This window comes from Medicago truncatula, chromosome 4 (assembly GCF_003473485.1).
Source record: "Medicago truncatula cultivar Jemalong A17 chromosome 4, MtrunA17r5.0-ANR, whole genome shotgun sequence".
Taxonomy (NCBI): Eukaryota; Viridiplantae; Streptophyta; class Magnoliopsida; order Fabales; family Fabaceae; genus Medicago; species Medicago truncatula.
In genome coordinates, this window is record NC_053045.1 from 6,480,117 (window position 1) to 6,552,205 (window position 72,089).

Below are 72,089 nucleotides of genomic sequence, written 5' to 3' on the forward strand. Positions count from 1 at the left end.
ATCCAAGTTGAATGAGTTGCTGAACAGAATTACCAGGAGAGTTTTGCAACACTTTCAAATCATCAAAAATCAAATACAAACTTCCCTTCTTAACAAAAACACCATCATCAAAATTATAACTCTCTTCACCAAAATCTCCATGCAACTTCATTTCTTTGTCCATCAATTTCCCACAAGAACAACAACTTGCCCCAACAAAAGTACTCAAAAACCAATCACTCCCTCTACAACATTTTCCACACATAAAGTACTTTATGGTCTCTGAATCATCTAAATTCAACTTCAACTTCTTGCATAGAATCTCGCAAGGGTTTCGCGGACAAAGCAACATTGTCTTGCAAATACTGTTCCAAAAAACACCATCATTTAAATTTTCTACACTCTTGTAAAGATTGTTGATGCAACCAAGTATCTCTTCTGGTTGATCATTAATTTCATGAATATGATCATGTTGATTCTTGGAAACTAGCCTAATGATGGTTCCTAATGGAAGTGTGAGAAAACTAAACAAAATGTCTATTAAATCACTCTTTGATTCAGCTACAACTACACGGTTTTTTTCTTTGTCAACCAAAAGTCTCAAAGGAAATTTTGGTTCTTGGTTGGAAGCCATAACAAAACTAAAGAAGGTTTAGTGCAAAACTTGATATCTCTCTTGTTTTGTTTTTTGTTTTTGACATGTCATTTTAATTGATTCGTTGCATGTTGTTATTAATGATGTTGTGTTTAGATTTGGAATATAAAGGGGGAAGTTTCCTTCATGATTAGGAGTTAGGACAGTGTCACTGGTTTTTTGTTTTTATATGAAAAGACAAATTGGGCTGGTTTGTTTTTTGGGTAAGTGTTGGAATAGTGAATTGCATGTAACTTTCCATACATACTAAATTTATCGAGAACCTTGCATTTAAGGCATTCTTCAATTGTTTGGAACTTGGAAGCCAATGAGCACCTTTATCTTAATCTTCATGTTAACTTGTGCTTCTAAAAAGACATGTTAAAGAACACACAAGTAGTATGTCTTTTTTTTTTGACAAAACAGAAGTAGCATGTCTTGTAAACAACTATTTTTAATTCTTCGAAAAATGAAGTGCGCAATTTTTAGTACTAATTTCCATTATCTTAATATCTCACTTTCATAATAACTACTTCATTTATTTTGAAATGCATGTCGTAGTCAACTAGTTTAAACAAGTTGATTAATAAACAACTTCGACCGTTAGTATATTTAACTGTCTATAGTAAAAAATTATAAAAATTTAATATTTTGAAAATATTTATTTAGACAAATCGAACAAAATCTTACATGCTCATATTATATTTATATGTTAGTTAAAAAATATGGTCAAAATTATGTGAAATGTTCATATTGTAGAAATGCGACATGTATTTTGAAACGGAGTGAGTACACTCATGATTGTTAAAAAAATTGTCAATTTTTTTTCAATTTTTAATTTAGTTTAATCTTTCACTTTGCATTTATAATAATGAAAATAGGTCAATGATTAATAAGAATTACTACTTATCTTTATTTCATTTACCACTCTCTCCGTGCAAAATTATAAGTCGCTTTGAGAGAAAAAATTGTCTTAAGTTATAAGTCGTTTTATAATATCAATAAAACGTTCGTATTATTTTTCATATTATACATTTAACTATTTTTTACTTTATGTTCTTTAAATTTTTTAATTTATATTTCACATACCATTAATGAAAGGTAATTATATATAATATCTCGTTATTTCTCTTTATCATGCAAAATTAATTAAATTTTTTAATTAATATTTGTTAAATAGTCAAAACAACGTATAATTTAGAATGAATGAAATCTCTTTCTTTGCAAACATGTAAGATAAAATAGGGACATAGGGTAGCTCCATTGAAGTTTCACGAAAACAAAGACACACACATAAAGACACAAATTCTTGTTTTTGTTGAAAAGAACTTGCAAACTAGCTTCTTCTATGACATTTCCTATTTTAACACTTGATTTAGTGTGTTTGGTTATGCTCCGACAAGATTCCTTTTGAAAATTTTGATTTTATAAAATTAAGGGTTAATATATGGTTAGCCTTATATTATTTGGATGAGTTTTGATTTTACCCTATGTGATTTTAGACCTTCTTACACCAAGTGTGCAGAATTGATGATATGGCGCGTTGATTTGGCTTTTTTTAATTCTTTTTCATTTAATTTTTTTCCATGTGATTTTTCTTTTATTTAACACTTATTTAAATAATTAACGGGCATTAAAAAAATAGAAATAGAAATAGAAAAACAAAATAAAAATAAAAATAAAAATGTTCATCTTTTTCTCTCCCTCTAATCGATGTCTTCCTCTCCCAAAATTAATCTTCAATATCTTCCTCTCCCAAATTGAAAAATCACACATTTTTGTGAAACCCATAAAATTTATATTTTTATGAGGTTGAAGATGATGAAAGATTTGAGGGAATCTAAATAAAAATCACACATTTGTGTTGTTGGGTTTGGTTCACAATTGAGAAGAGAGGGAGAAGAGAATAGATGGAAAGATTCGATTATTACTAGAAATTTCCCAGTTTAGTTAATATAACACATGATATTAACATAATTTCACATCTTGTCAAAAAAATTAACACAATTTCACATATAATTCGTGTGATATGATATAAAAAATATTAAAATCAGCTCTTGTTACCAAAATAATTCAAGATAATGGCATTGAAATGTTTTTCATTATGAATGAATGTTTCATTTTCTGCAATGATTTCTTCCTTAATTAGTTTGCAAAATAACCAATCCTAAAATGAGACAAGTAGATAGCAAATTGATTTGTGCCAAAACACAAACCGATAGACATTAAGAAAAGGTAGAATTTTTGGTTGAATTTGATGACGAAGATGAAGGAGTGTAATGATGAAGGTGTAGAGGATGATGATTAATATATGAAGATTTAAGTTGTGAAGATGAAGACTTTATTTTTTTAATCTTTATTAATTTATTTTTTTAAATAATGACATTTTATTCTATTGAATTTAAAAAAAAAAAAATTTAACCAAAAATGCCACATGTACCAAAAAAATATTAAAAAAGAAAATCAATTATACAGTCAGCGCACCACGTTAGTTGATTTGCACAATTAGATGCTATGAGGGGCTAAAATAAAATAAAAAATCTTTAAATGATAAGGGGGAATCTAAAAAAATATTTTTTAGAGGGGGTGAACCAAAATTCAGACAAATGGCAATGAAGTAAACATTATTTAACCCTAAAATTAATTTTAGGTAAAAGTAAAGTTGGTCTAGCGGTGTTGGCTTGTGACCTTGGAATATGCTCATCCTCAAGGTTTCAGATTTGATTTTTTTTTTAGGTGTAAATTTGAGTGAGCTATTTAGCTTCTTAAAAAAAATTAGGTAAAAGTGGAGTTAAATATAAAATGATTTATATTATGTAAAAATTGGTTGAACAATAAATTGAAATTAATAATCAATTTTATAGGTAAAAACTTTTAAAATTTTAGTTTTACTAAGTCAGAACCAATTCTCGAAGCAAAATCATTTCTATTTGAAAATTTCAATGTATGTTTGGATTGAAAACGAATAAATTTGGTGGAACTCATATGTATTTTGTTCCTACTAGAATTGTTGGGGTATGTAGATAGGTTTAGCCGATAAAGGGTAGAGAGGCAGATGGAGGTTAGGTCATATTTGTGAGTCTCCTCCTATATGTTTATGTATTTGTCTGGTTAGCTCCATATTGAGTTTAGCTTAATAGGTTGGATTCTATTGTTCAAAAAACCTCCCACGACGCTAAGTGCACAACACTCATGCCATGATTGCTCTTGTTGAGTCAAGCGTTATCTGGGTAGGAGTTATCCAGTCAAGGTTGTATATTGAGTCTTATGGGCTGGTGCATGATGCTCGGGTTATGGGCCTAGATACTTCCCGTAGTGAAAGTTAACTCAAGTAGGACGGAAATGAGTAAAAACAGACGGGAGAAGAGCAATTCTCAATCTATACCGGTAAACAAGTTCCGCAAATACAAGACATTTAAGGGTGAAACGTTTGAGAATGATGGTGTAGTATGTACACAAGCCCCCAAAATGAAGTCCGTAAGAGTGAAGTGTTTGTGAATTTTTCAAAGGAACTCTGATATGGAGTAATGTTCTTGGTATCTTTATAATTAGATTTAGGCATTGTTGGCATCAAGATCAAGATCTCTTAAATGTGAATTGTTCAGAATACGAACCCATATGAACATTCGTAACATGTAGGAAAACACTATAATAGTGATTGTATTCGGTGTTTTTTATGTAAATAAATATTAAATCATATTATATTATCAAGCCAAAAAATTGGGAATGTATAAGGCAACGGCGAAGCTAGCAAAAAACTTCAGCAGGGATTAAATATAGAGGAACAGTAAAATATTTTAAAAACGAATATTTAAATTTCAGGATAAAAATGCTTTTAGTTTCATATAGATTATAATTTTTTAGGTTTAGTTCTTTAAAAAAAAAATTATTCAATTTTTGTCTCGATTTTCTAAAATTTTACAAAAAAAAAAAAAGTGTTTTTAGTCTTGTAGTTAATCTCTAACAAAAAAATTAAGGACTAAAATCAAACAAAATCTTAGAAACATAACTCAAAAATCGCAAGGGTTGTAAAGACTAAAAAAAAAAAAATTAATCCGAAAATTAATCAATACTTGAAAAAAAATGACAATAATTTTTACTTATATGAAATGTAAATTAAAGCAACAACAAAGGATAAAAATTGACAATAGCTATTTAAAAAAGTTGGGTAAAATGCATTTCAATAAGCCAATTTTATCCATAATTGACCGTTTACTAAATAGATTAATAATGTCTTTTTCAATGTAAACAAATAGGTTATTTGCAAGAAACTCAATGTACATTTAAATTGTTTATGCTAGCTTTCGACAACTGAATTTGTTTGGGGTAGCTCAATGTTTATTATTTGGGGTAGCCAAAAATAAATTTATACCAACCAATTAAAGATTAATATAATTTTTGGGGTAGCCAAGGCTACCCCTTGCCAATGAAGGGCTCAGGGGCGGAGCCACCCCCTAGCTAGCATGGGCACTAGCCCAGGCTCAACTTCTACTTTCTTTGTAGCAAGCCCGACTATTACTAGAACTTGTCGCTTTTTCTGCGGATTTTGCCATGGATTTAGGTTCCCAGGTCAATGTAATACCTTCGTGGGTAATTGTTTCCTTATGATTTTAGGATCCGTAGGAAAGGTATATCCGCAAGAAGGAAGTAACATTATATGGAAAGTCTATAAAATTATCCGCAGGAAATGTGCAATTTTTGCCCAGGCTCTATAAAATTTCTGGCTCCGCACTGGAAGGGCTACGCCCTGGTATAAGGTGAGATGAGAGCTTATTGCATTTGGGACCATGCACGAATTGCCTTGTGATTCTTTATTTGATTGAGCTTATTATGTGTGATTAGATCAAAAGATGATAAGAACAAATCGAGTGTTCAAAGTTATGTTTGTATACTCGTTGTTATTAACATTTGGTATATGCCCCCTTCGCTTAGAGGGAAGAGATTTCTCGTTCGACCGAGACCCTTTGTAGGCTTGTGCATTTTGTTGTTTATGTTAATAATATTTAAATATTATCAGTTTGTTCGTAGATTTATCTTTTTTATTTTTAGTGATTCTGAATTTATGTTATATCAACGTACTCTATTAATTAGAATGAACGGATATAATTTATTTTTAGTTGAAAACGTGTTTTTTTATTAATTTTTTACAAATAATTCTACAAATATATATTTAATCTAGTCTTAAATAAAAATAAATGACTGAATAACTTTTGGTCTAAATTGCCAATGAAGATTAATTTAGTTGATAAGGAGATTGACTCGTATCTCCTAAAAGTATAAGTTCAACTCTCATTATCAACATAAGTATATTTTTAATAGATGATATGTAATTACCTTTATTAGTGCGTTTAAACCCCATCCGTGCATCTCATGATCAACTCACATAAACTTTCATGATAAAAAATTGGACTATTGTTTTTTATATATTTATGAACGAAAGAAGTATGTTGTTTCCTTAATTTCTTTGTTTTCTTTTTCAATTTCATTGATAAGACCTTCATTAAATGGATTTTAAAAGTTATCCTTGTTTATGTTTGACTCATATATATCTTATCTCAGTACTCCTAAAGCAAGTTATTATATCCATAGGAAACAGAAAAGAAGAAAATATCGTATCGTTTCATCAATTGTCTTAAAAGTTGAAAAAATGTGGCCAAAATATAGTTGACAAAAGAAAAGATTGTCACGTCCTAAACTGTGGTCTATACTTTATACTGCTATCACACCATAATAAAATACACGTAAAAATAAAAATCCAGTTTTTTTTTTTTTTTTTGAGCAAAAAAAGATGAAAATACTAATGACCCATTCTCATCTAATAATGCATGATTAAAAAGATGAAAAAAAATTGTCAACATTAGCCTAACGAGAGTTTGAATTTGACAATTCTTAACCGATTGCTTCCGGAAGAAGAAAAAGCATTCGATTGGGTAAATTTTTCTTGCTCATGAATTATAATCATTACACATCTAACTAACATTTTCGTTTATTTCTTTTGTCAAACTAATCTAGTTTGATGAAGGATGAAAAATCAAATGTTTTACTAATTAGTTAAGATTTTTTTAGTTTGTGAAAACATTTACTAAAATATATGCTCATTTTAACTTACTTACTATAATTAGAAGATGTGAAAGTCTTGAAAATGAAATACTACTAGTTAGTGATAGATTATACATTTTTGGAAATCATGAAAACAACTTTTATACATTTTCGTTGTTTTCAAAAAATGTGTATTTGTTCATCTCAAGAGTCTATTATTTTTCTTATTAGTAAGTAAAATGAACAAAAAATTTAAAACATATTTATTTATGGCTATTATCCTAATTAACACTTGATTTCTACATGGAATTTCTAGCTAACGTCCTCCCATGTCTTGTTTCTTCTTATTTATTCCGTTCTTCATGGGTGGTTTTACAAAGATCTTTGACTTAATGGTGAAGCAGTCATCAGAGATATGAGCTATATGGTAAATTAGTTTCTTCGTCGTCACTAATTTTCTATTTTATAGCTTAGATCCAAAACGAAGCAATTGTCAATATCAGGTAAAATGTCACTTGAAAGTTTGCAACTATGATGCATAGGAACGGGTATGGTATCTGGTACGATACGAGTACTGGTTCCAAAATACGACAACATTAAAAAAAAGGTACAAGTACGTCAATAAAATCATAAATTTTGTTATGGAATACAACATGAAAGATTTAAATTCTTCAATTCACAACAAAAATATCACATCAGAAATTTAAAAAGTCGAAATTTAGAGTTGGTTACAACAACAGAAACTCAAACGCATAAATAATAGTATATTGTTATATTAATGTATAAGAAAAAAATCACAAATTTCATTTCACAATACAATAATGAGAAAAAATGGAGTACCACAAGCACTGTACACGTATCTGGTATGGACGGATACCCAATACAGATACTTCACTATTTTACGAGTATCCATGCTTTAGAGGTTTTGCAGATATGGCTTATAAGGCGAACTTCTACAACATGTTCTCAGTCAAATCCAAAGAAGGACCTCGCTCTCGTGAGTTTCTACAATGTTTTCAACCAAATCATGTGAGGGGAATTCATCACCGACGTGACGACTTGTTTCTCGTGAGTGTGCAATCAATAACATAACAAGTCAATGATGTGTGTGTGTGTGTATTCCATTGTATTATACTAAAAATTGACAAACTCTTGTTATGCACCGCAAAATAACCTGACAATGTACCAAAAAAAGAGCGCTGCTATACAACACGACAAGATCAACACACGACATGTTGAACAACACCCAATTCACTTTATAAATGGATTTCTTTTGGTTTTTTTTCTAGATTACCTTTGAAGAATGGTGGGTAATTTACCCACCAACCAATGAAAATGAGCAATTTGTTGGTGGGGTCAAAATAGTTCATGGATACCACTTAAAAATGTGCTTATGTGGCTAATGTATATTGGTTGGGGTAAATTACCCACCATTCTTCCATGGGTACCCTAGTTGTCACAATTTCTTTTTGGTTATTGATGCTTTTGTATATAGTAGTATATTAAAAAACAATGTTAAGCAATAACTGACATGCATAACCTACTTCCAATATTATATATTAAAAAACAATGTTACCAAAGCAATGGTGAGGTAAGACACATATATAGACCACCGAATGAGATTTTTTTATGTTTTCTCATAGGAAATATACAGCACAAGCAAAATTTGTCATTTTCTATTGAATCTAAATTGGAAAAAAAAAATAGCAAATGGTAGTTACAAACATATTTTTTTTAGGGATTGTGCTCCGTCGTTTGTTCATTGATCTGGACTTCACTCTGATTGGTTTGGTCCGAAAGGGCGTTTATGGTTTGTTGATGTTTTTTAGGGAGCTTTTGGACCTTGGAACGTTTCTATGTTGGTAGACGATTCATACACCTACTTGGATACTCTAAACATTCACTCTGCATTTTATTTTTTGCAAGTCGGTTTCGCATCCACACGTGGGTTTGCTGGACTATCCATAGTAGTGTTGTTTAGAGTTATTGTCTTAACCACTTATGTACTGATTTATTGTATCATCCATTAGGGTTTGAGTCTGTGATTCTCTGGGTCAGGTTCGTGCCCCCGCAGTTTTGTAATTCCTTTTCATTTTATTTTAATTTCTACTTTGCTTAAAAATAAAAATATAAAAACTTTGTAACTCTTGAATCCTAGCCCTAGCCCTGCTTACACTTTGATGGTTAGTTTTATTATATCACATTCTTGGTTTTTTCCTACACATGATGATGCAGTGCAATGGATAAGACAAATGGAGGGAAGATTTTGACATGGGCCCCGCAAAAAACACAAGAGATAGCCAATATTTTGCCATTCATTTTTCTCTCTAAAACAATAGAAAATGATCGTAGTGGGGAGGCTATCCAAAGCAGGTGCCAAGACTAATGGATAATTTACACATTCATGATTTACAAGACAATGACATACTAATTAATAACATGTTATATTTATGTGTAAACAAAATCGTTGTATATTACACTATAATATTAATTATCATCGAAATGACTTTTTTCGTTGAATGTGATGAATGATCATGGAACAAAAACAAGAGGCTTGATTCCGTTAAAATAGAAAAGAATAGGAGGCTTAATCATATAGTATTAATATATGTGAAACTTTGAAAAGTTCATACCTCATGGTAAATTTAGCCAACACAAGAAGGTGCTAATGAATTACATTTCCATTTATAATCTCGTATTCTGACTTTCATAACAAAGACATTTTTCAAAGAAGACTTTTATAATAAAGCATATTACTACTTACTATCTTTTTGACAAAAAAGACATATTAGCTAGTATTAACCCCACTCAAACACGTAATCCTATATATGCAATGTACATAACGAAATGATAACGTGTTTCTAATAACTAATCAAACATTTTAGTCAATAAAAATAACTAATCAAACTTTAACTACTACCGAAATATAGTAAATGATGATGACAAATATTTATAACAACGAATTAAGATGCACTAGCATAGTAACATAAACTAGTAATAAATATGACTAGGGTTTGGTCAAAAAAAAATAAATGACTAGGGTTATTTTTTAGGCCATATAGTCAAAACTAAGAACTACCTCTCGTATTCAAAATTTCCAAATTAGGTGATAATATCATAATAACAAGCTATTGACAAATTTCCATATATTATTCTTCCTTGTGGACATTTTTTACATTATAGCATGTGATAATAACGAATTTTGCATCCTCCTCTTAATCCAAGGAAAATTCAAAGATGTAATTTTTTTTTTTCATATCACACAAACGCGCAATGATGAAAATGTCAAATATGTTACACATTCTTTCTATATATAATTGGGTCACATTTAGAAAGCATAGACAAAGATTTATATTGGTTTCATTTCATTAAACTTTCCAAATATGACACGTTTTATGTTTTCTCTAGCATGGCCTTTTGTTCTTCTATTAGCTTCTTCATTAGCTTCTGCTGCTATCGTGGAACATACTTTCAATGTAATATTAATGGGTTCCTCCTTTTCTACATCTCTCATTTCTTCCTATATATATATATATATATATATATAGAAATTTACCTATATGGTTTTCTTCTTTTATTTTACTTAAACTTCTAAGATAGTTGATATGATTGAGTGATGTATCCTTATGTAAGAAGGTATAGGTGCAGTGTAGTTATACATTTAGAAAATTTGTATGATATCCACATGAAAATAGGGATTTTTTTTTTATTTTTTTATTATTATCATCTATTTTCTGTTTTCTAATATCTGTAAAACATATATAAAAGATTATTTTTAGCATTTCTTGCATAGTATATCTTTATAACTAGATTGAAAATAAGATGAAAGCTTTATGATCAAGTAAAAACAATAAATAAACACAAAAATCTTTTATCAAAGTAAATAGACAGTTAATTTTTTTTTATTAAAAAAGAAATCACTTTTCACTATTAGATTGTCTTCTACCTTTGCAAAAGAAAATAGATTGTTTTCTTGCATACATTTTTTTTTCTTTCAAATTTTGTATAAAAAAAATATTGAACCAACTTGTTTTAAAGTTTTCTGTACAAAATATTTGAAAGCATGAAGAAGAAGAAAACGATATTTATTTCATTTCATCATATGTTATTAAACTTTATAATATGAAATTACATCATGATATTCATTGTAATTAATTTTATTTTTGATATATGCATGCAGGTGGAAGACTTCACTATTCAGCGATTGTGCCTTCCACAGGTGATCACTGCCGTCAATGGAACCTTACCAGGACCAACAATTAATGCTCGAGAGGGTGACACTGTTATCATTCATGTATTCAACAAATCACCCTATAATCTTACTCTTCATTGGTAACATATTTCTCTCCTTACCTTCAATAACAATATTAGAGAAATATATTAAGCAAGCACACCATGGTTTGAATTCAAGAACTAATATTATTGACTAGTCCTCCTGTTAAACGTTTCTTATATTTTTATATTTTATTACACATCCATGCATGTAGTATAATGTTGACTTTTCTTACAATGCTTTACAAGATCATTATTTTAACGGAATTTTCATTTTACAAGTCATATATATAGTATATACAAGTTATCTTTAAAAAAAAATGTATATACAAGTTATATAAGTTGAAATTTACTCTTTTGACAGTTATACGAAAAATGTCCTTTTACCTAGAAACAAAAAGATATTGCTTTTAGATTTTAAAAAGATATTGCTTTTGTTCCAAAAAATTAATAATACTTTTGTCGAGTGTCTTTTCTTTCCATTTTTTTTTTAAATAATCTTGCTAACGGGTGTCTTAAAAACAATCTTTAAGAATTCCCAATTCATAAATTATTAACTAAAAGGTCAAACACTTCAATTTCTAATGTATTGAATATAAGTTTCAAAGTTTCAAGACCATTAACTTACTATTTTAAACTCTTTAATAGTGCATGTAGAGCACTCGATATAGAATTTCCATTTTTAAAAATAGCTCGTTTACATTTGTTAAAAAAAACAAATATGTAAATTTATTTTAAATTAACGCTAATGAGTTTTTGAAACAAAGTTATCTGATAGTTGATCAACCATCGGTCTTAGTTCTTTCTCCAATTTTAAGAATATTCTCTTTTGAAATATTCTAAAATAATAATAAGTGAAAATCAAAATAAAAATATATCAAAAAACAAAATTATAAATAATATGGAATAAAAATTATTTTTGATATAAAACATAGAAAAAATTAATTTTATAATACAATAGGGTGAAGTTTGGAAAGAAATTAAAAAACTTTAACCTGAAAAGTGTTTGAAAGTATTTGAAAACGGCTAAGACTCTAGGGGAAAGAAAAATATATCATGTAATGAGTGGGATTTATTTTTAAATGTAATTTTTTTTTTTTTCATATAGCCTAATGACTAACCCGACTCCTCTGTATAATAATAATGCATTATGCTTAGGAATTCTAATTTAATTTGATTACATTTAAAAATATGCAGGCATGGAATCATTCAATTTTTAACTCCTTGGTCAGATGGTCCAGAATATGTAACCCAATGCCCAATACCATCTGGTGGCAGCTATACCTACCAATTTAACTTAACAGGTCAAGAGGGTACACTTTGGTGGCATGCACACTCTTCTTTCCTACGTGCTACTGTCCATGGTGCCCTTATCATTAAGCCACGATTAGGTCGCTCGTACCCCTTCCCAAAGGTTTATCAAGAAGTCCCCATATTGCTTGGTATTGTTTTTTCACATTACATCTTGGTTTTCTATTAATCATTGCCTAATTATAAGAATTCATAATTTTTTGTGGTTACTTGTTGCATGCATTCACGCAATTAGGACATTGATGATGGTTAGATTGAGCTTAGACAAATTAAATTTCATGCTTAGTATTTTAATTCTTTTATATAAAGAAAATCAAAATTTATATTGAAATCTAAATCGTCTTATCTCTATCAAACGTCAATAAATATGGTGATTGTGTGCGATCCATGACATTTGAATTCATTTCTATGAGTTTCAATTTGCATACATTGATATTCCAAAAAAATATTTTATAAAGAATTGAGAAGGATATTATTTTATAAATTATCTACATCTAAATTGTGAAGTTTTATTGGACATCTCTTTAAAATTATTCTAAGCAATTTGTACTTATATATCATAATTAAATTGCAGGGGAGTGGTGGAATGCTAATGTTGAAGAAGTTGAGAGAAATGCAACAGATACGGGTAACCCTCCAGAGGAATCAAATGCATCCACAATTAATGGCTTACCTAGTGACTTATATAACTGCTCCCAAGATCGTAAGTCTTATGTTCAACAACATCTTCAATTAATTTTGTCAAAAAAAAAAAAAAAACATCTTCAATTAATTAACAAATTTGGGTGTTATAGTGAATCTATTTTAGTAGAAGAAATTGGATGATTAGTATCTCAAAATGTGTTTTAAAGTTAAAGCACAACACAAGTCATCCAATCTTTATCCAAATGACTATGTGCTTTCTTTCACAATAAACTTAGGTTCTATTTAATTTGAAAAAAATGTTCTGTTATTTTTATTTTTATTTTTATCATAGTAGTTTTTAGAAACTAGAAATTTACTCAAGTGAATAAGTGGAGAATTAGGGGTTCGAATCCAACCTCTTCATACTACAATGTTCTTACCATCAACTGAGTTATGTTCACGAGAACAAATGTTCAACTTTTTTAATTAGAAAAGATTTTGTCATAAGTACCAAAGGACCTTTAATTTTTGTCACTAATTCCATACTTATTCCACCATCTGGATCTCATCAAATGATTGATATTTCATTTATTTGAGAAGTGTATGATTTGTCAATTTCAAAACATTAATTCTAAATTATAGCATGACAATTTATATTGAAAGGAAAATTAGTGTATGTATTAGTTTTGATTTTGTTATTGATGATTCCAATTCATTTGAAATGCATAGATAATTATTCTAAATTTTTAAAATATACAGTTTAATTTTTTTATAATCAGCTTTGTGGTTAATGCTTACTTGAACATAATTTCTATCTTTATATATGATAATTCATTTTAGTGGACCACCTGAGTTTTTTTTCTAGATACGCCACTGTGTACGTGCGTGAGCATGCGAGCGAATCTGTTTATGTGTAAAAGGTCATTTTAAGGATTCATAGTTCTATTTATGGAATTTTATTTCTTTTAGTCTCATTTAGATGAACTAATTTTGATGTGGTTATGTATTTTTGTTTTAGAGTGAATTTTGTATTTATGAATATCTATTAACATCATCAAACTATATTTTAAGAAATGAGAAATAGAAATAGCATATCTAACACTTTTTTTTCTCTTTTAAGATGAAACGTTCATTTGATTGAAATTCAATCATGTGATAACATATATGGCTCATAATTATTTTCACATTTTCGTGTATATTTCAGAGACTTACAAGGTCAAAGTGAAGCAAGGAAAAACCTACTTACTACGCATTATCAATGCTGCACTCAATGAACAACATTTCTTCAAGATAGCAAACCATAGTTTCACAGTTGTAGCTATGGATGCTATCTACACAGAACACTATAACACGGATGTTGTGGTGCTTGCGCCCGGCCAAACCGTTGACGTTCTCTTAAAAACTAACCAAGTTGTTGATTCTTATTACATGGTTTTCACACCATACCGTTCTTCAAATGTTGGAACCAGTAACATAACCACTAGAGGAGTTGTTGTTTATGATGGTGCCTCCCAAACAAAAGCACCTATAATGCCAATTATGCCTGATGCCCATGATACACCAACAGCTCACAAGTTTTACACCAATGTTACAGGTATGATATAAATAAGGTTTCACTGGTTTATTACTATTAGTAGTAGTGTGTGTGTATATAATTAACTTTGGTTAAATCATTTAATTTATATGCACTCTCAGTGTAAATTAACTTTGGTCTTCTATTGATTATCACCTAATTATTATCGAATTCGGATTTTCTTCATTTACTGATTGCAAGACTCGGCGTATTAGATTTTAAGTTCATTATTTTAAATTTTTAAAATAAAATAAAACATATATATTCAATGATCACAAATATATTGTAGGCATGTAATCCATGAATGAAGAGACACGCGCATGTATGGGCGCGTACAAACATTCAATTCATTATTTTCAATTAATTTAGTCTATGAATTATCTTCAATATTTAAATTAAATTAAATAAACATACTCTATTGTGAAAATATTTTGCATTAAAAATATCTAAATGTGTATATCTTTTTTTAGGTCAAATTTAAATGTTGATATCTAATTGAAATTTTGTAAATATATATATACAGGTTTAACAACTGGCCCACATTGGGTTCCAGTTCCACGTAAAGTAGATGAACACATGTTCATAACTTTTGGTATTGGTCTAGAACAATGCATCAATCCAGGACCAGGTCGTTGTGTTGTACTAAACTCTCGACTTTCTGCCAACATGAACAATGAATCTTTTGTTCTTCCTAAGGGTAGAGGTTTCTCATTATTGGAAGCATTTTACAAAAATATTAGTGGTGTGTACACAAAAGATTTTCCAAATCAACCACCCTTTGAATTTAATTATACTGACCCTTCATTGGCTAATGTTAATCCTTCTGAGCCACTTGCATTTGCACCTAAATCAACTAAGGTGAAGACTTTGAAGTTTAATTCAACGGTTGAGATTGTGCTACAAAATACAGCTATTCTTGGGACAGAGAATCATCCTATTCATATTCATGGGTTTAACTTTCATGTTTTGGCACAAGGTTTTGGGAATTATAATGCCACTAGAGATGAACCAAAGTTTAACTTTGTTAATCCTCAAATGCGTAACACCATTTCTGTGCCAGTGGGAGGATGGGCTGTTGTTAGATTTCAAGCAAATAATCCAGGTATTTGGCTTGTACATTGTCATTTGGAAACACATTTGCCATGGGGGTTAGCAATGGCTTTTGAGGTTGAGAATGGACCTACTCTTGGAACTACAGTGCCTCCTCCACCAGCTAATCTTCCTAAGTGTTGAGTACATTATTTAATGTCAAACCTTATAAATTCTTGTGTTACTTAAAAAATAAAGATTTAGTAGTCTTATTATTTTGTAATAATTTTAATATTATTTTTCTAATTGACAAAAAGTGTAATAAAGGCCAAAATGTTTGCCTATTCTTTCAACATAGCTACCTCATAGCGCAATTCATATAGCTTGTAAACATTGCTTCAAAAAATTAGACCCTGTAAACATTTATCAATTTGACATCATATTGTTTGGTATTATTTTTTCACATTATATCTTGCTATTCTATTGATTATTACCTATTTATTATAGAATTCGGATTAGACATATTAGATTTGATCGTCCATTGTTTTTGATTTAAAATATAAAATAAAGCATATATTGAAATATAGATTGTTTGATCTCAATTCAATGATCATAAATATGTTGGTGGCCTGTAATCGATGAATAAAGACACACACGCATGTGTTGTCACATGCATTCGATTCATTATCTTCGATTATTTAGTCCGTGAATTCATTCTTATATTAATTTCAATGTGTGTACAGTAATATCCTAAAAAATTTACACAAACATTCAATTCAATCAAATCTTTCGGAATTTAAAACAATCACAATATTAATACCTAAAAAAATCATAATATTATTTTATAATCTAAATTATGAAGTTATTTGGATATCTCTGTATAAAAAATGTATGATGTAGTTTTTTTACACAATTTTAAGAAACTTTAATATTACAATCATAAATATTTTTAGTAGGTCTTGACAAAAATTATTTTAATAAGAGTGGCGAGCCCTTAAATGTTAAAAGAAATTATTTTTACAATTAATGGTAAACAAACATATATTGTAGTTGAAGTATTAAGTATAGGTATTTTCCACTTTCATATTTTAACAAACTACTTTATCTTTTTCAATGACATGTAACAAAAAAAAAAAATCTTTCAATGACAACTATAATATATATAGTACATATAATATAAATTCTTATCTTTTTTAATGACACCAAAAATATAGCATTCTTGTATGAAAATTTGTTTAAGGGTATTATTGGAAATGAAAAGGTCAACCTAAAATCATGTATTTTTTATATATTGTATAGATAAAAAGTTAACTAACATATCACTATTTTTTTAAATCTTTTTCTGGGTAATTTTTTTTTTTTTAGGGATTTTTCTGGGTAAATTTATCTTTTACAATTCAATTAATTTTCAATTTTATTAATATTAAATTTAAATCTACACCCTAATTACGAACTTTATTTTTTGACAAAACCCTAATTACGAACTTAAAAACTAATTGCCTATTTTTGTCAAATATATATTTTTCTGTAACAAACTTGTCCTTAAGAATGTAATCTTTTTTCTTTCCTAAAATAAATATAATCTTTTTTCAAACTAGAAACAAATAAATTAGTCGGTGCTAAAGAAGTATATATAACTTGTATTCTACTCAATCAAAACATAATATTCCATCCTTCAATCGTAAACCATGAAACGACCTAATACCGCCATCAAAGCCAAGCGTGAACAGCAAGAACTACTTGACGATCAAATCATCAATCATCACAATCGCAACAACATGGAAGAAGAAGAGAATTATAACCTAGCGGAGTGTGAGCATCAGAAAAAGCAAGGTTTGAAAAAACCTAAGATGCGTGTTATCAAGCCTAGTGAGAAATTTCGATTTACGTTCGAATGGGAAGACACTGAAGACATCTTGGAGGAAGAAGAGAACAACCTAGGGGAGTGTGAGCAGGAGAAAACGCAAGGTTCGAAAAAACCTAAGATGCGTGTTATCAACCCTAGTGAGAAATTTCAATTTATGTTCGAATGGGAAAACACTGAAGATGAAGGAGACATCTTGGAGGAAGAAGAGGAAGAAGAGAACAACCTAGTGGAGTGTGAGAAAAAGCTAGGTTTGAAAAAACCTAAGATGCGTGTTATTAAACCTAGTGAGAAATTTCGATTTACTTTCGAATGGGAAGAAACTGAAGACATCTTGGAGGATATAGAAACTGAAGACAGCTTGGAGGACATAAACATCCTTTACCCATGACTCTGACCAGGCTCAACTTCTCTTCGGTTGAGGTTTTGTGGCAGAATGGATCGATGTGAGCAGGAGAAGCTTGCCGCTAAGAATATCAAAGAGATGATAGCATTGGAGGAGAAGATTTATTTAGTTCTTTTTTTTTTTTTTTAGGAATACTGAAATAAGACTATATGCATGTTCTCCATCTCCTAGTTGATATAGGTCACAAAAATTTGTGCAATATGTCATATGATCCTAAAGGTTCCTAATAAATGCAACTTTTATGTTATCAGTTTGTTTGTTGTTTGTAACTGAAATTTAATCTTCATGAGTATCATAGTTAGACATCCTGAGTAAAATGTAAAGAAGATCCACTTCGAATCCGCACTGAGTTTGCAGTGTCGACAAACTCATTGACATGATAAGAAAGGTAGAACATGAAAGAGGACTATATGCATGTTTTCCATCTCCTACGATGGCTAAATACTTGGAATTATTAGGAAATGTTTTTCCTTCAAAGATGTTACTATAGGAAACGTTTTGCAATTAAAAAACAGACATGTTTGCATGCAAAGATCTTATTATTATAGGAAAGAGCTGTGCTATTGAGCACGACAAAAATCCAGGCACGACACGCACGACTAGTTATGTGGCACAATCCTCTTTGTTTAAATTAAATTTTAATTAAAATAAATTTTAAAAACTGAAATAGCGGAAGGTGGAATACACGATCGTGTGTATTTTGACGACAACCATGTGTCGTGCAATATACCATTTTCCTATAGGAAAAGGTTCCTAATAAATGCAACTTTTATGGTATGAATCTGTTTGGTGTTTGTACCTCTACCGACTTCTGGTTATAAATAATTTGCTAAAGTTCTCTAGTGTCTTACTGCTACTATTTTTCAAAAGTGAAGGACAAAGAACCAGTAAATTAATATGACTACACTGGTTGAGACTCACAGTAGACAGCAATGAAAATTGCATTACTTTCATTGTTTTCCTTCCTTCTATGCTACTACTGCATTTACATCAGTTTCAAATTCTCTGTTACCTCTGCCAAATGTCTTGGCGATCAACCCTCATTGTTGCTTCAATTAAAAACCAATCTCAAATTGAAGACATGGAATCAAAACATTCCTTGCTGCAATTGGAGCGGTGTAACTTTTGACAATGAATGACATGTTATGGGCCTAGACCTAAGTATTTAGATTTCTCAACCGTCAAATTTTCTGCTATCCCACAATATATTGGTAATTACATGTCTTTTACAGTTTTTCAATCTCTCAAAGCATCCTTCATTCCCTCTGCAATGCTTCAAACATTCAGGTGCTTAATCTTTCCATTAATAAGATTTATGGAACAATACCGACATGTTTACTGATAATGGCTAGTATCATTGAGGCAATAAATTTGAGTAGAAAAAAATCTCACTGGCTACATACCAGATGTGTTTTCAGCTTCTTGTGCTGTAAGGACTTTGAACTTCCATGCAAATCTCTCTCCCACTGCTTGTCATTAAACGTAATGGATGATCACATGCTGTCATAAGGTGTTTTTCAGCTAGTTTTTATGTGTTTTAGTTTAGTTTTTAGCAGTTTTAGACAGCCGGAAGCTGAAAAAGACAAAAAACAAAGAGACTGGAGAAATGAAAAATCGGGCCAGGATTTTGAGGAGACTTTCCACTTTTTAATTCGAAGAAAATCGGGGCACGATTTTTATGTTACAGAACTTAATTCTATAAAAGTCGGCCATGTTTATGAGCCAAGGGTTCGAAAATTTAAGGAGAAAAAAGGCGTTTTTGAAACTGAAGAGCTGCAGAATATGACCTAGATAATCTGATTAACTTAATTAACTAAGCAAGAGATAGACAATTGTTAAGTTATGATTTAGGGGTAACTGTCTTTTAAAAACCTCTAATGGTTTCGAATTCACTTAAGAGATTAAGAAATTAAGAGATTGTGACCTTAAGAGAGAATTCTAATTCAAGAGATTGATTGGAACTATTTTGTTAATCTATCGTTAGACTAGTGAATCGGTGATAAGAAAGAGGTGCAAATTATAATATAGCAAGCATTGGAGGATTCGGTCGGCTTAATCATTTGTCAAACTAATTTTCTAAAACCAAAACTTGTTATCTTTTCATCAATTTATGTTACAAAAACAAACAATTGCCTTGCGCAAGCCCCTATTTATATACATCATGTATCTTAATCAAACTGCTGAGTAGAAACTAACCAGTCCTCGATATATGAACTTATATTTTATTAATTCGATAATTTTTGGTACAGTTGCGAAATATTTATCAAGTTTTTGGCGTTGTTGCTTGGGACCGTTAAATAGTTTCGACTTGGCAATTTTATCAAGTTTTTGTCATTTACATTTTTGTTTTTATATTAAAAAAAATTATGATTTATGCTCTTCATCGTGTCTATTTTTTGTGCTTTGCTACCGAAATGTTTCTCTGAGTTTTGTATCAATGTGGAATAGTCAATCATTGAATGAATCAGAAGAGATCAATATCATTTGTTATGAAAAATGGATGATCTCTCTACATATGAGATGCGGTTTTTGTGGAGGCTATAATAATTAATATTGTGAGGAGCAATTCATAGAAAAAGAAGAAGAGCATGGAATGATCATAGATTACAACTCTCAACTTAACTATTTTAGATGAATTTTTAAGGATCAACCCACGTTCCATTTAGAAAACACTCCAACAACCACAAAACATAAAAATTGTCACACATATTTTTAGTTTAAATACAAAACGAGACCAAGTTGCCTTCCCCAGTTACATAGGTGAAATAAAATTGAAGCTTTGTTTGATTTTTCCAAAACCAGAACTTAAGATGAAACAAAATTGTTGCAAACCACTAAGTTTAAGCAACAAATTGTATACAAGGATAAATACCTATCTATTCTTCTTCTTTTTTTTTTTTTTTTCTTTCGCACCGGTTTCCGACCCACCAAAGGTAGACGACTAATCCGGCTCATTCGTAGAGGCATGAGCACTGGTCAAGCGTACCTCCTGAAAATTGAACCCGGTATTCCCCGGGTACGTCCTTGGAAGGAGCTCCTTGCCACTGGAGCCCAAGCAACTTGATTATTCTTCTTCTTCATCCCTGGAAAAAGGATGAGTAGCTCAATGCAAGTACGATAATGAAATAATGTTCTATTGAATGAAACGAAAGTTTCGTTTTTATCAAAAGAAAAAGGAGCATATCACATGCATTTTGACATATATAAAGGGCACAAAAGAAGGCAACTATATTAGTTGCATGTTGCTTATACATAACTTGAATAAGAATTACACCTCCATTGTTCCCTAACAATCCAATAGTCTGATATATTTATCATATAAATTCTTTTTTTCCTCCCTTACTTTGTCGTTTCCTATCTGTATATTTATTATAAACTGCTCTATTATTTGTTAATTTGCAGTTATAAATGCAATATTATCAGTGTCAGCATGAATAATGCAAGAATATCTGATAATCTTTAATAGTATGAATATTTATTCTTGAATCAGTTAAAAAGTGTTTTAAAACTCCTCATCCGAGACACAATAACTCCTACATGTTACCTTGAATGCATGAATAAGAACTCCATATATTATCAATTTGATGATCTCCTAAAAAAATCAGAACAATCACATACTATTTACATTATTAAAAGTATAATGATAGTTTCTATTTATATTTCCTCATCAACTTTGTTCATGAATGCTACAACTAGTTTACATGTGTTTGAAACATTAAAATGTCACTTTACTTCCTCCTGTTTCTGGTTACAATTCGAATACGAGAGAGATTCAATCGGAGCAAATCCATGGTGGTGATAAAGCTTCAAGTTTTTGGAACAAAGGATTTTGGAGAGAGAGAATCAGTGTTTTAGAGAGAGATGAGAGGAGGAAGAAGAGTGAGAATCAGATTTTGGAACACAATTTCCTTCCTTTTTTTTCTTTCTTTTTAATTTTTTTAATTATTTGTTGTTTTTTCATTTATTTAATTCTTTAATTTATATGTGGTTTTTTTTATTTATTTTTAATTAAAACAATGCACACGTGGCGGCTTTGAAGTGCCACGTCAGCGTTGACCGAGTCAAAATTGGTCTAGGGGCCAAAACTGTCAAAGATCCAATACATAGGGGGCTGTTTTGTATTTTAATTAGTTAGAGGGCCAAAATCGCAACTTCTTGAAACATATGGGGCCAAAATCGCAACTTCTTAAAATATAGGGGGCCAAAAATGCGATTAAGCCTTTAATTTAATAAGGTCCCTAAAAAAAAATTATAAGATATTTTCCTTTAATATTATTAGTCGGTTACAGAGAACTATATATATCTTGAGTAATGATACATAGACACCCTTAGGTGGCAATACACCCTTTGACACCCACACAAAAATCTGACATGTAGTCACGTGGATCCCGCACAAGCACACTTTCTCTTTTCTCTCCTCTTCTCTCTTCCTAATGCATGGGGTGTACAAGGGTGTATGAGAATAAAAGGTGTCTATGTATCATTACTCATATATCTTGTATGCTACTCAACCAAAACATAATATTCCATCCTCTAATCGAAAACCATGAGACGACCTACAGCCACCAAAGCCAAACGTGAGCAACAAGCAGTTGACGATCAAATCAACAATCATCACAATCGCAACAACAAGGAAGATGAGAATAACCTAGCGGAGTGTAAGCATAAGAAAAAGCTAGGTTCGAAAAAACCTAAGATGCGTGTTACTAAACCTAGCGAGAAATTTCGATTTACGTTCGATTGGGAAAACACTGAAGACCTCTATGAGGACCTAAACATCCTTTACCATAACCCTGACGAGGCTCGACGTCTCTTTGGTCGAGGGTTTCGTGGCAGAATGGATCGTTGTGAGCAGGAGAAGCTTGCCGCTAAGAATTTCAAAGAGATGCATGATCAAATCAAGAACAAGGATGATAGCATCGGAGGAGAAGCCTTCAATGATTTACTTATTTAGTTTTTTTTTAGGTTAGAATTTGGTGAATAAATGGAAAATCCGGATAAGCCTAACATATGGCACTGGTGATTTACTAATTAATTCTTTACCAAGTATCATGGGATGTCCATCTATATGCTCTCATTTTATTATTTACTTTAATTTAAATTATTTTCTTTTTGTTTGATGGATAAACGAATTGACAAATAACCTTTAAAACTGCTTCAATGTTTTTTGCCCGTCAAGTACGAAGTTTAAGTTTGTCATTAACAGGTGTGCATCGATGATTTTGTTACGAGCTAGGCCTTTTTGGTTTAGTAAAATTAAAGTGTTATCATGATTTTGCGAAATTCATCTTCAATAAAAAAAAATCACAAATTCTGAATAGTATAATTATATTTCTTGTCCATCCCGTTATATTTAAAATCATTCAAGTGTTGTGAACTAAGTTTTTCGGCTTTGAAAACTTCTTTATACTTCAATTGCTAACTCGTTACAAGAGGTTAGTCTTATAATTAATGATTGTAAAATAATAATTAATATCACTTTAATTAATACGAAAAACTTTTGTCTAAGCACATGATATCAACACCTGCATTATATGATCTTTATTTCTCATAGGTTTGTCGTGGAGTGACGATTGAACTACTGAGTTTTGCTGATTTGTTTGCAAATTGAAACCCTTCACCATGATGTTTGTTTAAAATCCTCGACTTGTTTGAGACTGTGTGATCTAATTTCCGAATTTGAATCGTTGTTTCTTGACTCATTGGTGAATGCAACAATAAAATCAAGAATAGATTAACTGGCTACATCCAATGACTTGTGCCCCACTGGGTACATCGTTATGGCCTTCTGGTCAAGACAGAATTTGGAGCAAATTTTATGATAATATCTCTTGTTTGTTGCTGACGGAGCGGAAACATCTTCTTTATTCTATTCGCAGACGGAGTTGATAGATAATGGAACAGTTTGAGAGAAAATTGGAAGCTAAGTCACAGTTTTATGAAGAACCCGCTATGAGCTATTTTTTCTTGATGAATAATCTATGTGAGGTTAAGAGCGGATTGGAAACCTTTTGGGATGATAGGTTGTGTATATACACGGAGCAATACTTTGAACTCTATTGTCAAAGCTCTTGGAGTAAGGCGATAAATTGTTTGAAGATGGATATAGGAATGAGTCCCTGGCGGCTGGCACCTAATTCTGAAACATATTCAATGAAAGACAAACACAATCTTTTAAATCAGAAGTTTAGGGAAATATGTGAAGTTCAGTCTATGTGGCGAAATAATAATTTAGATAGAAAGCATTTTGTTTCCGGCATATTGAAACTTATAATTGGTAGATGTTGTTGGTAGAAATGCAAACGAGTATATCGAGTATGGAATGTCTAACATTAAAGATCATCTCAACCGTTCGTTTTTATTAGAGGATGTTGATTCTGTCAGAGCACCAGACGAAAATTAGTTAGTTATTTAGTATTTAGTGAGGGTCGGTTAGTGTTCATGATAGTTACTGCATCTCAATTTAAAATGTAAAAATAGAATACTGAGAAGTTGGAAGTTGCATCTCAATAAAACTCTCAAATATGGTTTGCTTTTTATCATCACAAATAGTTACCATCAATGATAATTAAGCCCCTTCCAATGCATCTATATTTTCTGTATCATGTAAATTTTGACGACTTCAATAACTTGTTTGTAACAATGAGCCGCACAATGTGAAATGATGTGATTGTGAATACCTAGTCTCCAAGAAAATTATTGCTAGGTAGGAAGGTTTAGGACAGTATGGTTTGAGGTTATATACACATTCTGTTCAACAATTGCGCAATTAGTGTAACAAAATCTATTACCAATCCTATTTGGACTCGATTTAAATTATAATTAGAAATTTTTCATTCACATTCAAACAAATGTTCCAAAGCGGGGTAGCTCATGATATAGACTATCTTTGGATGATGTCGCCATCAGATGGAACATCTTGTTTAGCTGCTGGGACACGAAAAGTTGGATAATTCAGTTTCAAGAAAAGGTCACTGATTGCTTCTCCTAACCTGATTTGGAATTTTGGTATCGGATAATGCAATGTCTCAAATCGCAATCATTTTCAATAAACGCCAAATTGAAGGGCTTCCATCAGCAACTGCAACAGCAAAATTAATAAGCTGAAACATTGCTCCGTGGAAAATCTCTGTGAAAAAATGAGTAGCAGAGGAGGTGAAACCCAAAATGAAGTGATCACATAGCCGTTGTTCGGATGGAAATAAAATTTGAGAGAGATATCTGATGATTTGATCCATCTTTTAATCACGGTATCTAGATATTTCACCTTTTGATGTTCAATCTTGATGTTAATCTTCTGCCAGCTGAATAATCTATTTATTATACACTCCTCCAAACATTTCTTTCTACAATCGGTATATACATAGAAAACTCTTCCTCAAATCCAGCCCTCACCATCAACTTTGTGGTTTCATGAAGGTAGTTGATCTATTCATACAGAAGCTAACTGATTGATCATGAACTTAGGGCCTGACAACATCAAAACATGTTGAAGAGATTCAATTTTTTCTGCTGAAGCGTGTTAAGATAAATACTTATTTTTTCGATCATAACAGCAATATCAGTATTGGCTATAGTTGTTGTGGCAAATGGACTTCAATAATTACTGGATTTTCATCTTGGAGTTCAGAGTATCCAATTTCTTCCGCAGGGAAAAAAAAAAAGGAAATAACGAAGAATGATAAGGGAATAATATTGGAGGATGAAACTTTATTCGCTCTGTCTAGTTCAACTAACAGATTTACTAGCTTTGTAGAAGTTAGTGATGATGGTTATAGAATTTAGACGTGACTGTTAGAAGATTGTTAACAGTTAGTTACAACCGGTAACTTGCTCAACAAGTTACTTAGTTGATTTAGCCTAATATAAATACTTGATGTGTAATCATTCAGGCAATGGTGAATATTTTCTTCAATTCTTTCATTTGTCAAACTTGCTCCAATATTGAATAACTGCAATTGAATCGTCATGAGTAACACAGTTAGACATCTGAGAAAAAAGTAAAAAAGATTCACTTCGAATCCACAGAGTTTGTCGTGACATGATAGCAAAGGCAAAAACACGAAATGAGACATGCATATCTGGTTTCCATTCATCACTTTATTGAAGAAAAATGAGTAGACTGATGTGATTGTCAATATCAAGAAAGCTGTATGAACTTTGAACAAAAGACTTCTAGAGTGGTTCCATATATTTGCATATAAAATCATGAGCCAGATGATGAAACTGATAACAGTATAATGAAAGTTGTGTGTCAACTAGTTTCTGAAAAGTAGGCTAATGTCATTTACTTTTAGACTTCCTTGTTTGATGAGTTAAGCAAAAAAAAATTGAGATTAAAATTAGAATCAAGGAAAATTGTTTGAGATTAAAATTATGGTTGAACTTTGGTGCTCAGCTCTTGGCCTCACTTGAATTCCTGTTGTAACGTGCATCTTAAGGCAACTCAGCAGTTGGTCATTTTTCAGTTATATTGGTTGGATGTAATTTACTCCTTGATGATCCAGTCCAATGGATAAAAAATCCAACAAGAACAAAGTTCAAAACTTCTATTGGATCTACATCTAACGACTCACTTCACGATGTACATGTTGCTAGGTAACTAATATTTTACTCTAACAAAAGTACCTATACTAGTTCAAAGACTCTCAACAAAAGTAACTATACAAACTTATATCAAAGATAAAAATAAACAAAAATGTTATTTAAATACAAAAATCGACATTAAATATATAAATTTATGCATTGTTCACATATTTATATATGATATCAATACGGGACACATATTTGTGTCAAAAATTGTTATTGAATCAGTTGCAAATCGTGTCCAAAATATTAGGAGGAGTGACATGTGAATTAGACCATAACATGATAAACCAACACGATCGGTGATCCAATTCATTTTTGTTATTGTCCATTTGAGGTTTAAGACGGTGAGGTGAAAACTCGTCATCAAATGGTGGAGAAACCGACAAAAAATAGAACATAAGAGAAATTGACCAACTCACCTATGACTTTCTTTTCTTATTTCCATTCTCTTTATGATGTTAGAAGAATATGAACACTTTAATACTCTAAATTTTTATTATTATGTATCCAACATATGATGAGCAATTGATCTTGGTCAAAATATTGTGTGGAACGACAAATACTAACTCATTTTTTTTTAATGCAAATATTACTATAAAATAATATTAGAGAATAAAAACTACAAAGAGCCAATACAAGGCTAAAATGTCACAAAACACCAACTATCACAACCCAGTCAAAACACCTGGATCGTTGTTCAATAGGCCCTTAAGTTAATTCACTACTTGGATCGTAACTTTCGTTGACTTTTTTATTGAGTAAACCTCGATAAAATCATAATTTAAAATTGACTTTTTAAAAATAAAAAAATAGTCACTTTATGCACCTTGTTGTTAGAAAGGTTCCTGACTCAAAATTAAATATAAATAAGTCTCTGGCTATGCACTTCTGGTATCATTTTAGTCCGTGCCGTTAATAAAATTTGTTAAATGATGACGTGACACATATTTTATGCTGACAATGAGTATGAGGTGTCATAGGGACCAAAGTGAGTGTAGAAAATGGTCACTTTGCTCCCTGAACCGAAAATTAATATCCCCAAATCACTAGATCTCAAATCCCTAAATGTCATATAATTCTCTCTTTTGTTCAAAATCAATCTTCCATTAAACATCAACTTACTGTTAGGTCTCTAATTGTGCATGCTTAAGTCTCTCACAATAAACACAAAATTTCACTAAAGTCCTTAACATGTTGTTAGTTTAACATGTTACCTACTGACATCATTAAGATATTTGTGTTAAATTCCAAAATATTATTAATTTAGTAACTACAGTACATAAATAAATTAATGAACATCGCATAGTTGGCCTTAGACCCTATGGAGGAAACCTTGGAGTTGAAATGTATTATAATAAAAATTAGCCAATTTGAGAGACTTAGACCAACCACCAAATACCTAATGAGGTACCAGGTCATCATTTGGCTCCTAACGAGAACCGCCCTGATCTTTTTTTTTTTTTTTTTAAGGTAGCCGTTCTTATCATTTGATAACATTTTATTTTAATATTTAATTATTTTAAATTAAATCTAAAATGTAAAATAATTTTGCCCACATCGTACAAATACTCGATAAAACTTTATTTTTACCTAAACAAATTATTCATCAAATTATAATTATCAGGTCATTCTCGTTAGTAGTTATAAACTTATAACTAAAAGACAAATAATCAAAAAAATTGACTTTACTATTTTTTATTTGTTTAAGAAAAATAAAAAGGGTAAAATTGTAATTGAAAATCAAAGTGACTCTGCTAAACATTTTCCTGACCCCGTTTCTTTCTATCAACCGTCGAAACACATGCGCGAATATCTCTCTATTACCCATCACTTTCACAACAAAACCCTTTTCACTTTTTCTCACTCTTTTCAATAAACCGTAACCGTCATGGAACCAGAACAACAACCACCAACCCTCACGGCGTTGCACGACGGAAGCGGCGACGAAGGTTTAGCCGCATTAGGCGAAGGCGGCGAAGGAAGTAGCGGCAGCAAAGTGAAAGGTCCTTGGTCTCCTGAAGAAGACGCCATTCTCAGTCGTCTTGTTAGTCAGTTCGGTGCTAGAAACTGGAGTTTGATTGCTCGTGGAATTGCTGGAAGATCGGGAAAGTCGTGCCGGTTGCGATGGTGTAATCAACTTGATCCTTCTGTTAAACGGAAACCCTTTACTGGTATTTAACTTGTTCATGATCGCTTTTAAGTTCATTTTTTCGTTGTTAAACCTTCCGGTTTGGGAAGGGGCTTTGCTAATTTAGAGTTCGATTGTGAGGTAAGTGTAAAATATGTTTTAAGAATTGTTCCTGAATGGTTTGCGCTTTAAGTGAAAGTTCGTTAACCGTTTGAGTCTAATCAATTGGTTTGATTCTTTTTAATTTGAATTTGATTGTGTTTTTGTTTTTGTTTTTATTTTATTTTGATTAAGTGAAGGCTAGGTTTTAAGTATTGTGTATCTGGATTAGAATGAAAAATGGGACTAGGTGGAATGGTTTTATATGCATTGTGGTTTTAGATTGTTCAATTAAGATTGATTATGTATATTATCAAGTTTTAGGGTTTATTATAGTAAAAAATAAAAGTTTTTAGGGTTTATCTGATTTGTAAAAGAGAAGTACTTGACCAAGGGTTTTAAAGCACGGTCGAGATCATTTAGTCGTGGTCAAATGTGGTTGGTGGGGAATCACCTGGAGTCGTAGAAACATAAAAAAATATTAATAATGCGGTCTAGATTGCAAAACAACAAGGATAAACCTTTTAAGTTATTGGAAAGGGTTTAAAAGTTTGGTTGTGGTCATTTACGCGGTGAAGAATCATGGTCAATATGTGGTCAAATGTGGCTGGTGTGGCCTCAATTGCAGTTGTTGAGACAAAAAATAATCTTAAGTTATAGGAACGGGTTTTAAAGTGTGTTCATGATCCTTTATCGGTGGAGAAGCATGGTCAAATGTGGCTTGTGTAGCGCCTCAATTGGAGTCATTGAGACATAAAGAAATCTTAATAGTGTGGCCTAGATGGCAATTGCTGACCTTTTTTTATTAAAAAAAAAAAACGTACTGTTTATTGGTGGGTGATTTTATGGTACAAGTGTAATGCTACAAGTTTTTGAATTGCTGCTGCGGTTCATGGCCGTTCCGGTACCATGTAAATTGTGGACATGTGTTGTATATGTGATCGTCATTATGTTGTTTCGTAAACGTCTAAAATATTTATATTGTGGTTACGACTTTGGTTATTGGCTACAATTTTTAAAACCTTAGTATAATGTGACATGTGGGGTTTTTTAAAGCTTAATGGTACATGAATTAATGTTATCATTCAGGATAAGTTCTTTTTTTAATTTGCTAGAATATTTGGATTTGCTGTAGGTTTATTATTGTTCATTGATAGATCATAAGTAATAATACCTTTCATCTAGCTGTTACTTTATCAATTTGTATTTTGTCGTTACGTCAATAATGTTGATTGGGATGGTGGTAGTTATTGCAGCTATTACTTACTGACTGATTTCCGTGATTCTTGCTATAGTGTGGTTGATATGTGGCAAGTGGACTCGAGCTTGAACCACTCCGGAAAAGTAGGGTGTGAAAATTGTCGTTTAACAGGAGGGTTGCATACTTGTAAGTAGAAACCCGTAACTATAAATAGGTTTACATCCCATTTGTTTGTGTTTTAGAGACCCCAAATGGCCCCACATAGTTGAAGGTTATATTTCTCAGTTTTGACTCTGCCTAAGATGGGCAAAATAATGAACTCGATGTTCTGACATAGGTCCTCATCATTTGAGCTTCCTTGTGAATTTCATGCTTCATGTTCTAAGTCTTCATCATTTGAAATTCCATGTGAATTCCATACCTTGTTTATATATTGTGCATCTTGTTCTGCAGCGAAGTAGGTTTCCCATATGGTCAACTTTTGTGCTGTTTGGTTTTAATATCAGGAAATCCCATTTGTAATAATGGTGAAATAATCATCTTTTGATGCTGGACATTATTTGTTTTCATACATTATTTGTTTTGTCATGTTATTTTTAGTTTAATTCCTAACTTTGTTTTATATGATCATCTTTCCTTTTAACAATTGATTCTTAGAATGAAATGTGAGATTATTTCGTGTATTCATTGCATGCATATATTCCTATTATGCGCAAGCTAGTTAAAACAATATCCCATCATCAAATTAATTGAATTGATATACATTCAAGAGTCTTGTTCACGTGGCACCAAGAAAAACTTCTTGGATTTAAAAAGAGAGCTGAGTAGAGGAAAGAGAATGAACACTTCGGTAATTAGTTACTGGATCACAAATAGAGGCCAAAGGAGACAGGAATCCTCTTCCATGTGTTTTCCTTTGGCCTTTAAAAGTGAGTCACTACTGAATTCCCCAAAACTAATAAATCTGAATGCCCCATCTTCTACTGATTCCATACTATTTAGGATAGTCCCTATCCTTAACAGTGCTAACCGGCTAACTGCCTAGGGTTAACGATGCTAACTGCCCAATCCAAAACTAAGAAATATGAATGCCCCATCTTCTACTGATTTCATACTATTTAGCATAATCCCTAGCCTTAACAGTGCTATCTGGCTAACTGCCCAGCCGGTTCTATGATTACTCCAAGCCGATTACTCTCTTGGTCCATCAATATCATCCCATTGAAGTTCCATCTTGTTTTACAAGAGTTCTCACAGTGGCTACATTCTGCCCATTGTACTTCTCCTGCTTGGGATTCATCTTAACAATCTTCCTTTCTTCTATCCACTTGTTCATATTCTGACAAAACAGCAACCTTAATGCTTCTTTTGAGGATCCTGTGCATGGGATGGGAGCCGATTAGCTGACTACACAAAACACAGCAACCCTCTTCCCCTTGCCTTACACATTTCTTGTATTTTGGCGGCCTATTGATAGAAATAAACCAGAAATAGAATGAACAAATAGATGTTATTGCACAAACAGTGCTGATCAATACCAACTTATAGAAATCCTTCAAAAAAAAAAAATCCCAACTTATAGAAAATCACCATTTTTCTTCACCTGTCAATCCTCAAATATCCCAGGAGTTGCTCCTCTGGATCTTCAGGCCTATGCCATCAACATTATATAATATTGTATATAGTCATTGATAGATCCCATTATTATCTACGAGTTGACTAATCTTGCAGTCACACTGCCCATACTCCTTTCCCAAAACCATAGTTGACGTCAAATTAGGGGGGTCTTCTAACTCAAAAACTGGAGCCAGTGCACTGCTTACCTCTCGGTGCTCGCAAACTCAAGTTACACCTTTGTGTTCAACATTATCCATTGCACATCCAAGAATTTATCCACTTGGGCAATCCAGCCCATCAAATTGCTGCCCTCAAATTTAAGCAATTCGGTTTTTCTTGCTGAAGATGTTGATTCATAGCAGAAGGACCAAAATCACCATCCTGTTGTGACTCCTCTTTCTCCTTATTTGTCTGTAACTTTGGTGTATTTGGAGTAGGTTTTTCATCCTCTTCTTCCGCCTCAAAAGTTGATGCCTTATTTCTTCATCAATTAATCCAGAAATTGCTGAATTCCTTTTACAGCATCAATATTCTTTTGAATGTCAACTACACTACATTAAAGGAAACACTCCATGGCTTCTCTCCTCTGTTTCCTATTGTACCGAGTTGGATAGTATCTCCTATATAGTGAGAATATCTCCTATATTTAGGAGACGTGTGTTTTCAGATTTAAATTTATTTGTATAGCTGTGCTTGGTTTCGTACTTTCTTAGTTGTTTGGGAGTTAGGAGGTGAAGAAAGGGAGGGTAATCCCTCGCTCTATTTGGGATTGTTTCTTAGAAGTAATATATTCTTTGTTTTGAGAGTAATATAAAGATGAAAAGGATTTGAGAAAAATATTTCAAAGCTCTCCAAAATCCTTTGAAGTATTTACCCAAATCATCTTTTGAGTTCCCCCAAATTGGATGGTTTCTGGCGTTTAGTCTAATGGAGAAAATAAAACCCCATGCCAAGTGGGGAACTATCCCCCCCCTTCCCTTTCTCTTTTCCCTTCAACTTCCAAAAAACAATTATTTTCTTAGGTTCCTAATACTAGTGATTGTTAATCATGTATGTATGATCAATCATGCTGAGGTTTTCCCTGAGTCAATTTAGTTAGCAGTTCACCCCTCTCAAGATGATACATGTGCTTGCAAGTTTTGGGCATGAATCCTAAATTAGAGATAGTATCCAACATGATATGGTATGTTGGATTAAAGTTGTTTCAGATCCAAGATAAAATTCTTACATTTTAGAGAGGAAGCTGAGGGTTAGCAAAGAGAGAAAGAGAGAGAACTTGTGCAACTGTTCACTGAATCACAGAGGCAAAAGAGAGAATCTAAGCTTGTAATAGGCTTGTACAAAATAGTATTAGTAATTTTGTGTTGGCTTGTTTTGTGTCGTACTGTCGTTTATCTTTATGTTATTTTGATGTTTCAAATATTATAAGAGTTAAAATTCAATCACTGCAGTTTTGTATAATTTAATATTTATGTGAATCTCTACAGTCTATTGGATATGCATGAGCTCCTTCCTTTTTTCAAAATTGCTTAATGCATGAGTCCCTATGTCTATGTCGCGTCATGTATGTCCTGTGTCCCATTTGTTCTTCATGGGGTGTGATCTTCAAGGTTTAATTGTATAGTTTATATTTTCTTAGAAACTTCTGTATTCCATCTATTATTATTTCACTTTCCTGAATATATAGGCTAAACAAAATATAATGTTTTTCAGATGAGGAAGACCGGATCATAGTTGCTGCTCATGCAATCCATGGAAACAAATGGGCAGCCATTGCTAGGCTTCTGCCAGGAAGAACAGATAATGCCATTAAGAACCACTGGAATTCTACTCTGAGGCGTCGGGGAATTGGGGGAGTTGAACATGATAATACTAAGTTAGAATCTGGTAACATGGGGGGAAATATTAGCTTGGAGAAAGCCAAAGCATCATCTGAAGAAACTCTATCATGTGGAGATGTTAATTCTTTGAAATCCTCAGAAGGAAGAGATGTTAGTTCTATGGAGAATGTGGATGATAAAAATGAAGACAAAGCAAGGACTGATGTTCAATTATACCATGAAGTCAGGGATCCACCAACCCTTTTTAAACCAGTAGCACGTGTAAGTGCTTTTAACGCGTATAACGCTTTCAATGGTTCACAGCCTTCAACATCAGTTCCAAGACCTGTTCCAATGCAAGGACCTATTTTACATTCACCAAAATCAGATGTGGAAATTTGTAAAATGCTTAACGGAACTATTGTCGACCGTTCAGTGCCTAATCAGTGTGGTCATGGATGCTGTTCATCTCTAAATGGTAACAGCTCCAAAAGCTCTTTGTTGGGACCAGACTTCATTGAATATTCAGAACCTCAATCTTTCACTAGTTTTGAGTTGGCTGCAATAGCTACAGACATTAGTAACCTTGCTTGGCTTAAAAGTGGATTGGAGAACAGTAGTGTCAAAATGATGGGTGATACTGCCGGCAGGGTTAATATCTAATGGATCATGATTACATACCGGCCATGGTAATGCCAAAAAAATTACAAATCTTAATGGGACTAGATGGATGTGCATAAAGACTATACTGATGTCAACCTTAGTAGCAAACAAATTCGTAGGGATTGAAGAATCGTTGTAATAATGAATATGAATTCGGGCATTGACTGAGTAGTGATTAGAACTTATATAATTGCTCCCTCCATAATTATAAGACTCGTTTGGAACATTTGTCCGTCTCTAAATACAAGTCTTTTAGCAAATTTATAAGGACAATTAACAAGTGTTTTATAGGCACTTAAGAAACTAAATATAGCAAAACTATCTTTAAAGTTTATCTCATAAAAGTGTAAAAAAATGTTTTTTTATCAATGCAAGTTTTTTTTGTTTCTTTGATAAATGTCTTAGAGTATTAGAGCTCGTTTGTTATAACTTTTTTAAGGAAAAAAATAATTACTTGTAAGAGTTTTGTATCTGTTTGTTGCAGTTTTTTTAAAAAATCTAAAAATAACTTCAAATGAGAAGCTGTTAAGAGCAGCTTCTCAAAAAATAGATTTTTTTTAAAAGAGAAAGAGAAAATAATGTTTGAAAGATTGAACTAATTTTATAACAAAAAATCTCTTCTATATAGTTGTATTCAAGATATTAAGATATATTATGTTAACATATTTTTAAGAAAGAATCTTTTTTATATAGTTGTATCTAATATATTAAGATATATTATGTTAACATATATATATATATATATATATATATTAAGATGTTTTTGATGAATCTTTGTATCAAAAAATCTCTTTTATATAATTGTATCCAAGATATCAAAATATATTATGTTAACATATTTATAACAAAAAACTCTTTTATATAGTTGTATCCAAGATATTAAGATATATTAGGTTAACATATATATGAAGATATGTATGTAACCAAAAAAAATATATGAAGATATGTAGAAAAATATTATTCAAGATATTAAGATGTTTTTGATGAACCATGTGACCAATACATTGTTTATTAAATTTTATATTAATGTTTATATGATAATCTAGTTGTCTTTGTTTATTTGTTGTTGATATGATATAATTGTATATATGTGGTATTATTTGCGATGTTATCATAGACCGTGGATTGATTGTAAGTATAAAGTAAGATTTTTTTGTGTTTAGTAACATGTATTGTTGTATATCGGTGCATTTTGTATAATATTATTTATGCTTAAACCCACTTTTTACCCCCTAAGTTTGCAAAAGTTGCAATTTTGGCCCCCTATTAAAAAAAATGGCAAAAATGACCTCTTATGTCTACCCCTTTTGCAAAACGTCAATTTTGACTCAGTCAACCGTATGTGGCATGCCACCTGTGTATTTATTTATTTATTTTCTACGTGTATAATTAGCTAATTAATAAAAAGAAAAATTTGCAATAACGAAGGAAAGGCACGTGGGATCTTTTGTCTTCTCCCAACAGTAATATATAGCTTTTAAGAATCCAAAATCATCCTCTATCAATCCAAACCAAACCTTCATCTTCTCCTTTCACTTTTTCTCTCATTTTCCATAATTCGAAAATTCATCTTCATCTTCTCCTTCTCCTTCTTTCGTGTGTCATCTTCATCTTCCCCTTCGATCCCGTCCATTTTTTTTTCCTTTAGCAAATCAAACATGGCTGAATATTCATCTATCATTCAATGGGCCATCACTGAAAACGAAGAACTGAGTTTGTTTATCACTATGGTGTGGATTCTCCTTTGGTGGTTGCTTGGATAGATGAAAACCCAAGAAGGAGATTCCACGGGTGTGGAAGATTTTTTCTGAAAATAAAATTGAATTTCTTCATGGATTTTGAACTGAGAAGAATTGAGATGAAGGGTTGTGATACGATGGAAGAGGGAAAGATAAGGGGAGATGAGCATACAAAGACATGTGTACAACGAAGACATTTTTGGCGGCTTGGTATGGTATGTATTTGTTGCACTTGTTGTGTATCCGTATGTGAAGACATTGGTACATTTAAGTAACGATGGCGAGATGTGTGAGCATTATGTTTGTACTAGTTTCGAGACAACACCACATTATCGAATAATGGGATATTTAATTAATTAAACTTATTTTAAAAAAGACAATTCGACGAGATTTTCTTTTGCATCATTCATGGGCAAATTGTAGAATTGAAGGTAGTTTTATGGTTGTAATAATTGTATACATTACACTTCTCAAAGAATTTGTTAAATTTCATTTAACTACGGCTAAAGATTCTAATGAAAATGAGAAAGAGAATAAACATGTAGTTGATGGTCATAACTCTAAAGATATTTAACAAGTAAAAATGAGGAACCAATAGTAAGAGCTCCTAATAAGTGAAAGTTTTCTCATTCCAATGAATCATTTTATTATTTCTCTTTTATCTATATCCAACTATGTATTTGACATTTGATAGTGTTTGGATGTAAAGTCTAATGACTTGTGCGCAATCTTTTTTGAGTTGAATTCTGGTGATATTATGTTTAAGTAATTGATCATGTTTTTGACATTTGATGGTGTTTGGATATAATATGGAATGACTTGCGAAAAATATTTTTTGGGTTGAATTTTGGTAATATTATGTTTTAAAAAAACATTAAATATTATTATTAAAAATATAAAACACCAATTCTTTATCAATTGCTAAATTTTAGTAAATTAACATTTTAGTATATAGTTACTTGTGAAAGTTTTAATTGCATTTTACATTATCAAAATATTGTAGTTTTCAGGATCCTTGGCAGAAAACAACAAGTTGTTTCTATGAATTTTTGATATTTTTATTCTCAATATATGAATGTAAAAAACATAGATTATCTTTTAAAATATTGCTTATCGACTTGTAAAAAGGAAAAAAGCTTCATTATATCAACAATTGCAATGACAAAAAAAAAAACGAAGAGACCTCGAATCTGTAGCAATGTTTGAAGATACTTGAAGATTTGGATGCGCTTTTGGATTGAGCGACCACCATGGCGGTGGCGGAGAAGGAGGAGGAAGAGAAACGATAACAGTTACTGATGAGTGGGATTGTGTTCGGGGTTTGGTCCCTTTGAGCTTTTAGTATTTTTTTTATTGCAATGACAAGAAAAAATGATTGAATTGATAAATGTTAAAATAATTTATATGGTAGTATAGTTGATGATTGTTATGCTTGTCATTAAGGATTTATATCTTATATGTGCTGCAGCGTATAAACACAGAGTTAAATTCACAGGAATATCTCATGCATTTGATATGTGGGTATAAATATTTCAGTTCACTTATGTTGTTGGTTTGTTTACCATCATTGTTTTGATTAGTTTCATTAGGTTTTTTGTGAAGTCTTTCTTACAAAATAGATAAAAGAAGATATAGTCACCGTAATCCTTCTTCAACTTTCTTATAAAGCAACTCTTATTTATTTTGATCAAGATAGTCTTCATTCTACTATTGATTGGCTTTCTTTTCTGTCCATTTATATTTTATGTTGTTGTGTTGTAATTTGCCTCATCTTTTGGTACATAAGCTTTCTCGAATCCTCAAGAAAAGACGAAAGAGATTCTAAAATTATTGAAAACCTAGACATTTTAAGGTTTCTTCGATCTGATTTTTTATATTATACGTGAGTTTTTTTTCGGAATCTATTCATTTTTCATCGGGGTTGTTAATATGTCTAAGCACTGGTGGCTCACTAGTTTTGGAGAAGAGAACTCAGAACTTTTGTTTTCAATTGTCTTGTTTTATATTTTTTGTTTAATAGAAGATGCAGTAAAAATTGTAGAAGAAATTAATATGTACTCCACACAAAGTGAATTTGACATGGAAGCACTTCAAAGTTAGCTCTGAACGAGACTTTAGATGTTAAAGTTGATGCTTAAGACTCACTGTAGCATAACTAAGTGTAGAGTCTCTCGTATCCAAATCAAATCTTATAACATCTTAATATTTTCATATACATTATATATATATAGAGGGCATATCAAGTGAGAGGACTAACTATTGTGAGAGATGAGAGGGTTGAATTCTGACCTTTGGATTAATCTTTACGGTGGTATTCAATTGCAATAGCTGCATCATAACCCTTATGTCTCCTTCATCTCAATCTGCGTCGTTTCTTTTCTTCTGTTTCAACCCAAAAAAATTCCTTTATGCATCTTCTCTCCTATATGTTATCTTTCAATTCTGATTTTCCCAATTCTTGATAAGGCTTGCTCGATGAATCCACTAGATATTATTGTTGTTCACTGGTTCAATTTTTTGAGGAATTTGGGTTTAGAGTCCACAATACCAATTTGAACTGGACAAGAAGATGAACAATTACGGTGATTCCCTGTTCCTTCTTCAACTAAAACTGACTTCTCCATTGCAATTCGAATTACATTTCCTTATTTTCTTTCCAATTCCAATTTTCCGATCTTGGGCAAGGTATTTTTTTTATCAAATCTAATTTTTTGTTTACCGGAAAAAAAACTCTAATTTTTTTATAAACAAAGAATTACAACATTAGAATTAATCAAACCCACGATAGCGAAATTGCAGTAATTGATCTTAACCTTAAATAAATTAAGTGTGGTGTTGATGGGAATATGAAATAACTGCAGCTAAAATGAAGATAGAAAGATGAAGGTTTGAAAGAAAAAAGGGTAGTTGGGTCTCTCCTTTGTGATGGGAAAAATAATTTTTGATGAATAATCAAATTGATTTTTTTTTTAAGTTTCGATGAATTATCCCTAAAGTTGAATTTCATGGATGTAGAACCCTCCACTTTGAGTTGTGATGTGAGGAAGGAGAGAACTGGAATACAGAACTGGAAATATGAGAAGTGGAGGACGATTCAGTAGTGTGAGACCACGTGTTCACAAATGTCATATGAACCATTAAGATTGATCTAATGGTTATAATTTAGTCCTCTCATCTCTTACCATAAAAATCCTCTCATTTGATATGTCCTCTATATATATATATCTTATATATCTTTCTTACTACTTTTTTTTCTTCTTGGTTTTGAACGTCGTGTAGCATTCGCACTTGCTTGTAACAAATACAAGTCATACTTTGTCAATGTTCTCATAAGAGGAAAACAAGAAGAAATAAGTCAATAAATTAAATAATATATAATTAAATTCTATATACAATAAACTAACAAAATTAATATCCATAATAAAAGTACCAACGTTGGGAGTTGACTAACACTACAAAATCACCAATAAGGAAATCCTCTTTCCTTATATCATTAAGATGTGAAAATTCAATCAAACTGGATTTGAGTCAGTCATGTAAATGGTGTTGTGCGTGCACTTATCATAGAGTTCAACTTTATTATGTTTTGATCTTACTACAACTTTTGGATTGATGGGGTCAAGTCAATAGAGTTCTATAAAAAATGACTTGTAACCACTTCATTTGCACATATCTTTCTTACTACTTTATTAAAATTAGTAAAGTGAAATCTTTTTATTTTATTTTTAAGATAAATATATACACACGTGCGCGCACTCACACATTAGTTGATACTTGATTTTTTTATTATACACACGCGTGTGTACGTGTTAACTAACCAATTACTTATATTTTAAAGGAAACCAATTGGGTATATGTTTGATATATTTAATCGAAAAAATAAATAAATTTGATTGAACTTCATTTGCACTAACTTTCACCTTTCATTGTACGTGTTAACTAATCATACTATTTGTGTTAAAATAAATTTTGTTTTACTGTATATTTTATACGATTTTCACAGCAACAAAATTTGATATTTTCGTAACAAACAATTTGTAATGAGATTATTTTTATTTATTAATGAATTATGTGATTTAAATCTTTGTGTTTTGGTTATCCCTTTTACTTAATTTTACTTCAAACATGTTTTGAATTTTTGTGTTTATTTATGAAAGAACAAACAATAACATGTTCAATTGGATCATGTTAACCTATATAAAAATATTTAGAGATTATCATTAGACATTCTAAGATATATTTGAATATAAAATGACATAGTTTTTGCATTCTCTAACTTTTACCTCATGATAGTTATGTTATTAATTATTTAATTTACACATTCACGTTGTTATTTTGTCACTTAATATGTTTTTTCCTCATAACATCTATATTATTTAATACAATTTAGTGTTTTGTATGTGGTGCAATGACGTGAGAGATGTAATATAAATGCTACATAAATATCATTTTATAAAGTATTTCATTGCTGACGTGTATTGTTTTATTAATTTTCATATGAATATTTGTATATATATCTTGAATAATTAATTTTTGTTCTAAACTACGTATTGCAAGGACAACAAGGTTTGAGCAAGAACAAAAAAAAAATATAACATATAATTAGTAAAAAAAATTAAAAACAAAAGGTGAAATGCAAACTAGTATATTTCACCAAAATAATAATAACTTGATATTAGAACTATCTGTGTGAGTTAAAAAACATCTCTAAGGCACTGTTTACTGTCTTTGTTTAATATCTTTATGTTTTACTACGTGAGGAAAATGAGTACATCAAAATTTGCTCCTACACCACTTCAGAATTCTTTATTTGATTTAAAATTTATGAGACTAAATGACAAGGTGACAACTTTTACATTGGTTATAAAGCTAAGCATTATGTAAATGGTAAAACTGACGAAACGTTTTATACATGATTCGCCATACAAGTTGACAAAAATTCTGTGAAGAATTTTATCAAAGAGAATGATGTAGTTTTGATGACTTATGTTCATACTTTTTGTGAACATATAATACATAAAATTGTAGTTCGTAAGGTTGAGGATGAAAAAATTTCTATGAAAGTTAAAGTACTGGATATGAAGAACAAATGAGATATAGTTGTGTTAGTGATCAAAGATGCAAACCCTGTCATTTGTGTTGAATTTGCTGATGATGGTTCGATATTTTATGGTAAGACGTTGTTACATGTAGGTCATTCTAGTGACCTGGTATGGTATGCATTTGTTGGACGTGTTGCATATCTGTGTGTAGTTTATGTTTGTACTAGTTTCGAGACAACGCCCCCTTATCAAATAATGGAGCACTTAATGAATTAAACTTATTTTTAAAAAAATATTCAACGAGGACTCTTTTGCAAAACATACTCATCATTCTGTACCTATTCTAAAAAGTATCATAAAGACAAAAGAAAAGTATTTCTAGAGAGTCGACTACAACACTCGAGGGCAAATTATAGGATTGAAGGTCATGGAGTTTTATGGTTGTAACAATTCTATACATGTTACATTTCTCAAAGAATTTGTTTTTTTTTACAACCTTCTCAAAGGATTTGTTAAATTTCATTTAACTACTGTTAAAGATTCCAATGAAAATGAGAAAGGGAAGAAACATGTAGTTAATGGTCATAACTCTAAGGATGCTTGACAAGTGAAAATGTTTAGATGTCAAATCTAATGACTTGTCAAAATTACATTTTGTGTTGAATTTTGGTGATATTATGTTCAAGTGATTGATCATGTATTTGACATTTGATAGTGTTTAGATGTAAATTTAACTGACTCATGAACAACACTTTTTGAGTTGAACTTTGGTTATATTATGCTTATAAAAAATATTAAACACTAATTCAGTACCAATTGCTAAATTTTAGTAAAATAACATTTGAGTATATAATTATTTGTGAAAGTTTTAATTGCATTTTCCATTAATAAAATATGTAGTTTTCAGGGTGCTTGGCGGAAAGCATCAAGTTGTTTTGATGAACTTTCGATCTTCCATTCTCAATATAGGAGTGTAAAAACATAGATTATTCTTTAAAATGTTGTTCATCGACCTTTAAAAGGGCAAAAAGCTCCATTGTACCAGCAAATGCAAGGACAAAAGAAAACGATTTAATTGAAAAATGTTGAATATAATTCATGTGGTAATATAATTGATAACTGATAATAAATGTAAAGATAATTCTCATGGAGTAAAGGGATAAAACTCAAGGTGAAAGTGCTGACTTCATAGTAGAATTTGGAAGAGTAAGTTTGCTTGTAAATAAGATAATGTGAATAATTGTTTTTGTGATGAAGTAATGATGATGTAATATATAGTGGAAATATGAACGAAATTTATTTTTTCATAAAAACAAGGTGCACGAAACTCTTTGCGACAAATTTACACAACATAGCTCAGTTGGTAGGACAATGCATTATTATATGCAGGGGCCGGGGTTCGAACTCCAAACACCACACGTATTCACCTTATAAGGTGAATTCTAGTCATTAAGCTACTTGACCAAAAAAATTTAAACTATTTTAAAACTTTTATCAACAACATAAATTTATCATTTGACATTCACATGATTGATTCATATTGGTTTGCATCAAAGCACGTAGACCGAGAATCATGATCATTCGTAAGCATTAAAAAGTTAACTACGTCATTGGAAATGTAAAATCTTTTATGGTATTTTTATCATTCAGGGAGTTGTGTTATTTTACTTTGAATTTTAGTTACAAGAAAGTTTGCTTGAGGAAGGACAAGCAGAAGTTCAAGTGTGTGGGCTACGATGACAAGAAATCATATAGGATTTTCAGTCTACTTTTAACGTCATTTTAGAGTTAAAGTAGTCAATTTATGTGTATTTTAGTCGTGTTTTGTAAAGAAATCATTTAAAAGTCATTAAAGAATAGAAGAAGGAAAATATACTTGACACATGAAAATCAACCCAAACTAGACAACTTTATCATTGTGCTATGATTTTTACAAGTATATCACTGATGATGTTTGGGCCATCGTCATTACGGATGTTCTGCTAAGAAGAGACATAACAAAGAGTGAAAAAAGCAAAGAGTCAGCTACTACCAATCTCACATTACAGACTATGAGCCTCGTATCGTGTGATACAATTACCAAGCAATGTGTTCTCGATTGTCTACCTCTTGTCGTAGGCTCTAAGCTCCACATCGTGAGAATGGAACGACATGCCAAGGAGGAGCTCACTCTCTATCTCGCATCGCAAGATGTAGGCTCGCATCAAGAGCCAACTTCCCCTAAAAGTTATGTAAAAGCTCACCTATAAATACCAGACGTCTAGTTTTGTGAAAAACACCTTTTGAAGAGCAGATAAAGGTAGAAATGCGATTTTGGAAGAATTAAAGCGATTGAAGTCGTTTGGAGCCTATCCAACTTGATTTTTTATTTTTTTATTTTTTTTTATGTTGTGATCTTAAGTAGGAAAAGGGTCAATTTGCTTTTTATATGGAAAACATTTAACATTTATCAATTATATCAACACACAAATCATATTTAGCATTTATTTTGAATTATACCAAGGTATTTCATATCACTATTTTGTGTTATATTTTGGTATTTCAATACGTTAATTACCCATGAAGTATCGCTTGCTTGCTCAATAATCTTGCTTAGGGTCAGCTTTGCCTTGTTCCTAGTCTAAGAGGGTGCACAACTCGGATAATGGGTTGTTTAGCTCTCCTATTGGGCTTGGGTAATAATAAGGATATGAGTCGAGTCCATAGTCAAATCAAAATCCCTCAAACACGAAGTCTGAAAGGACGAAGTGCTTTAAGAGTTATTGAGTTAACTAGGACATATTCCATAAACTAATAAAAGTTGTATGATGTATTTTTTTAATAAACAAAGTTAGATCTTTTTTTTTATTGCGTTAACATGGATAAATTATAAGCAATATTATTATTTTTTGTATAATTTTAGATTTTATTTTAATTATTTACTTATTAATTTGAATGTTTAAGTATTGATATGCTTTAGATATAAATATAGATATTTGTGAGTTGTGGACATTTAAGTTGTAACAAACTAATTTTATATTTTTCAATGATGACAACAATATATCGTTTTTTGAGTGACCAACAATTAACATTTTATTTCTAACTTAAAAACTTGTTTTATGACAAAATCTTTTTGTAATGATACACATATAGTAATAAGTTCATTTAATTTTCTAAAACTAATGAGAAGTTTGTTTCAAAGGTATTCTTGACCAAAAGAAAAAGTCACCCTAGATTGATGTACCCTCTTTATATACCGTTTTAGATTATAATTTTTTTGTAATACATCTAAATCATTTCGTATCAAGAATTTCACATATTAACATAACCGTATTATATCACACCCTGACACGTATTGTATATGCAGACTTTATAACATAAATTTCTCTACAAAAATGACAATTAAAAAGAAACTTACTTGTATCATTGATTAAATCTAATAAGACTATCTTTACATAAAAATAACGCAACTAAATCATTATAAGTGCATCTAAATAACAACATTTTTGTTGTGTTAATGAAAATAAAATTTAGGTTGAGACGAAGATGCATTGTTTAAATCACATAAGACCTTAGTATTTGTTATTTTTTGGTGTTAACTTTCAATTCCAAGGAGAAGAGTGCCTCAATAATCGAAGTTGAATTGAAAGGTAATTAAAATCTCAAAAATGTTTATTTGATCAATGAATTGGACTCAAATTCTTTTAAACAATTTATCATTTTATGAAGCTCATTAATCATTTAAGTTAAAAAAACACTTACAAAAATATTTACATATTATTCTAAAAACAAAAAGGCTTAAATATGATAATCGTCCCTATAATTTAGGGCAGTTTTGATTTTCGTCACTGTAAAAAAAAAAAAACTTGAAATACATCCCTGAAAAAAAAATTGTTTGAAAAAGGTCTCTGACCCCACTATTCAGCTGATTTTGCATTGTTTTGGCCACGTGGCAGTTGCTGACTGTGCAACTTTTGCCACGTGGCGTGCCACAAAATATTAAATTTTAAAAAATATTTTTCAAATTCTGAAAATTGTTTTTAAAATTTAAAAATATGAAAATAAATTTAAAAAACAATATAAAAATTCTGAAAATAATGTTTAAAATATTAAAATATTTTTCTGAATTTATTTTTTTGTATAACTTCAATTGTGTCAAATATGAAAAGAAGAATCTTCAGATTAGAAAGGATATGTGAGGACAACAATTTTCCCTAGGCGCTGTAATTGTTGGTGTACATGGTTTATGAGTTCATGAACAGAACGGAAGGAAGAAAAATAAATAAATAGTTTATTAAAAAATAAATAAATAAAAAAGGTGTGATCTAGTGTATAATATCATATGTGAACTTGATTAATTTAATGGTTCTTAATGGTTGTTCGAAGTGGTCCACCGGTGAGGGACTTAGTAGAACCCTCACCCTAGAATCCACCAATTTTCAAAATAAAATTGATTTTTTTGAATATTATATTCTCTGAAATTTCTGAAAAAAAATGATTTTATTTTTAAATTAAAATTTTTGTAAAAGAACAAGAAATTAGAATTTTTTTTAAATTTATAATTTATTTTCGAAAATTATAAATTTATAACTTTTGAAAATATAATTGTCATTATTTTCGAAAAATTAATATATAATTTTTAAATTAAAAAAAATCTATTTTTCAATTTTTTTAATTTTAACAGTTTTCTTGTCAAAAATTTAAGTTTTTGAAAATTTTAATTTTCAAAGTTTTTTTTTCTTTCGGAAAAGTATTTTATGATTTTTAAATTTATTTTCAGATTTTTTAAATTTTAAAAAATAATTTTCAGATTTTTTTTTTAATTACGTGGGATGCCACATCAGCGTCACATGACAAAAGTTGCCGAATCAGCAATTGCCGCGTGGTGAATATATATATTTTTTTAGAGGGACGATTATCGTATTTAAGAAAAAAAAATATTACATATATATTTTTTTTGAAGAATATTACATATATTTAAGAAAAAATATTTATATTTGTCTCAACTTAAAAACACCAAAATCCTTTAAATCAAAATTTTTATATTTTTGGTACAACAACAATAATTATGTTTGTAAAAAATTACAGATTAACTTCAATATATCATGGACATAAAATAAAATTAAAAATTAAAAACTAAAAATCATTTCATTAAAAAAAACATTTTTTTTAAAGACAAAAAAATGTATCTTCATTAACACATATATATAAAAGCTAAATTAATCAATCATAAACTTTTTCATTTATCTTACCATCATCATCATTATCATCATCCTCTTCTTCTTTCTTTCATTTCTTCAATTCACAACAACAACAACAAATCTTCAAAATCAGTTCAAAAAAAGAATCACCAAAACCAAAATTCGAAACCCTAGAACCATTCCAATTCATCAAAACCACGATCCATTTCCGCGAATTCAGTAATCAACCACCTCTGATTTCGAATTTTCACGTTTTCGGATTTTTAGGGTTTTCGATTTTCCGGCAATGGCGGCGCAAATGACGGGAAGGAGTAGTAGCAGCAGTAGGATTGTAGGAGATTATGTAGTTGGGAAGCAAATTGGAGCGGGTTCGTTTTCAGTTGTGTGGCATGCGAGACACAAAGTTCATGGAACTGAAGTTGCTATTAAAGAGATCGCTACGTTAAGATTGAATAAGAAGTTGCAAGAGAGTCTTATGTCTGAGATTTTTATTCTTAAGAGAATTAATCATCCTAATATCATTTCTTTGCATGATATCATTCAGGTTCAAATTCTATTTTTTTTAGGAATTTAATGTTGATTTTGATTAATTTATGATTTATATGACATGTTGGTTTCTTGCTGAAATTCTGAATTTAATTTAAGGAAAAATCATTAGTTAAAGTTTTCATTTTTATAATTTATGTTTTGAAGCAGACACTTTTGATCGAAGACTCGAAGATATGTGTGGTGTCTGACACATGTGATTGCATTCAATAAATTTGTTTTCTCAAATTATAATCAATGTTGACATATGGGTGTCTGTGTTGTGTTTGGTGTCTGGTGTCTGGTGTCTGTACACGTGTCAGTGCTTCATAGGTTTTGATTAAACTGTTTTTAGTTTAAGGGTATGTAAGTAGGGTTTGACCTGTTTTAGGAAGTTTAAAATTTAAACAGTGTGATGGGTTTGGTAATTTTGAAAAGTGACATGTGGGCTTTTCTGTAGTGGGGAAACTAGGGGCTTGAAATGGGTATCTTACAGTCTAAAGTTGATTTATTGAAATGGGGGTGTTATAATGTAAAGTTTGATTAATGGTGTAGTGGAGAATTTTATACAGATTTTGCCTTTTATGGGGGTGTACTAAATGAGGAGTTTTGTTTTGTATGTTACTAAATATTGGAAAATCTTTTGGCTTTGAGGTGCAACATCATTTCTGTGTCATTTTCTAAAGAAAATATATATTTTAAATAAGGAATCATGAGTTCTTTGCATCTCACTATTTACTCTGGTGGCATATTATGCTGTATAATTAAAATGGGGTATTTATGATTGTGAAAACTGCTGAGGCTAATGCTTGTTTGATTATCTGTATAAAGAGCTATTTTGACTATTTTTGACAATGAACTCACATTGGTTCCTGATATTGCAATCGGGCAATGGTAGGATGCTAGAGTTTAACGCTAAGTCAAGTGGCCTGACTTTGACTCTGGGTTGGGTTGGGTTGATTTTGCCCTAATAAGAAATGATATATAGCTGTTTATTATGATTTAAGTATTTGGGTTACCTTATTTTTATTCAAAACCAAAATGGCATCGGTTTTGACTCAGTTTTATCATTTGTGAGTAAATTGGTCTCATATAGAAATTAAAATATGTGTTTTGTGTAAAGCCAAAAGAAATTTACATATATTGGTGCATCAAGAAAGTCTGCTTAGAAATGCCATTAATTTTATATAGGCTCCTGGGAAGATACATCTTGTGTTAGAATACTGTAAAGGGGGTGATCTTTCTTTGTACATTCAACGCCATGGAAGGGTACCGGAGGCAACGGCAAAGCATTTTATGCTTCAGCTGGGTATGTTTCAGCTGTTTATAGTTGTGTTTTCTTTTCATGTTATTCTGGTAATAAAGGAGAATTCCGTGTTACAGCTGCTGGCCTACAAGTTCTTCGGGATAATAACCTTATTCATCGAGATTTGAAACCACAGGTATCCTAATACTTATAATCATAAATAAGTATCAATTGTTTGTCTTTTTTTTGGTTCATAATCCCACCTGATTCCCCTCTCTTTTAGAACTTAATTTTCATATGAAGGTAGCGGTTTTTATTGTATCTAAATACTGGTAATATGCCTATCATCCTTGAAACAGAATCTTCTTCTCTCCAGAAATGATGAGAAGGCAGTTCTGAAGATCGCTGACTTTGGATTTGCAAGGTAGCCTAATTATTTCTATATAATTAATATTTAAGACCCCAAAATGATGAAAGCCTCACAAGTGTCCAATCGTTTTAAAATTATTACTTTTTATTTATGTGGCTCAATATTTTATATAAGATGTTTGGTGAAAGCTTATTTCATATTGGTTTATTTTGAAGTTACCTCAAGTTGCTGAATCTTTGAATTGTGTATCTACTTAAAATTAAACCACCTTGTTTGCTTTGATGTTTTTCTTTCTGTGTTGCTTGTTTGTTTGATTTTTACCTTAATAGCCATGGGAACTGTAGTTTTGTAAAAGGCTACTCCCTTCTATAATTTAGTTATTAAAGCATCAATTTCTTCCTGGGCAGATCTCTGCAACCGAGGGGCCTTGCAGAAACATTATGTGGTTCACCACTCTACATGGCTCCAGAAATCATGCAACTGCAGAAATATGATGCGAAGGTGATTTTTACTTGTTAATGCCATCACTCATCAGAAAACCAAAAAACATTCATTGTTGGGTTCCATCATGTTTATCCTGGATTAAATACGCAGGCAGATCTCTGGAGTGTTGGAGCAATCTTATATCAGTTTGTTACAGGGAAAACACCTTTTACTGGAAACAATCAAATACAGGTATTTGTAACCATTGAGTTTATTTTTTTTTATTTTGTTGCAAAAAAATTAGGTGCTATTATCGTACCTTAGCCTTCCAATTGGGTATCACTCTTTTGGCATTGCTAGTTAGCTTACTGTTGTAATCATGAACACTGCAGTTACTACAGAATATTGTGAATTCAACAGAATTGCAATTTCCACCGGATAGCCCAAGTTTAAGTTCTGAGTGCAAAGATTTGTGTCAGAAATTACTACGCCGTAATCCAGGTATATTTTGATTTTGTTATAGATTGAAGTCCGAGACATGAATCAAGTGTGAAATCTGCAGGCCTGTTTAAGATATTTAATGTTATCCCCATGAATTATTTAATCACTGTCTACTATTGGATATAGTTTCTTTGAGTAATTCTATGACCAATTGCCCTGGAAAACTAGTTTTAGTAGAGGGGATGATCAGTGCATGTTGTATTGCCTGTGGGATGTTAGATTTGCTCTGTTAGTAACCAGCAGTTTGGCAATATACAACAAAATTGGGCTAACAATTTTTCCTTGATGTTAAGCTTGTAGATAACTTGAATCATTCTCCTGCTGACCATGCTAACAAGAATAAAGGGGCATTTTTTAGTTTTTTTTTCTTTTCATTTTTCTAATGGAAATCTGACAACACTTAAGACTGTAGCATGCTTATTTTGGCTTTTTGGGCAAGATATAGAAACCTAACTGTACTTGATACAAGGATCTTGTTGGAAATGTAACTTATTAACGATTGTGAAGAGCATGAGCAAGGTAATTGTTGAAGTCACGAGTTTTAGATAGAGGGATGAGAGAAATAATAAGTGCTTGAGTATTATCGATAGTTGATGGTAAATTATTATAGCTTGATACTAACTTGATAAGATTAAACTCTGATCTTTATTTTTGGGATACATAGACTCAATGCTAAATAAATAGGGAAATCATGAAACAATAATAATAAATAATATAAAAATTAAAGATAGTTTAAGATACTCTAAGATTATAAACCGATCCTATGAAGTAAACTAAGACGCTCAATTATAATGTCAAGGATGTTTAAAGATATTTTTATTATATTCTATCAGCAACTGTTAAGGAGAATCCTATGAATTGAGGAAGAGCGATAAATTTGAGGATTTATCATAACAATTAGTCGGGGATTGAGGGATGATATTTATAAAACATGCTTGTAAGAATTCCTTGTTTCTTGTATTAATTGAGGGAAATTTTTACGTTTGTCCTCCAACCTACATTTGAAAAAAACCTCATTGTAATACATGGCTTATTTTTTAATTTTCAGTGGAACGTCTAACTTTTGAAGAATTCTTTAACCACCCATTCCTTAATCCACAGCAAACAAAACAGGATGAACCATTATTAAGGTAAAAGGGAAGGATTTTAGAATTTGTTGTTATCATGGTTTTTTAGTTTCAAGTCATAAATGTCTTTTGGTTTGCAGGAATAAAAGCTCTCCAAGGCCGGTAAGTGGGTTCTGTTCACCAAAGACTGACCCTTTGAGAAGAACCGAGGAAAATTATCAAGAGGATTGCTTACCTTTCATTCTAGATGATGATTCCAGCAGACCTGCAGGGAATACATTGTTTTCAAAGAAGAAGTCCTCAATAAAGTCTACCTTTGGATTTGATTTAAATACAAAATTAGAGAAAGCAGAGTCAACTCCTGTTTCTAATAATGTAAATTCTGCTTCCAGATATAGTAGTGTAACACAGAGACTTGAAAACACTTTTAAAAGATTGGACAACCATAAAATTTCAGGAAGAAATCTCACTAGTTCTCTAGAATCTCCAGAACAGATATTTGCAAACCCTTATCCAAGAGGTATCAATACCGAACTGAAGTTTCTTTTTTCCATTTCTGATTTTCACGCTTAGATTTAAGACACGTCTTTCAAATAATGCTGCTCATAATTGTTCTATGAAATTGGCAGTTACAGATTCACTTGAGAATATTGATCAAGAATATGTTCTCGTGTCTGGGCCCCCTATGGATGTTTCATCTTCAGTGAATGCTTCAAAGCCCAGCCATTCCTTATTTAGGTCAGGTAGCTTTCCTCAAGAGTCTTCTAATACAATCACTAGAATAAGTGCTCCAATGCAAATCGTTGGTGCATCTACCAATAGCATGTGCCAAATTGGAAGTTCAGGTAGTCAGGACTCTGCTCCTGGGACCTCACATGGATCAATGGATACAGGTGATGAACAGCCATCAACTCACTGCATGACAAGGGTAAAATCATTGCAAGAGTATGCATCTGCCATCACAGAATTAGTTAATGAAAAGGTAAATGTTGCTAAAAAAATTATTGGTTTATTTTTCTTATACAATACAATGACTAATTTTATCTTTCAAAGTTTCCCACTGAAATTCAGGAATGTGCATTTATGATCAAATCTGAACTATTTATTCACTGTTTCTCTGCAAGAGCAATTAGAAGTTCTCCAATTACACGATCTTTAAACTAATCAGGACATTTTGTGGTCAAGTATTGAGTGATACGATAGTATGCATTATGCACTGTCTGCTTGTCTGTTAAGAACTTTTCCTTTTGGGGAATGATTCAAACCCTGTTTCCTGTTCACATTTTCCTCCATGTCTCATGCAGCTGTCTTTGGCATTGTATAAAGTAGTTTTGCTTGAAGAAATATTGAATTTGTTATTTTTTGTCATAATATTCGTGGTACTAATATTTCTTATTACTGCACCTCTATCTCCCCGTCCAAAACAATAAGGTTGAGGCAAGAAAGCAGTTAGAAGCATTTTCTATTCAGCTTGTAATTCTTGCGATTTGGAAGCAAGCACTGCACATATGCCATACACAGGCTGCTTCAGCCATGGAAGGAAGTCCAAGTCAAGAAGCTTCAAGATATAGGAGGACCAACAGTAAGAAGCAAGGCAGTCCTGATTCAGAAGAATGTCTTGATGAAAACACCCAAGGGACGAAGGATTTATTATCTCAAATTGAAAGTGATTTTTTGAGGGAATTTGAGCATGCCGAAGAACTTGCCAAGACCATTGAGCCTGGTATAACTTTATATTTATCACGAGCTGAATGGCTAGTTGACTTGTCTTCCTTTTTTTTTTTTTTTTTTAAGTTTGTTATCTTTTGTATCCATGCTTGTGTACTTATCTTCAGTGAGATAAATTTTTTGGTTCTCTAATAAAGTATTTTGTTTTCCATGCTTGCTTTGTAATGAAGTGTTCGAGTTTATTATTTTTTGTGTAACTTTTATATTCTATGAAGAAAATGTTGGTTCTCTAATAAAATAACGATGTAATGTTTTTGTCAAGAATGAGTTAAAAATGGCCAATAGAGAAAATAATTGTCAGCTATATTTTTAATTGTTTAATGATACAATGTATGTCAAAGATGCAATGTCTTATGTACTTGTGTGTGTGTGTGTGTGAGAGAGAGAAAGAGAGAGATAAGTAATTCTTATATTTTGTTCCATGTTATATGAGATTTAAGCAATTATATATTTCTCCTGATTGCAGGAAATACAGAGATGCCAGATGCAATGGAGACAATATTTCAAGCTGCCCTTGCTTTTGGGAGACATGGGGGAGTGAGTATTTCCTTCTGCTTCTCATTTCTTCCATTCTGGACAGGGTTTTTAAATGCACCTTTCAAAATTCAAATGCAATTTTAGTTTCATTAAAAATTAACTGCCAATGTTAAAAAAAAATTTGAATACTAAATTTATGCCAATGAGAGGTAGTTAGTTGGGTGAGTGGCTGTTACACTCCCTTACTCTCACTGATAGTAAATAAGAGAAAAATGAAGAAGAAAATGGGATGGTATTATTCAAGTATGGGGATGAAAAGAAATGGTGAATGGATGATCCATTTGGAGAAGTGGAATCCACAATGCCTAAGCTTTAGAGTCATTACCCATCTGATGTTGCAAAACTAACAGAATTCTTAATGCCCTTCCCTGACATAATTCCCTCTTCTCCCCGACTTCTTTGTGTCTGACTGAGTAGCCACACCCCATCATCTCTCACGTTCTCTTCCTTTTTCCCTTTTAGCTGCACTCCCTGAATGCCTCTTTTATGTAATTTTCCATCGGTCCAGGCTCACTTGCTACTTTGACTGTTAATAGTTAGTCCTTTTGTGGGTTGTCAGCATTGCCACCCTCCCCAGTATCAGCCTTGTCCTCATGGATGAAATATATAACTTGATTGCAAATGGCAGAAGCTGTTTTCCATTTAGAATTTTCATTGGATAATTTTATTTTTTCCAACACACTAGCCACTTGTCCATCATATTTGCCTTTTTGTTTAACAATTTTTGAGTCATCACTGCTAGAGGTGCAGTGTGATTGACGGACTCCACTTACGCAGATGCAGGCAGCTGTGACTCCCCTACTGCCTTTTATGACCTAGGCTCCCCTACTGCCTTTTATGACCTAGGCTTTAAAGTGTGGATAAAGCTGAGGACTCTGCAAGTAAAACTTGTTTGCAATATTGCCAATTCTTTCCTTGAATCATAGTGTTAGTTAACCATGGACAGATGTATATATGTTCTGTCAATAGATATAATTAGTGACAATATAGTGTTTTTTGAATCATTGAGCAAATCCCACCTTGTGGGAAAAGGATTTGGTTGTTTATTTTTTTATAAACACTTGGAACTTGGCTGATGTCTTACACGAGTTTGCCACATCACTTTCATACTAAAAGTTTAGGATATCTTTGTTATTTTGTGGATGAACAAATGTGGTGATGGTAAAACTGAGGATGTGTTACTCATATTATTGGCAGGTAGAAGAGCTCATGGGTGATACAGAAAGTGCTGCTGCATTATATTCAAAAGCCGTCCGTCTATTGGTTTTCCTTCTAGTGGAAGGACCATCTCTGATCCTCAACCCTCCATTTTCATTAACAAACTCAGACCGTTACAGGCTACGGAATTACATTGATATTCTTAATAACAGACAGGGTTATTCAAGGTCTCAGAGAATGACACTTCTCAAGGGCGATGATAGTCAAGGCATCTTTAAGGAAAAGTTTTAGAGCTTTAGCGGTGTTTCTTTGTTTACCATTTCACACGTTAAAATCAATTATTTGTACAGTTATTCTTTGATGGAGGGGAAATTGGGGATGCTGATGGAAATTAACCAGCATGGCACAGTTGTAAATTTCAACATTTCTGTGACTAGAATGATCTAATGTCCATTCCATTATTCATGCTTTTTCATGTCGCAAAATTGTTCTGATGGGTAGGTTTGTAAGATGTTTGAATTGAAGTTGAGAGAAAAAAATGGAGGTATTCTTCCCTCCTTAAAATCACTTCAGATGTATATATCTGGAAAAACACAATTTTCGTGTTATCTGGAAGTAGACTTTCAGACGAGTTTTTGTTGTCTGAAAGTACATTTCGAGTAATTTTTTCAAAATGCAGAGCGAGGAAGTTCTTTACAAAAAAAAAAAAATTCACACTGAGGTAATGTAAAATAATATCAGTAGTTTATTTGTTACCTAAAATTTGGTTCTAGACCAAAAGTTCCTTCATACAGATTTATTAAGTGTTTGAGTTGCCAACAAGTTAAGTTTGAGGTAGAGTCCATATAGAGGCAGTGTGGATAATATTGCTTGGAAAACTGTTGTAATAATTGAGTGTTAGAAACAATAGCTTTTTGTTTTAGTTAAAATTAATTATTGTATCTTAATATTTCTAATTAGCTTTCTTTCCTCTATTTTTAACTGACTTTTTCACAAACATCTATGAACTTTCAGGGTTCTTTTCATATACTGAAAAGTAAGCACTTATCTCAATTAATTAATCAAAAAAACTGATACTACGCGAGCATTAAAATGTCTTGTTTACATGAATTACATAACCAAATTTTAGAAGCATAGATGAAGCATCTCTTAATTCCATCTTGCTCCATGATAATGTAGCTGGACACAGCTAGAGACCTAACTCCTGTTGCGTGTAGACATGATATAGTTTAGAGGCATAAGAAACAGTTTCTAGACAATCAAACCATTAGATTGGCTTGTAAATTGGAGAAGTGTATGGTTACCTATGTTAGTTGGAATAACTTAGAGAGAAAGAGAATGGAAGTGGAAGGCTAATTATTATGTGTATAGTACGTTCAAGGAAAGAAAAGGTATCATAGTGATTCCTTTACATCTTTTAGTTTCTTACTTCATTTATCCATTGATACAAGAATCTTTTGGAAAATTTCATTGTCACCATCTTTGAATTTTTAACTCTATTAATAATTTTTTAATTTATATACCTTCTTTCTCTCTCTAAGAAGGATAGGTTTGTAAAAGCAATAACATTTATTAAAAAAATTAATACTACAGTTTTTTTTTTTAAGTTAGTATCCGATTCAAAGACTGATTAATCTGAGATGTCCAACCTCATTATCCACTTGTGGTAATTCTATTTAAAGCTATAACAAGTCTCCGTATGAACTAGTTCATCAAAATTAACACCGAAAATAAACAAATTTGAGAGAAGCATATTCAAGTTAGTGTTTGAGTGATATAAACATTGTCCTATATTTAGGAACATAGTGAATATCATATGAAAGTTTAATTTATATATTATCCATGTAAAAGTATTTTATGTGATTTGTCATACTTACTAAATTATGTGAACTCAATAAAATAAGATGCATCTGCAAAATACCAGTGCATCCTTGTAAGTAGCTTGTATTGACCACACAGAACTAATCATTTTTTTGCTCAGAAAATTTTCTTTAATCAATAAGCTTTGGATATCTTATTTAGAATAAGTAGTATAGATAGATGACAGAAACATAGTTGGAGTGTACGCAGACATGAACAAACACATAGTTGGATATCATAATTTTTGGCAAATGTTCTTGAAATGACTAAGCTAATGAAGTTGTCCACAACAACAAAAGAAACTAAGTCAATGAAATAAATACAAAATATTTTTCGTGGCATGTGTTGTACTCTTACAAAAAATACGTTATCTTGTCTTTGGTGTTTAGTGAGTATTTTTAAACGAATATAAATGAAATGTTTCGGAAAACAATCAAATGGGGATGTAGCTCAAATGGTAGAGCGCTCGCTTTGCATGCGAGAGGTACAGGGTTCGATACCCTGCATCTCCATTTTTTTTTTCCTTACTCATAATTTTGTGAAGTAAAACCATTCGTTTAGAATTTCTTGCTGAGTCATAGGCATATGATTCTTTTCATCATTCTTATATGCATCTCTTTTTATCATTATGCACACCAAACACAAGAGGTTACAAGCTTATAAAAAGACAAATAATTATAAGTGTCTGAATGTTGATTGATGAGTATATATTGGAGAGTTAATATATAGTCCTAGTGCTATGAAGGAATACTATAACAAAAAGTTAAACCTTGTGTTGAAGAAGCTTAAGTATACTTGTATTTAGTCCTGTTGAAAAAGACTTCAATGGATTAGCCTTATGCATTCTAAGAAAATGCATAAAAGATAAAGAAATGTTTAGTCTTCTAGGATACAAAGTAATCAGAGACATCTAATGTAAAACACATTTGTATGCACAAAATTAGTCAAAAGACCCGCGGCAAATACATATAATTGAGTCCCTTAAGCATGGAAAATTTCTTGTTGGAATAGGAAAATTCCATGTTAGTGTTCTCTACGCCTCGAAGAGGATTTTGTCTCTCGCTCGCTACCACTGTCTTAGAAGTTCTTTTCCAGTGATTCATGGTTCCCCTAGAAGTGATATAATCATAAGAATGTGCAAATAGTTACTGGTCGGCAATATATAGAACACATATTTTCTTTAATCTTAGTCGAATGCATGTCCCGTCTTCTAAAAACCAGCTATAATATTAGTTGGTAGATAAAATATATGTGTTGCACGAAAACACAAATTCTTTAAACATGTTCTATATAGAGCTTCAAGAGGTAAACATAAGTTTATATAGAGGTTAGTCTAATAAGTCATTGCTTTTTGGAAAATACATCTCATGTCTAACAACACTATGAAAAATCCAACATATAGCTTTCTCCATTCTCAGAAATGTTGTTTTGTGATATAGTACTGCAAAGTTGCATAATGCATGCATTGAAAAATGTAAATGTTAAAACCCAAACAATGCTAGACCTAACCATGTTGATTATTTGTTTCATAATAATACCGATTAATTATTCTACATTGGTGATAAGAATGAGGTAATCTGCATCCTAAGGTCTAGACACAACAAATATATTGTTCTAGACCTCAGGATGCAGATTATCCAATTCTCACCCAATAGCTCTTTATAAAAGCAATGAATTAATAAAGTTTATATTGAAATGATCATGTCCGGTTTTCTTAATTGGTAATAAAGAAGAGGTAATCAGCATCCCGAGGAGTAGATACAAACAAACACATATGCTATCTACACCTCAGGATGCAGATTACCAATTCTTGAACCAATACACAAGAAATATTTATTGAGGCAATGGATGTTAAATAAAGGAACATGTGTGTAAATGATTGTAGGAGGTTGATGATGATTAGCATGATTGTAGAAACTTATATATAGTAGTTCGCAAAGTATATGTCAATTTCAGTGCTCAAGTATTGTGGTACAATTTTTGCATGCATGCATAGAATAAACAAGATTATGGTCCCAAATGATGATTGTAAAATGAAATAGGAATGTTATGCTCAATAATATGCCTTTTGAGAGCCACCCCATATCTTCAGATACATGTTTGATTAATACTTGAATATATGTGTGCAACTTACCCGCACACATGTTTTTAACCTGATGAGTGTTTAAGATATTTGTGTTTTTGAACAAGGGTGTTTAAGAATTTAAATGTTCATTAAATTGTTTATCCAAATGCAACTCAATAACTATAATATAAGAAGGTATATTATATATTTAATATCAGTTTAATGATAATCTACTCTAAATGTTTTCAAAAATAAAAAACTTCACATTTGATATTGTATGTTATATAGTTTCTGTTTTTTATTTTATTTTAAGGAATATAGTTTATGTTTTTTTAATAATTTTCTTTCTCTCTCTCCAAAGAATAGGTCCAACACACAATTGTGAAGTATTTTGTAAGGTGTCGAGTATAACGTGTAGGGTATATTATATGGTGTCATATTTCTATAATGTCTTTACTCTCTCTCTCTTTCTCTTTCTTTCTCTAGTTTTTGATCAATAAAAAAACAATAGAAGATGATTGTCTTAAAAATTGTCACAATAATTACTCTTTCAAAAATTACTAGTGTTTTCAAGATGCATCAACCATGAACAATTGTAATCCTTAGCCGACACAATATTCACATCCAATTTTGTCTGAATAGAGAGTATCAAAAGATGAAGATGTGGCAAATGTTGAATCATATAGACTATCACTTGTCGAGCTTGAACATTCCTATAATTCAAAAGAGAAGCATCCACCTTTTTCTTTCTTTTTTGGTAGAAATAAAGCATCAACCTAAATGCCACAACAAATAAGATGAGCTAGCTTCCTACAAATACTTCTATCTCTAATCCCCCAAGAATTGATACCAATTTCAAGAGATGTCATGCAACATTGCATGATCAGTCCAACGAATTAATAGGAACAAACCATTTTATTTTTAAAAGGCGAAATTGGTAATAAAAAAATCTAAACTCTAAAAGATGTAGATATTAATCATTGGAATTGTAATGTTCCATTTTAAAAAAAATGTTGGTTTTTGAAATTCTAAAATGTTATATTTGGATTTTCAAAATCTATTTTGAAAAGAAATTTTCATCTACTGAAGTTTTTTTTGTTTTGAAGCGGCTAAATTAGCCCACTCAAAATGATATCGGGAGAACTGAACTTGATACCTTAAGGAGGAGCACACTTTCGTATGTTCAATTCAGTTTTTTTTTTCATCTACTTAACACAATATGTTGGTCCCAAGCCAATACCACCAGACCAGGCCAGATGAATTTTCATCTACCAAAGTTGTTACTAGATTGAGTCATGACCAGATCGCTCTCTTTAAGATGTTTCCTGGCATTGTTTAAAATTGTGCAAGAGAAACTATTAACCACATCACCTTCAGTTGTCATTTATACAGTGTTCATTAGTTATGAATTAAGGGGGATGTTGAGATTGTAATTCATAGTTGTCGGTCGTAGTTAGTTAAGGAGTTGGTTACAATTGTTTGTAAATTAATTACCATTGTGTGGATGACTTGTATTACAAGCAATTGTGTAACTCCTACAAATAAGGCCTTGTAATGTGAATGTTTAATTCTGAATAAAATCATATTACCAAACATATTGTGAAGCTCGAATATGAGATACGATACAGATACGTTACTGCATCGATACGTTGATACAGAAAAATTTAAAAAATAAAGATACGATACGGTTGGGATACGTTAATAAAAAAATTATATAATTAAATGTAAATAACTAAGCTAATTAAGTTGTCAACATGGTGGTGTAGTATCCTTACAAAAAATACATTATCTTGTCTATGGTGGACTAGTTTGAAACAAGATAATTATAATATTTTCACAAATAATCAAATGGGGATGTAGCTCAAATGGTAGAGCGCTTGCTTTGCATGCAAGAGGTTCAGGGTTTGATCCCCGCATCTCCAAAATTTATTTTTGGCAAAGTCATATACACCCTTTTTCATCTTTTTCACATTCATGTACACCAAAAAAAAATTAAAGAAATTGAAACGTTCCCCTCCCTCAGTCTCTCTCTTCCTTCTCCCTTTTTCCTTTCTCCTTTCTTCCACCGTTCTCCCTTTTCGAACACGTCCACCGGCCAACCCACCCTCTGCTGTCGTACACCGTCCTCACCCCCAAAGCTCACCATCACCGCCGCCAACCCACTTCTTTTCAGGTGACGGCTCTGTAAACGACTATAGCGTTCTTTCCTTTCAGATATGGTATCTCCACCGTCGTCGTCTTCATCTCCGTCAACTTTGTTACCTCCGTCCTCACGCCTCTCCGACCACCACACAAAACTACATCCATCACCACCAAAATCGCACGCTGTCACAAACCTGAGATCGAGATGAGAAAGAGAGATCACGTGTACGACAGTGATGAGAGAGAGAGAGGCGACAGTCATGGATCTGATACGGTGGTAATGGTGGTTGCCGGCAGTGATGGTGGTGAGATCTGTTGTTGAGAGAGAGAAGAGGTGGATGAAAGAGATGGAAGAGAGAGTGAGAGTCAAAAAAATTGTGTTTTTTTTGTGTGGGACCCACTTAGACAGATGGCAGTGTGTGATTGAATAATGAAAGGTGTGTATAAAGTGGTATGAAAAGAGGGTGTTTATGGATAATTAGCCATAATCATTGCAAGTTTTTTTTTTCTTAAAAAAAAAAAAATCATTATAAGTTTGATCGATGAGTATATATTGAGTTAATATATAGCCCTAGTGTTTATGTAGGCATACTTATTAAGTACTTGTATTTAATCATATTGAAAAAGATTTCGATGGTTCAGCCTTATGTATTGCGGAGACTAAATAAATGTTTAGTCTTCTAGGATATAAAGTACTTCAACAGGGAAGCAATTAGAGAGACGGCCAATGTAAAACATATTTGTATGCACAACTTATTAATATATATGATAACAAAGTTCTAAAGACTCGAGACACCGATAATTTGGTCGTTTAAGCACGTTGTCATGGATTCAACTTTAGTATGTAGTGTGTATGAAAAATATTTTGTTGGGATATTTAAATTCCATATTAGTGATTTGTAAGCAGTTGAATAGGATTTTGTCTCTCGCTCACTATTGTCTTAGAAATTCTATTCGATTGTGAAGTAGTCATTGATCGGCAATATATGAGACATATAATTTCTTTAATCTTAGTCGGATGTATGTTCTATCTTCTAAAAACTAGATATACAGTTCTAAATTAAAATAGGATTAAAGAATCAAAGTTTCCTAACAAGTGTCCTAAGTGTTGGAACAAGTTTTTTAATTTGGAAGAAGAAGAAGAATTAGAGAGAAAAGAGAATAGCACAAATTGAAAGAATCAAAGTTTATTCAATTACTTAGTTGTGAGTTACAACATGTGACTTGCTTACAACAAGTATCTCAACTAAATACACTTAACAACTTTGCTACTAGCATTTCAAGTAACAGTTAAAAAACTAACCATACTAATAGTTAACTAACTCTAACAGTTAACTAACCACTTATTAACCAACATTGAATTAATACACCACCTAATTCATGTTGGATAAAGCCCTCATACCCATCATGCTTTTCAACTCAACAAATCTGCTTCTCTTCAATGGTTTGCGCTAATTGCAACTCTGTCTTGCAATATTTCAGCTCCAACCTTCATGTATAACACTATTAGTCTATCTCTTGATCACTAGTTTTCGTCCCTTATCTTTTTTGCACGTTGGATCTAATCTAAGTGGCACTTACCATCCCTAAAGCTTTTTAACTGTCCCTTCTCCAAGAGAGACACTCCTCTTATTTGGCATGCATTAAAAAATCCAACAGTTAGTCTCCTCCCTTCTCATAAAATGTTGTTTTGGATATAGTGCAAAGTTGCATAATGCATGCATTGAAAAATATTATTGTTAAAACCTAAACAATGCTAGACCTAATGATGTTGATTATTTGCTTTGTAATAATACTAATTAATTATACTACATTGGTGATAAGAATAGGGTAATCTGTATCCTAAGGTCTAGACACAACAAATATATTGTTTTAGACCGCAGGATGCAGATTATCCAATCCTTACCCAATATCTCTTTATTATGAAAGCAATGAACTAATAAAGTTTATTGAAATAGTTATGTCTAGTTTTCTTAATTGATAACAAAGATGTAATCCACTTCCTGAGGAGTAGGTACAACAAACACATACCCCCTATTGTCTTATTTATAACCAAATTTTTAGTTTTTAGGATCATTCAATAAATGATGTATATATGTGGTATATACATCATTTTTTGAATTAATGTAAAAAATAAAATATTGCTTATAATTAAGGTTGGAGGGAGTTTATGTTGATCTATACATCAGGATGCAAATTACCAATTCTTGAACCAATACCCAAGAAATATTTATTGAGACAATGTTTTTTTTTTCTTATTGACCCAATGGGTAAATAAAGGAACATGTGTGTAAATGATTGTAGGAGGTTGATAATCATTAGCATGATGGTAGAAACTTATATATAGTGGTTTGCAAAGTATATGTCAATTTCAGAGCTCAAGTATTGTGGTACAATTTTTGCATGCATGTATAGAATAATCGAGATTATGGTCCCAGAATGATGATTGTAAAATGAAATAGGAATTTTATGCTCTATAATATGTCTTTTGAGAGCCACATGATGTCTTCAGATACATATGTTTGATTAATCCTTGAATATATGTGTGCTACTTCACCAGCACTCATGCATGTTCTTAACCTGATGAGTGTTTAAGATTTTTTTTATTTTCAGCAAGGGTGTTTAAGAATTTAAATGTTCATTAAATTGTTTATCCAAATGCTACTAATAATTATTATATAAAAAGGTATATTATATTTTACTATCATTTTTTAATAATTTTCTCTCTCTCTCTCCAGAATACGTCCAATACACAATTGTAGAGTATTTTATAAAGTATCGAGTATAATATATCGAGTATTTGATACGGTATCGTATTCTCATAATGTTCTAACTATCTTTCTCTTCTCTGTTTGTTGTTTTTGACCAATAGAAAGATTAGAAAAAAAATTATCTCAAAAATTATCACAAAATGATTCTACAAATATCATTACTTTTTCAAAAATAACTAGTGTTACCAAGATGCATCAACCATAAACAATTGTAATCCTTAGCCGACACAATATTCACATCCAATATCGTCTTAATAGAGATTATTCAAAGATGAAGATGTGGCAAATGTTGAATCATATAAACCATCACTTGTCGAGATTGAACATTCCTATAATTCAAAAGAGAAGCATAAACCTTTTTCTTTCTTTTTTGGTCGAAATAAGCATCAACCTAAATGCCACAACAAATAAGATGAGCTAGCTTCCTACAAATACTTCCATCTAATCCTCCAAGAATTGATACCGATTTCAAGAGATGTCATGCAACATTGCATGATCGGTCTCCAACAAATCAATAGGATCAAAATATTTTATTTTAAAAGGAGAAATTTGTAATGAAAAAACTCTAAACTAATAATTGCATGATCGGTCCAAGAAATCATTAGGATAAAAGGAAAAAATTGTTATGAAAAAACTCTAATCTATAAGCTGAAACTATACACATAGCTAATTCCATAAAACATATGCTGTCTCTCCAAATGTCTTGATAAAAGGTACCATCCTTCGCAAAATGAAACTTAAAACGAGGTCTTTTAAAAACTAACAACAATAGAATTGAGGATATAATTAAAAAAATATAATAGTAAATATTAAATTGATTCATATGATTAATTAGTTTATTCACCAAAAAAAAAATGATTAATTAGTTTTTAACTGAACTAATATATAAGAAAATATAGTGAGTAAAATGTATACTATGAGGCCTAAAAATATTAATCATAATAAAATTAATATTATTATTAAATAAAAATAAATAAATTGGAGGCTTAATTTACATGTGACCGATAATGGTGTTAAAATCACGATCTAACTTGTGGAACTGTGCGATTCCACGAGTTGTCTATTTTGAGTTGACTCGGATGTAAAATTTAATTTTAGTAAACTCAAAATGAAACTGAGTTTAGTCAACTAAATTTTGTAGTGAATTCGGTAAACTCACGTAAACTCGCATAAATTTTTAAAGATTTTTTTTTTACCTTCTTTCCATCCCAGTTTTTACATTTGGTTCATTTTCTTCTTTGCTGGTTTTTTTTGTTTATAATCTAGTTGAAATTTCGAATTATTAATGTGTGTATGTAAGTATGTATGTATAATTTTAATATGAGGTGAACTTATATGAGTCTACAAGTCAATTTCACATTTGTAAAATGAATTTATTTTTTGAGAATTTATGGATAATTTTTCGATCTATCCCTCATATTATCGGAAGCACGGTTCACATAGTGTATTTTGATATATTTGAGCAATATAGCGGGGCAGATTGAGAAATTATATAATTTCGATGTTGTATCAATTGCTTAGTCTATTTATTTTCTGGACCATATGTACACTGAATAGGGCCACATAAGAGCATTATTCTCAAGTTCAATTGTAATCTTTACTTGTTAAGGAGAATCCTATAATATATTGTGAGCATAAAGCATTGGTTTGTTACCAGAATTAACAGAGGACCATTTTTGTGCCAATTACTTGTTAGCCAAATAAAGCAAATTCTCGATTCTACGACCATGTCTTGACTGGATTTGGATCACAGTTAGGCTATCGTGAGGAATGCAAATTCTATTGCATGGGGGGCAATGAAAGGGACTTTCTCCAATGTTGTAAGCTATGTTGAAGAAATTCTGAAATATTATCTTTTTCAATTTTATGGAGGGTGAATTACTTTCTTAATTAAAACGTATTTTTAATTAGAGTTTTGTTACTAAAGCTAATGTACTACCTTTTGTAAAAAAAAAAAAAAAAAAAAATCTTACGGCAAGCGATGCAGGTTTCGGCGGCTTTTTAAAAAATCATTACGATGGTTTGGATTTAAGATTTTTCTGATTCATTTGGTAGAGTGTCTGATTTGTTTGTTGAACTCTCCAGAATTTTGCGAGGTCTTCAACTAGCTTTAGACCTGTTAGGTTATCGATCTATTATTTTGGAATCTAATTTTCAAGCGGCTTTAGATTTGATTGTTAATGACCATTGAAATGAATTTCATTCTCATGTGACTATTCTTTCACTCATTAGAAAGCTCTCCACTCTTTTTTAGTTGGTTTCCTTTTCCCACACCTTGAGAGAAGACAACGAATATGCTGATTGGCTGGCTAAATATGGGACCGACGACATTGACACTTTAAAGATATAGACACCAAATTCTATCTTGTTCTGGAGATTTTAGACACCAAATTACTTAGAGCATCCACAATGGAGACCCTCAAATTGAAGGTCTTAAACGGGTCCCACTTGTACACATCACTTTTTTATTATTTTATAATAATAGTACCTAATAGGTACTCAGTCACTCCAATAGAGATCTTCTAACAAAAAGTCTAAATGGGTCCCACCACTAACTCTTAATCATTTAAATTGAGTAAATACGCAATTATACCTCTGAAATTGTAAATTTCGTCAATTACCCCCTGGAATTAACAAAACTTCAATTACCCCCCTTGAAATTGCACAACGTTAATCAATTTACCCCCTCCGTCAAATTCTTCTGTTAGTCAACATGATGTTTTGCAAATCCCCCCCCCCCCATTGAAGTTTTGCATTTATGTGCAAAATGCCCCCTGAACTTGAAAATTTATATATTTTTTTGTTATCCTTGACTCAAAAGATATTAAAGACAAACAAATCCACACTCACCCATCAACCTCACAATATCACCTTCATAGTATATTTTACAATTTCCATAACATGTTTCATAAGGAACAAACTTTATATCACCACAAGCATCACATCCACCATCACCTCCTTCAATGGCATCATCCTTTCACAACAATCAAGCAATTTCTCAAGCTTCTTGTCATCATGAAGTTTCTGAATTTCCTCAACTCCACCAATGTATTTCTTTTCAAAAAACACTTTTGATAATCCTCCTTTACCATAGAACCCTTCACCAAGTAACTCTATAAGCTATTCCTTGAATCCTAAATGCATTTCTCAAGCTTCCTTGTTTGTCTTTAATATCTTTTAAGTCAAGTATAAGAAAAAATTATATAAATTTTTAAGTTCGGGGGGCATTTTGCACGTAAGTGCAAAACTTCAGGGGGTGTATTTGCAAAACGTCATGTTGACTAAGAGAAGAATTTGACGGAGGGGTAAATTGGCTAACTCTGTGCAATTTCGGGGGGGGGGGGGGGGTGGGGGGGTGTAATTGCCTATTTACTCCATTTAAATTCCACCAATAACATATTATTTTAATAAAAAAAGTGTGTGGGGACTAATTAAAGATGGGGGTTTTAAGTTAGACCTCAAGTCTTAGAAGACCCCCAAAAAAATTTTCCACAATGGAAGTACCTATTAGGTACTAGGTCTTAAATGGTGAAGACCTCACCATTGTAGATACTTTAGAGCATCCACAATGGAGACCCTCAATCTTGAGGTCTTAAACGGATTCCACATGGACACATAATTTTTTTATTTATTTATAATTTTTTAATAATAGTACCTAATGTACTCAACCACTCCAATAGAGATCATATAACAAAATATTTAAATGAGTCCCACCAATAACTCTTTGTCATTTACTTTCAACAAAAACAACTCAACAATGATTATTTTATTAAAAAGTGTTGTGAGGTCCACTTAAGAATATGATCTTAAGTGAGACCCTGGGTCTTAAGAGATCTCTAAAAAAAATTCCCCAATAGAGGTACCTATTAGGTACCGGGTCTTAAATGATGAAGATCTCATCATTGGGGATGGTTATTCTTTTGTTTTGTTTTGTTTTCTTTATGATAAAAAAACTAATGAACTACATTTTTATCCAAGTCTAGCAGCTCACACAGTCCTACGATGTAGCATTTTATCTTTCACTATATTTAACTATTACTCTTTCCATTCTAAATATTGTACTTCTTCCGTCTCAAATTTCAAATCGTTTTCAGAGAAAAAAATCTCATTATAAATCGCTTCATAATATCAATGTCCCAAATTATACCCTTGCAAATTTATTATTCTCTTCTTTCAATTCTTCAATTTATCTATCACATAACAAAGGATAATTTTGTAAAGTAACTTTAAAACTATTTAAAAAGCATTCATGACCACTTTTTAAAAGCAAAATAAATAAACATAAATCGTAATAATCAAGTGAATTTGTCTAAAAATTATTGAAATTCAAATGATTAATTGTAAATTAATTAACAATCATATCCAAGAACAAAGAATAACCTAAAACATTATTCCTTGATAAACCCAATACAGACATACAGTGGCCAAAAGAACTAGTTATTGAAATGCAGTAACAATGAATAAATCTCTAAGAAGGTAACTGTTATCATGGTTTTTGGGTGCCAAGCCATTAATTGGACTTGAACCTTTTGACCGTTGATGTCTCTCTTTTTTCTTGGGAAGGGAAAAATTGAGAAAAAACCCTTAGATTCTAAGTTCGGGGGTCGGTTTTACTACGGGAAGGTGTTAGGCACCCGGAGTAACTATAGTCCTCTATAGGAGCCGTTTTCCTAAGTTGATTTCTACGCTTTAGTTTTATTGCTTATTTGTAAAAAAAGAAAATGTGATTGGTTAAGAATGGGGGTGAGAAGAAGTAGAATTTTGATTTTATTTCGGCTTGGATGAGTTTTGACTCATTGCCTACGTACCCTTTTAAGGGATCAAAACCGTTCGTAGTTCTTACTAAAAAACTTGTTTTTTGTTTTAATTGTTTGATTTTAAGTTTTGAAAAAAAAGTTTTGAAGAAGGAGATTGGGAGGCTTCATGAGCATTAGATTTAGCAAAAAAGTGAGGTTTGATTAGTGATTAGAAAGAAAGTCTAAATGATTAAGATGAATTGAATTTTTTCTTAAGAAAAAAAAGAAAGGAAAAAAATGAAGTGTTGACTTCATACTTATTATGAAAGTTTTTGAAGTGAAGTTCAATTATTTTTTGAAAAAAGATGGATTTTCTCTAAGTGTTTAAAACCTAAACGCTTATTTAACCATACAATCCTATGCATACGTCTAAGGTGAGTGTGTGCGTGTCGGTGCGTCATAGTGTCCATGGTCCATATTACAAAAATTGCCTAAATACATTCTATGGCCCCTTTGCCAAGCTACAAAATAATGATGACAAATTACATCTCTAAATGAATTAAAACTTGAAAAAAAAATAAATGCTAGGCTAAAGAAGGTGGAGGGAATACTAAATGAGATGCATGAAACATGGAAATAAACTTGTTAGTCAAAAGAAAGAACATAATAAGCACTAAGAAATAAAAGCATGCAAGATGGCACAAAAAGTTAACAAAATGACATTAAACCCTAAAAACTTAGGTATGAAACCTAAAGCATTCTTGGCCTCTAATTCTCATGCTTTAACAAATTTTGCAAGAGTTTTCTTTATCTCAAGTTATAGCATAGAATTATTGGAAACATGCAAACATGGTTTCATGCCATATTTTCTAGAATAAACTTGGCATTTTATATCTTTCAAAATATGCATATATTGTTCATAAAATCAAGCACTCATGAACCAAATCAAAACAGCAAATCAACATGAAATTAGTGGCACAAATCTCTCATATTAACACGTCAAGTAGCTTTTATTACATATTCTCACATCAAGGACAAATGTGTGAAGAAGAATCCATAACAAATAATTCAAAGAGAATTAAAATGCTATGAATTAATTATACAAAAATTTCATAGATCCTTAATGTTCAAAAATGTCATAAAAACACTAAGAAAATATCAAGAAACATGTGATAATTTCTGGAGATTTTTTGGAGAAAATTTTAAGCATGCAGGGGTTCAAACAGCAAAGAAATATGGTGCAAATAGCAGGAAAACAAACAAAAACGTAAAAGATCAAAGCCCAAACCAAAGGCCCAATACACAAAACTCAGATTGCACAGGAGACGTTAGATTGATCTAGAGGCTGAGAAAGAAAGGAAAAAAACCGGAAATAAACCGGACCGGTTCAAAGCTCTATATAAATGCGTCCAGTCCGGTTTTTTTTCATTTTTTTCTTTTCCTTCTCTCTCTTCTCCCCTCTAGTGAGAGAAGCTCTCACTTCTCTCTAAGATTCCGGTCATCTTCTCCGGTTGGCATGGCTTTTCCGGCGCGGCGGACGGCGGTGGCGCCTCCGCGCCGGAGTTTGAAACTGCTCCGATTCACATTTTTTTTACGTTTTTAAACATCCTTTTTTATGTGTTACTCGAATCCGAGCTTAGATTTTTTAAAAAAAGCTTGAATCGGAGTAGATCTGAGTTTGAACTTCGATGAAACTTTGGAACAAAAACGGAAAAGGAAAGAGAGAAAGAAGTGAAGAGGATTACCTCTTTGTTGCTTTTGGCTCACGAACGTGATTCTTGGTTTTGGCTTGGCTTGTTGCGTTCGAATCCACTGCTTTCTTCTTCTCCTCGCTCACGACACGTTCGTGCTTGCTTCTGTTGCTTGCGTTGTTTCGCACTGGCTTCTGTTGCTTGCGTTGTTTCGCACTTTTCGTGATCGTGCTTGAGTCCGTTGCTAACAGCGATGGATTCGCACTGGAATTGCGAAAGGAACGGTTCGATGATGACGATTCAAGGACGAATCACTGAGAACTGCAGAGAAATCTGAGAAATTTTTGTTGAATTCTGGTGAATTTGTGATGAATCTGTGTGTTAGGGTTTGGAATTTTTCTGTGTTCTTGGTGATTTTCTGTTTTCTGATCTAACAGAATAGAGAGAGAAATTGAGAAATCTGTTTGTGATGTGGCATATGATGAATGGATCTCCTGAAAAAATCTGACACTGTTCCCCTTTTATATGCTGCCATGTGTACCTGAACCAATAAAAAAGTGACATCTGGACTGGACTAAAATTTGTGCGAAAAATTGGACCAAAATGCCCTTTGGGGCGCCTCTGCAAAAAAAATGATAATAAAAGGACTGAAATGCAATTTTTAGAAACTTTTGGACTGAAATGCAATTTTGGGACCTTAATTGAGGGACCAAAATGCAATAAAAAATAAAATTTGAATAAAAAACGCAATTTGATCAAACGTAAAGTGAAACCAAAATAAAATTGACAAAACGGACTAAAACGAACCAATGGCCTAAATGAGGTACTTCAAAGTAACCTCCCCATGCCAAAATTTCACGTGAAATGACCAAAATGCCCCTAGGGCTAAAAACGACCTAAACAGATTCAAATTGACCTGACACTGACTCAGACGCAAACTTAAAATGAATTTAAACAGGGTTTACTGATGAAATGTCAAAAATGAATTTGAAAAGACTCAGAGATAGTCACAAGGATGAAAATGGGTCCCACTGCAGGAAATGACCAAAATACCCTTCTGTATGACTTTTTGCAAATTTTGAAATAAACTGTAGAAAAAACAATGTAATGATTCAGAGACACTTTTGAATGACTTACAAGACAAGTAAAGACATTTTGAAAGGTTTTATGCAAGAAAAACATAGGTAAAAATGTGATTGAAAACACTGCGTAGCAGAGACAAATTGAACTGTGCAGTTGAAATTTGACATTTGACAAAGTTTGAAATGAAATTGGGCCCAGTATTTTTAGGTCCAAAAACAGGGTATAACAGTAACTAAGAGACATCAACAACTATTTGGACATCAGAAATATGCACACTATCTAAACTGCTCCAATAAAGACTACAAAATTTTTATTTTTATTTTGACAAAAATATACATATTTATTTATTCAAATTGATAGAGTACATCGATACATCCAAATTCGTTAAAAACAAAAAAGATGAATCTGTGAACAAACTCACAACATCCATGTTAATAGCATAAAACGGCAAAGTACATATGCCTACAAATATGACTATATTCAAGTCTCCAGAATACTCATGTTTCCGGATCTGCAACGTTGACGATGCCAAAATCATTGACCGAATCTGCACTTGCTCAAAGCTAATCTTTCAACCTAAATCAAATAAACATCATACTAAGATAAGAAATCAGAAACACATCGCACAAATAAGAAGATGAAAGAAGTGATATCTAGAATTTGAGAAGGAGAGGAGAGAGACTACAAAATTTATCATTAATATTTTAGCATTCACTAGACTTAAAAAGAATTCATTTAAACATTCATTTTACATGGTTCCTCTTGCAATAGTGGATTATCGAGTTAACGCCTTTCATCTAGAGTTCAGTGACTTAAAGTTTGTTAATTATTTGGAACTATAGAAAAATAAAATAAAGTTGGTTTTGGTTTTGCTTCTGGTGGATTATGGATGAATAAGGAAAAATTTACTCTATACCCCCAACACATTTATACTTTCATCCCTATAACCCATAAAGAATTCTAATTTGACCTCTTTTGTCATTTAACTTCACCCCACAAGATATTCTTGGTAAATAAAAGTTTTTCTGAATTGAAAAAAAAAAAAAAAAAAACTTGAACTAAGTTTTTTTTTTTGTCAGGTAGTCTAATGATTAAAATTCACCTTATAAGATGAATAAATGGGATGTTCGGGATTCGAACCACGGCCCCTGCATATAATAATGTATTGTCTTACCAATTGAATTAGGCTCATAAGACAACTTGAGCTAAGTTTATTGTGGCCAAAATTGTGAATCGAAAAATTTGACAAAAGATTTATGGATTTTAGTTATGTTTGCTAAAATGAAGTTTAGACAAAAGCGTAAACCGGGATGTTTTGGAAAAGTTTTCCATAATGTATTACCTTGGGGTAAAAATATTGAATTTTAGGAAGGTGAATAAACTCAGTTTTATTAACATTCTAGAAAACTCAGTTTCACATTTTCTGGTTTACAATTTTAGCTACCGTAAAACTTTGCTCGAGTTCTCTCGAAATTTTTTCAATTTCAGAAAACTGTTACGTATCGGAAATACTATCTCCGTCCTTAATTATAAGACCTTTTTGAGAATATTTTTTGTTCCTTTTTATAAGACCCCTTTGCTATTTTCAACTACATTAATTATTTCTTTACATACATAGCTCTATTTATTATACATCTTTTTCTTGAATCAACAATAAATAGCATATGGAAAACATAAACTAACTCTCTCTCTTAAAGATAAAACTGTAAAAACAATAGTACTTACAAACAACTTTAATATAAATATCCACTTTCTTAATTCCCGTAATTTTAACAAAAGAGTCTTATATATAAGGACGGAGGTGTATTTTGTAGGGGTGAAGTCAAATGATAGAGGGCTACATGATAAAATTTTAGTTAATAGAGCTTGCAACACATTTTTTAATTGGAGAGAATTGCTCTTCTCCCATTTAGAATTGCTCGTTCCCGTCAAAAAGTCAAGTGTGAGTTAACTCACGCAGGTGCATTTTCGGCGTGAGTTAACTCACGTTGGACGAACATAAGCAAAAACAGATGGAGAAAAACAATTATCTTAATTGGATGAAGCCAAGACCACCCAAAAATCATGAATTTACACACAAACTTTACAGCTTTCATACATCCGAGCTTAATAAAAACAACATTTCATCCGCAAAGAATATTTCAATAGCTCATTTTCCTTCCTAGTTTCTATTGGTTAATAAAAGCACAAGAGAAACTTGGTTAGTAAAAATAGTATATCACTCCAATCAAAATAAAAGTACATACAAGTTCTAATTATATTGAAAAAGATCTTCATCCTACAAAGTCATGAAACATTTGCCCACCAATTACATCTCTTCCAAAATGCCTATTTTGTGATTCAAAACCACTCATAACATAATTACCTTCATTATTGG

The 72,089-nt window shown here is 31.6% G+C and overlaps 5 protein-coding genes and 1 non-coding gene across 7 annotated transcripts in view; 4 read left to right on the forward strand and 2 right to left on the reverse strand.

The window, feature by feature from the left end:
* Positions 1 to 704, reverse strand: part of LOC11414288 (uncharacterized) — a 2,429-nt gene extending 1,725 nt beyond the window's left edge. The window contains exon 1 of the mRNA XM_003604788.4: positions 1 to 704. This exon is cut by the window's left edge and continues 53 nt beyond it. Within this exon, the coding sequence (XP_003604836.2) occupies positions 1 to 613 (613 nt within the window). The 5' untranslated portion in view covers positions 614 to 704.
* Positions 705 to 9,973: 9,269 nt separating this feature from the next.
* Positions 9,974 to 15,898, forward strand: LOC25491506 (laccase-7). Its single transcript, XM_013599449.3, has 6 exons — positions 9,974 to 10,128; positions 10,833 to 10,984; positions 12,122 to 12,366; positions 12,810 to 12,938; positions 14,064 to 14,453; positions 14,956 to 15,898. The coding sequence occupies exons 1-6, from the start codon at positions 10,036 to 10,038 to the stop codon at positions 15,663 to 15,665; spliced, it is 1,719 nt and encodes a 572-aa protein (XP_013454903.1). The 5' UTR covers positions 9,974 to 10,035; the 3' UTR covers positions 15,666 to 15,898.
* Positions 15,899 to 28,086: 12,188 nt separating this feature from the next.
* LOC25491507 (transcription factor MYB1) lies at positions 28,087 to 34,115 on the forward strand. Of its 2 annotated transcripts, XM_024780899.2 has the most exons (3): positions 28,357 to 28,491; positions 29,843 to 29,934; positions 33,079 to 34,115. In XM_024780899.2, exons 2-3 carry the CDS (start codon positions 29,853 to 29,855, stop codon positions 33,846 to 33,848), a joined length of 852 nt encoding a protein of 283 aa, XP_024636667.1. In that variant the 5' UTR covers positions 28,357 to 28,491; positions 29,843 to 29,852; the 3' UTR covers positions 33,849 to 34,115. The 2 variants fall into 2 exon arrangements, with proteins under 2 accessions (XP_013454904.1, XP_024636667.1); XM_013599450.3 differs by lacking the exon at positions 29,843 to 29,934 and having other exon boundaries at positions 28,087 to 28,491.
* An 11,748-nt stretch (positions 34,116 to 45,863) lies between these two features.
* LOC25491508 (serine/threonine-protein kinase ATG1c) lies at positions 45,864 to 53,931 on the forward strand. The gene is made up of 13 exons (XM_013599452.3): positions 45,864 to 46,353; positions 47,526 to 47,643; positions 47,718 to 47,776; positions 47,940 to 48,004; positions 48,358 to 48,451; positions 48,545 to 48,625; positions 48,766 to 48,874; positions 49,923 to 50,004; positions 50,082 to 50,461; positions 50,571 to 50,923; positions 51,373 to 51,664; positions 52,136 to 52,206; positions 53,404 to 53,931. Exons 1-13 carry the CDS (start codon positions 46,096 to 46,098, stop codon positions 53,653 to 53,655), a joined length of 2,214 nt encoding a protein of 737 aa, XP_013454906.1. The 5' UTR covers positions 45,864 to 46,095; the 3' UTR covers positions 53,656 to 53,931.
* Positions 53,932 to 55,663: 1,732 nt separating this feature from the next.
* Positions 55,664 to 55,736, forward strand: TRNAA-UGC (transfer RNA alanine (anticodon UGC)). The gene has a single exon. It is a non-coding gene; the product is annotated as a tRNA-Ala (tRNA).
* A 16,173-nt stretch (positions 55,737 to 71,909) lies between these two features.
* LOC25491511 (BEL1-like homeodomain protein 9) overlaps positions 71,910 to 72,089 on the reverse strand; it is a 6,322-nt gene continuing 6,142 nt past the window's right edge. The window contains exon 4 of the mRNA XM_013599453.3: positions 71,910 to 72,089. This exon is cut by the window's right edge and continues 484 nt beyond it. Within this exon, the coding sequence (XP_013454907.1) occupies positions 71,986 to 72,089 (104 nt within the window). The 3' untranslated portion in view covers positions 71,910 to 71,985.

Bases quoted from the DNA above. Each gene is read 5' to 3' on its own strand.
- LOC25491507 (XM_013599450.3), top strand. From the start codon at position 28,209: ATGGAACCAGAACAACAACCACCAACCCTCACGGCGTTGCACGACGGA. The intron at 28,492-33,078 runs GTATTTAACTTG...AATGTTTTTCAG, and splicing joins TAAACGGAAACCCTTTACTG to ATGAGGAAGACCGGATCATA.
- LOC25491508 (XM_013599452.3), top strand. From the start codon at position 46,096: ATGGCGGCGCAAATGACGGGAAGGAGTAGTAGCAGCAGTAGGATTGTA. The intron at 46,354-47,525 runs GTTCAAATTCTA...AATTTTATATAG, and splicing joins CTTTGCATGATATCATTCAG to GCTCCTGGGAAGATACATCT. The intron at 48,452-48,544 runs GTGATTTTTACT...TTAAATACGCAG, and splicing joins TGCAGAAATATGATGCGAAG to GCAGATCTCTGGAGTGTTGG.
- LOC25491506 (XM_013599449.3), top strand. From the start codon at position 10,036: ATGACACGTTTTATGTTTTCTCTAGCATGGCCTTTTGTTCTTCTATTA. The intron at 10,129-10,832 runs GTAATATTAATG...ATATGCATGCAG, and splicing joins TCGTGGAACATACTTTCAAT to GTGGAAGACTTCACTATTCA. The intron at 10,985-12,121 runs GTAACATATTTC...AAAAATATGCAG, and splicing joins TATAATCTTACTCTTCATTG to GCATGGAATCATTCAATTTT.